The 70,114-nt window shown below is 53.2% G+C and overlaps 1 protein-coding gene across 1 annotated transcript; it reads left to right on the top strand.

Annotated features, from left to right (window-relative positions):
* The first annotated feature begins 22,350 nt into the window (after window positions 1-22,350).
* EPHB3 (EPH receptor B3) lies at window positions 22,351-41,379 on the top strand. The gene is made up of 16 exons (XM_069472826.1): window positions 22,351-22,468; window positions 31,085-31,149; window positions 32,348-33,020; window positions 35,431-35,586; window positions 36,363-36,713; window positions 36,837-36,961; window positions 37,152-37,311; window positions 37,391-37,499; window positions 37,905-37,957; window positions 38,986-39,108; window positions 39,206-39,453; window positions 39,927-40,142; window positions 40,254-40,403; window positions 40,496-40,689; window positions 40,785-40,940; window positions 41,045-41,379. The coding sequence occupies exons 1-16, from the start codon at window positions 22,351-22,353 to the stop codon at window positions 41,151-41,153; spliced, it is 3,006 nt and encodes a 1,001-aa protein (XP_069328927.1). The 3' UTR covers window positions 41,154-41,379.
* Window positions 41,380-70,114: the final 28,735 nt, after the last annotated feature.

The following is a 70,114-nucleotide window of genomic DNA, read 5'->3' as shown; positions in this document are numbered from 1 at the left end:
CTACAAAAAATAGAAAAATTGGCCAGGCATGGTGGCACACACCTGTAGTCCCAGCTACTGGGGAGGCTAAAGCAGGAGGATGGCTTGAGCCCAGGAGTTTGAGGTTGCTGTGAGCTAGGCTGACGCCACTGCACTCTAGCCCAGGCAACAGAGTGAGACTCTGTCTCAAAAAAAAAACAGGTAAAAAATATTTAATTAACCCAATAGAATGCAGGAAAAGAGGAACAAAAACACAGATGGGACAAAAAGAAAACACATAACAAGATGGTAAATTTAAACCTAACCATATAAAGTATTATTAATATATTAAATTCATGAGTCTAAATATTTCAATTAAAAGGCAGGGAATGTTAGGCTTAATTTTAAAAATTAAGTCAGCTGTATGCTATCTACAAAGATGAACTTTAGAGAAATAGACACACATTGAATTTAAAAAGAGGGAAAACATGTGCACATTAAACACAAAAATCATTTTTAAAAAGCTAGTACATGTTAATGTTAAAGTAGCAGGGATTGTAAGGGAAATATCAAAACGAGAAAAGGGCCAATTCATCAGGAAGACGAAAACATCCTAAATATGTATGTACCAATTAACAGAGAAAATTGACAAAATTGAAGGGAGAAATAGACAAATCCATAACTATAGTTGGAAAATTTAACATCCTTCTCTCAGGAATTGATAGGATAACTAGACAAAAAAAAAAAAAAATCAGTAAGGATATAGATTTGAACAATGCTACCAACATGACCTAATCAACATTTATAAAACAATATACCCAACAATATTCTCAACAATTGTTCACAGCATAGACCATATGCTGCAGCATAATACGTCTTAACACATTTCAGAAGACTGAAATTTCACAGGGTATGCTCTCCAACTACAACAAAATTAAATCAGAAATCAGTAGAAATAAGATAGTCAGAAAATCTCCAGATATTTGGAAATTAAACAAGGTGTTTCTAAATAAATTATGGATCAAAGAAGAAATCACAAGAGAAATTAGAAAACATTTAGAGCTGAATGATAATGAAAATATAAAACAATGAACTTTGTGAAATGCTCCCAAGCAGCATTTAGAGGAAAGGTTATAGGTTTACATGCTTATATCATAAAAGAGACAAGGGTTTAAAATCATCATCTAAGTTTCCACAGTGAGAAACAAGAAGAATGAAGATAAGGGCAAAGGTTAATAATATAGACAATAGTCAAATCATAGAGGAAATGGACAAAGCCAAAAGGTAGCTCTGTGAAAAGATTAATAAAAGCGATAAATCTTTCATAAGATTTACCAAGTTAAAAAAAATAAAGAGAGAGAGATATCAAACCTCTACTCTGGGGACTGTGGGGGAAGAGAGAGAGAGAGAAAATAGAAATTACTAATTTCAGGAACAAAAGAGGGAAGCTTTATCTTTAAGCCTTACTTTTATTATTGGCAGGGATATAGAGCAACTAGAATCATCCTAAATTATTACTAGTACCTGTGTAAAACGGTACAACACTTAGGAAAAATTTTTTGCAGTTTCTTATATAAAGGTAAACATACACCTAGTTTATGATCCAGGTGTGGTGGGCAGAATAATATCCCCCTAAAGATGTCCACACCCTAATCCCTGGAACCTGTGACTATGTTATATTATGTGGCAAAAGGGACTTTGCAAATGTGATTAAGTTAAGGACCGTAAAATTGGGAGATTGTCTTGGATTATTGAGGTGGGCTCAGTGTACTTGCAAGGGTCCTTAAAAGTGGAAGAAGGAGGCAGAAAAAACAGGCTGGAGTGATGCAGTGTGAGAAGGGCTCTACCTGCGGTTGTTGGCTTTGAAGGTGGAGGAAGGGGCCATGACCCAGGGAATGTCTAGAAACTGGAAACGGCAAGGGAACAGATTCTCCCCTAGAGCTTCCAGGAAGGAACATAGCCCTGATGGACGCTTTGGTTTTAGCCTAGCGAGACCCATGTTGGACTTGTGACCTTCTGCTGGTAAGAGGTGGAGCCTGGATTTGAACTCAGGCAGCCGAACTATAGAGCACATGGTTGAAACCTCTCCTCTATGCTGCAGTCATTTAAAGGTTGCATAATTTTCCAAATGTTTGGATGAGCCAAATTTTATTTAACTGTTTTTATATTGTTAGAGATTTAGATTATATTATATTGCTTGGGGCTCTGCAAATAATGTATTGCTGAACATCTTAAAGTTATTCCCTCCCTCCCTCTCCCCCCATGTTATGGATTGATTCCTTAGGATTCTTTATTTTTTAAAGTTTGCTAAATTAGGCTGAAATTAGGCTGTTTCCTCTCTGAATTATGTATTGCATACAAATGACCTCATTATTGACAAGACATTCATCATTGGTTGTTAAGTGTTTTGGTTCAGCTCTCTCAGTTTTCAAATTATTCTCTATAAAATATTAATCTGCTTTTGTTGATGTTTGGGCCCTGAAGATACTTGAGTAGACAGACACAAGTTTTTCATCTTATGTAACAGAGAAACAGAATTTTTCATTGGAAAAGGATCTCACAGTTTATCTGATCCAATTCCTCAGCTGATGGAGAAAGATAGTTCTAAAAACAGATGGGCAAAAAATAGAAATTTTATAAATTGAATCATATTTTTTACTTAGAAGGCAAGCTTGCTCTCAAAGAGAGTCTGTGATAAATGCGTCAGTAAGTGAAAATTTAGCTTGTGAACAATTAACAGCCATTAAAGCCAAGATGCAGAAAAGGACCAAACTGCAAGCTGACAAATTGGACCTCAGCTTTTGAAGTGATTTGGCTGTTACAAAATCATAGTTAACATTTACTGAGTGCTTAACTGCACATCAAACACTGTGCTCAGCACTTTACAGACTTCCTCTCATTTAATCTCAGAGCAAACCTATGAAGTCTATATTGTTAATATCCCTATTGTACAAATGAGGAAATGAGCTTGGGGAGGTTAAATAAGGATACATTACTTTTTAAGAGCAGAAAACACTCCCAACTAAATAGTTCATGAAATCTCATTAACATGAGATTTATATTTTAGATTCTTTGTGCAACAGGGTTGGAGATGGAGTGGGAAATTCCACTCAGGTTAGATAATCCCAAATCCTAAAATTCTCTTAGTTTCCCGGGTTTAAAAAAAAAAAAAAAAAGGCTAGAAAGCTAACCAGTATGGTGAAAGTCTAGCTTTTCTTGAAAGCTGAGGTTGGACACGAGGTATGATTGATTGATTGATGACCTTTCCAGAAGGGGAGGCCCCCCAAGAAGTCTATTGTAGAGTTTCTATTCTCTGTCACTGGCTCCTTCTCTGTTTCAAAGCCTTCCCATCAAGTGTCCTGGGATCCCTCCCTCCTTCCTTTTCTTTCTTTCCTCCTCCCACACCTTCTCCCAGGGCCTCTTCCCAGGCCCAGCCTTCCCTGCCAGCCTCAGTCCTTCCCTGTCATTCAACCCTGTGGAAGCTTCTTGAGCTCAGAAAGGAGAGGCTGACTTCCAACAGGTTGAACCTGTATACATGAGCAATTCCTCCCCAGAGCCCAACCCTTATCCCAAGGAGCACAGTGCCTGTTGTTCCTCGTGGGGAGCAGAGGTGTACCACGTGGGCTGTCTGTTCACCTAAGGATTGTCCTTCAGGCTCAGGTGCCACAGGAGGCTGAGGCTCACTTGGAAGGGTCAGCAGGGAGGCAGGTCCTAGGGATAAGGAGCTGCGGTGTCTTTCTGGTGCTCCTGTGGGCACTTCGTGGAGCAGAGAACAGCCAAACAGTTATTCTCCTTCACTTAGATGGAAACCGCATCGAGAGAAAGCCCACGGCTCTCTCTTAGGACCAGAAATCCAACTGTTGGCAAGATTGAGCCAGAATCCAAATCATCTGATTTGGAAGGTTTTGGGTTCAGTCCCAGCCTCTATAGGCAGCTGCATAACTTGAAAAAAGTCAGCTAAAGTCTCTGAGCCTGTCTTTTGATGAGATGAGGATAATAATACCCACATCTCAAGATTGTTTTGAAGCTTCGCTACAAAAAAAAAAAAAAAAATCTACCTGAGGTGCCGTGAAAACCTTAAAATCCCTAATGCAATATAATGTATTCTTAAACAAAAAAGAAAACAGAAAACAACTTTCTCTCTACCCCCTCAATCCAGCATTGGTCAAGCTCTTTAACCTACTCTTGAATGTACAAGGAGCCTTCTTCTCTCAGCCTGTCCTGGGTAGATGTGGATTCTCTCTCCCTCTCTCTCTCCAGTTCCTGAAGTTTCCATGGCTCCACTCTCTGTAACAAGGAAAAGAGAAACCCACCCACCTCCCTGCACAGGTGAGCCCTTTGTCTCCTAAGGATGTACCTGTTCAGCCATCGCCCCCTTGTGGTGACTCCTGCGAGGCTCTCTGATTTCCCTGGCAGCGAGGTAGCTTGGACATTCAGGGGAGGAAGTACCCAGACGGAGCTTGGTAAGGGGGAACTGAGCTGTTGGGTCCATGTGTGACCTCCACCTCTGCGCCGCGGCCACTGTGCTCATCATGCCGGCAGCAGGGTGTTCAATGTGGTTGTCCCATAGTAGGTGCTGTCTGGCAGGTGTTAACAAGTGCTAGAAAGATCTTCACTCTTTGGCCCACTCCAAATATCCATCCATGTCCTCTACCCCACACCTCCTGGTCCTCATCTTCCAATCTTTTTCTTTCTACACCCCTGCCCAGCCAGCCAAGCCATTAGCCACTGCCCAGAGTTGTGCATATTTTAACCTTAGGATACTTCTCTTTCCACACAAAGGGGATGATTAGATGCACCATCCAAAACTCTGCCTGTTTGCTGGAGGATTTTCTCCATGTTTTTTCAAGGCTACCCCTGAGTGACACTGTAGCGCAGCTGCCATCACGTTCAGTTTGTGCTGACATATGAAGCGCACCCATTTGTGCCCCAAGCTCAGGCTCTTCCATCCTCCTTCAGCTGGCTGGACAGGAACCCATAAAGCCGTGGTCATAAGCTCAGGCAGGGGCCATGCACGCAGCTGGACTGTGACTTCCAGTCTTCTGTTCTGCTCATGTTCAACCCTGGGTGTACCATCCCATCTCACAGTGTGTTGTTGCTGGCCTGCTTGACTTACCGTGGTAGGTCTGACATGACCCAGCTCGTGATGGGCAGTTCTGGCTCCATGGTCACTTGGTACCCGCCATGGAAGTTTTAATTTTATTTTTCTTTCTTTTCTTTTGTTTTTTGGGACCTAGTGCTGTCTGAAGATGGCACAACTAGAGAATCTCAGGGGTCTCACTGTGAATCTCCCACTGGAGCTTGCCCCAGGCATAGCCAAGCTCCATGGGCATCTTTTCGCACCATTGATCCTTCAGCACCATCACCTCTGCTGGGTCAGATGGCTCAGGTGACAAGGCTGCATCTCTGGGTGACACAGGGGCACTTGGAGACATTAGGGTAGGCAGCCTGAGCAGGGGCTTCCCCTTCCTTCTCAGGTGAGGCTCTTGTGAATGCAAACTGAATTATGTTAAGTCTAGGGGGGCGGGCAGGGAGGGACGAGGAGAAAGAAAAAAAGAAGGAAAATGAAGTTGCTCTTTGCTGGATCCTCTTGTGTTGTTTTGGATCTTTTTATGTAGACATCACTGCAATTAACTGTGAGTTCCTTCAGGGCAGAGTTAGAATCCCAGCTCCTCTACCTAATGGCACGAGATCCTGGGAAAGCCACTTCACTTCTCTGAGCCTTGGTGCCCTCCTCTGTAAAATGGGGCTACTGTCTCAGCCTGTATCCCCATGGTGCTGTGAGCATTGAGAGAGAGCACGCGAAGCCCTGGCACGGTGTCTGTAGGCAATCAGCACTCCTTACGCTCAGGGTAGCATTCTTCTCCCCGTGACCCTCTGACAAGAGATCCCCCACCCCGACCTCAGCACTCAGTAAATCTGTGCTAATGTGTTAGCGGGCATTGATGAGTTCATATAACCCTTGGGTAACATGTGGTTAGCATGTGTGCATTTTAATAGGGCTCTTTACAGTGACTGTAATGATGTGTGGATTGTCTGGGGGCCGTGGCGTTGTTCTCTCAAGTTGTAAACTCACCACTGTTCAGCTCCTCATTCTCCTCGGAGTGTCTGACCTACTTCCACTGCAGCGCAGGGTCTGCCCACAGCTGGCTCCGCACAGGTGCTCAAAGCCTGGGGCTGCGTGGTGCGTGTATTGGTTTGCGTGATGTATGCGTGTATATGTGTGTTGTTTGTGTGATGTGAGTGTGGTGTTGCTTGTATGATGTTTGTATGAACATGTGTTATGTGGTGTATGTATATGTGTTGTGTGTCGTGTGCATTTGTGTATCCTATAAAGCCCCCAGAACTGACCCTGCCTGGGTGCCACCTCCTCTCCCCCTCCGGGGGCTCTGAACCCCGTCCCTCTCGCCCCCAACGCAGCAGTGGGCAGCACCTGTGCCCTGCCTGAATCTTTGTATCTCACCGTCTAGCCCAGGGCATTGTCCCTAAAGGGACAATACGGTAGCACTTTGCGGGTTGGAATGGAAAAAAGCAGCGGTGGGATGGTCCTTTCAGGACGGTGCTGCAGTGCCCTCTAGCGGATTTTCTACGAACCTCTCGAGCTTTGCTCTCCGCTTGTCCTTGAGCGGTAGCTCAGAAGTTAGCCCGGGAACCCAGCCCGCGCTCGGCCTTCAATGCCCACACCGCCGCCTTGCAGAGGGCGGGACTCCGTCGGAGCTGGGGCTGTGGGCGCGAGGCTGGAGTCCGGCTGGGGCGGGGGTGGGGGGTTGCTGTTCCGAAACCAGACCTTTTCTCGTCATCCTCCTCTTTTTTCCTTCCAGGCAGAAATGCCTCAACAGATGTCCTGATTCTCCGCGTGGAAAAGGAAGGAAGAAATGGATGTTTGCATATCAGACACTTTTATAAGTAATTTGTTGAAAGGGGGAAGGGAAAATAAGGTAGATAAGAAACAAAACTTGATAAATCCAGCAAATCAGGAATGAGAAACAAGGAAACAACCAGAAAACCGATTACAACAACAATCAGAAAATATAATCAAAAGAAAAGACAGGTATTAGGTCAGTGATCTCAGTAATTATGAGATTAAACTATCCATTGTCTTAATATTAATTTTTAAAAGTTAGCTATTTCTTATTGATAAAAATGGCACTGGGCTGGACGTGGTGGCTCATGCCTGTAATTCCAGCACTTCGGGAGGCTGAAGCCAGGACTTTGAGACCAGCCTGAGCAACATCGTAAGATTCCATTTGTACAAAAAATAAAATAAAATAAATTAGCCAGGCATGATGGCACGTCCCTGGAGCTACTGGAGATGTGAGGTGGAAAGTGCTGGAGCCCAGGAATTTGAGGCTGCAGTGAGCCATGATCATTGCAAATGGAGTGAGCACGCCAGCCTGGGTGACAGAACGAGACTCTGTCTCAAAAAAAAGAAAAAAAAATGGCACCTAAAACAAGATGACACAGAAAGGCCAAAATTCTCTCATACCAGGTGAATACTCACACATCCACTTCTAAACTGTCAGTGTGTCTTATTGGCTCTGGGTCCAAAACACATGCCCCATCCACCGTCACTGCCAGCTCCACTGCCCAAGCCACCATCGTCTCCCGTTTGAATTACCCTAGTAGCTTCCCAGCCCTCCTCTGGGTTCCACTCGTACTCCCCTACAATCCAGACTCCGCACAGTTCCAGAATGTTCTTTTGGAATCATAAATGAAATCATGTTGCCACCCCCCTGTTTAATAATGATTACTTTGTCTCCTATTTCACTTGAAATAAAATCCAAACTCCTCTCTGTGGCCTCCATGACCCTATGGGTGGGACAAAAGAATGATGTCACTCCAGAGGGTGGGATCAGGGCCAAATGGTAAGAGTTGAAGAGCATGAACTTTGACCCAAAGAAGGAGAAATTTTCTAATAATTGAGACCATCCAGGCTGACTGCAATGAGGGTAAGGTTCCCACATGGAGAATACGGAGGTGCAGCTGAGGATTTCTGTGTGGGGTTGGCTGGAGGCTGGAGTAGAAGATCTCTGTGTTGTCTTCATGCACAAGATTCTGTTACTCCAGGAATAAGAAATGTGAGAAGGAAATGCCCATTTTAGTCATGGTGGAGAGACAAACAAATAGAATCTGAGCATCGGCAGTAGCCCTTTATGAAGCATCAGCCTCTGCTTCTTATGGAATACTTCTTCCAACAGGGAGCTCAATACCTGCGGGCAGCCCTTCCTTTTGGTTAACACTTTAAATATTGGGCAGATCGAGGCCGTCTGCTTCCCTGAAACTTCCTCTTCTCAGTTTCAGTTCTTCCCTCTTGCAGAGCTCTGAGCACTCTTCCAAAAGTGTGTCAGAGATTGTGCTGCATATTGGGGACAGAAAGATGAAAAATGCAAACTCTGTTGTCAAGAAATTCACAGACTAGAGAGAGCTGGAGCACCACAGGGAGCACTGGACTGGTGGGGGATTGCAAGGGGCAGAGCAGGCAGGAACTGCAGTGCAGGAGACCTCAACCCTGGCTGGGCATAACCACCACCCAAGGAGCTCTGAAAAAGACCACACCCGTGTGGTCGTGGTATCTGGAGATTTTGAGGGCAAAGCCCAGGCTTTGGTGTTTTTTGAAGATCCTCAGGTAGTTCTAAGGTGACTAAGTTTGTGGGCCCCTGGCTTAGTTGGGAAGTGCTTCATCTTTGAGACACTTGGATTAGATTCCAAGTTTTGCCACTTGTCAGCTGGGTGACCATGGCACTTACCTCTCTACTCCTGCGAATGAGAAGGAGAAGAAACAGAAAGGAGGGAGGGAGAGAGAAGGAGAGATATCTTGAGCAGTGTTCCTGGGCAGAGAACACCAGAGCAGGGGTGGGGGTGACTTTGTAAATGGCCACGTCACACCAGGCCCAGCTGCATCCCGGGCCACCAGCACAGTCGTGGGCACCCACTCAGTCCAGTTTCCGTTTCTGGAGCACCTGCCGTCAAGGTTTATTGCAGGAGGAGCTAAGATCATACTTGTATGTAACGAACAAAGTAAATCCTTACAAGACACTATGAAAGGATTTTCACAGGCAGCCTGTGAGGTAGGTGCTGTGAGTACCTCCGTTACAGAGAAGGAAGGGGTTAAGCAGTATGTCTAAGGCCACCTGAAGTTAAGGACTGGACTGGAATTAGAACACAGACATGCATGCAAAAACCTGGACTGAGTCTTGTGTATCCACCCCCCCAGCTTAAGAAATACAATATCTCAGGCAGATGAAGCTGTCTGTATTCCTCTCCTGATCCTTGTCACTTCTCTCTCCTCCTCTCTCCCCTCCTGAATTTGGTGTTCATCATTTTCGTGAGTGTTTATATACCTTTGCCATATATACAAGAATCCATAAACAATGCATAGTATCCTATTGCATATTCTGAGCCTTTTATAGACAGCATCATCGTAAAGAAATCCTCCTCCTGCATGTTGATTTTTTCTCTTAAAATTGTTTTTGGCATTTGTCCATATGAGTACATTTATCTCCAATTCATATATTGCTACTGTTTTTTAAAATCCATGACTCTGTTGACAGACCTTTAGGTCGCTTCCAGTTTTTTACTATTATAGATAACGCTGCTGCAAACATTTTTGTTTGGTGTCCTGCACATGCGTGAGGGTTTCACAAGGGGTACACACGGGGTGGAGTTACCGGCGGAGGGTGCTGTGCTCTCCCTGTCTGCTGTGAGTTACTGTCAGGCCAGCGGGGTGCCAGTTTCTGTTGCCCTGTGCCCTCGCCCACACTTGGCATGGCCAGATTTCACATGTACAAGCCTGTATTCTTTATACTGTGCTTAATAGCCTTTTGTGGTAAAAACAATGGCAGAACAGTTACACGGGGAGCCACAGCTAGACTATGTTCTTGGCTATGACATCCTCAGCAAAGTCTGGATGGAGGTCACGAAGGCAAGCTGTGCCACTATTAATTCAGAACATCCTGTTCCAAAACATGGAGTGAAAGACATGAAGGTAAAGAGGCACTTGGAAAGGCCTGTTGGCCATCTCCACCAACAGTCTGCTCTAGGGCATCATCCATTTGTCTTGACCTTTTGTTTGAGGGAATCAGTAGGGAGGGTTTTCGTGGGTTTTTCTGGGGTGGTCCCAGTTCATGCCAGTTGTCCCAGTGTGATTATTAACAGCACCTCCTTTGACTCTTCAAAGTGTTCAGGTTTGAAAGATAATTTATATGGTCACCCGCCATAAGAGGGTGGCAGTTCAGATCAATTTCCTAGCCACAGATACTCTGCTGTGGTCAATGTGGATGTGACCAAAAGCTGGAGAGCCTGTGATTTCTGCAAATCACAGGGGAAGAAGTGCGATTATTTCTGCAACAAGGTTTAAGAGGGAAGTGGGAGCCCTCAGAACCTTTCAGAGAAGAAGCTGGCCGCAGCTCAGAAGCCGTTTCCCAGGAAGGCCTGACCCCATCCCTGTGGCATCCCGGCCATGCTTCTTGGTCACTGCCCATGGGACAGCCAGCTCCCAGGCAGGTGGTGCTAGGCAACGTGGCGGCTGTTCCCCCTCCCGGTCTCCTCAAGATTAGAATCTGTTCCAGGCCACCAGACAGAGCTCCCTGCCAGCACTTTCACTAGAACAGTTTCTGGATGTGTTTTGGGAGTTGTGGCCAAGCTCTTGTGACAACACCTCCTAGAATAACAAAGGGATCCTTTGTGGGCAACCGGCTCCAGTTAACAGCTTGTGGGTGGCTGGACTCCCTCTGGCACGTTCTTTTCTAGACAGCGCCCCCATTCCCATCCATTCAGTCCAAGACAATCTGGGATCCTATATAGATAATTGGGCCATTTGATCAACCTGAAGAGGTAGGTCAGGGCGGCCTTCTAACGTCAAAACTTCCGGAGGAAATGACAGGACACAATGGGAGATCTGTTGGGGAGACAGCTCAGGGCTTCAGCATCCAGTGGTTCCTTTCCAGCATTGTGCCACCTCCCAGTGAAGGCCTTCAGCTCAGCAGCGTGCTCATGTGACAAGGGCTTATCCTTAGAAATAAGTCAATAAAGGATTTCCAACTGAGCAGCTTTGGAAACCTAGGCTTTTATTCGAAAGGCAGATCCACTGAGGATTACTCCTGCCGGTGGAGTTTCGAGATGCTTCTAGGGGTCACTACCTCCATGAGGTCTTGTTGAGCTGCCCCCTCCCCAGTGTTGGCTCAGAGATGACAGCTGCACCCTCTTGCTCTTGTGCCTCCTGCATTGTCTACTATGAGCGTGTGTGTGTGTGTGTGTGTGTGTGTGCGCGCGCGCACATATACACATGTCTGTCACAGCACAGTTATTCCCCCAGGGACAGTGACACTACCTTACTATTTTCTCTATTCTTTATTATGCCTAGGAGCTCAATAAAAGTTTGTTAAATGAAGAAAAGAGTCAATCTTTCCCCTGAGGGGACTGGTTCCAGGAGCAGACTGGATAGAGGAATTCAAATGATACTGTCAAGTCTCTTTTTGCTTTCTGCATTCCTGTTTCCTTTTCTGTTACTGCAGGTGGGCTTTCTCCACGTTTGGGGAAGACGGCCATCAGCAACGCCCAGCCGACAGCATTTCGCCCTGGAAATGAAGGCAGCTCTGTGGTCTCTGCCCTGTGGCCATGGGGTGGGGTACCATGACTAGGGTGTCTACTAGAATGACATGATCGGAGTAGGGAAGCAGTTTTGCAAAGTCTGGGGAATGAGGTGGTTCTGAAGAGACAAAAACATCAGACATCTAGAACATATGCGTGGGCGCTTGAGGAGTTCCTAGGAGGACAGAATCTGACCTGGAGACCAGGACGGCTCCTGTGAGACGGATGATTCTGGAACCTCTAATAACCATAGGCTGAGGAGCTTGGGCTGGGCCAGGTTTGACAAAGACCATCACCTCCCAAACAAGGGCAAGTAATAGAATTTGCAGACTCTGAACATCAGTCAACAGCAAATTGTTGTTTACTGAGGACCTACTAAATGCCAGATACTGTGCAAGGGTGGGAGAGTCAGCGGTCAGCAAGCCAGACACAATCCCTGCCCCGATACTAGATGCCCGTGATCCCTTAGACAGCCCCACTGAGCCAAACCTCCCATTGGGCTGGCTCCAGGGTGCCTGGGGCAGTGGCCTTCGTAACAACAGCTAAGATTCTTGGAACTATGCTACATGGGCACTGCCCCATTTCATCCTGGCAGCCGTGCTATGATGTTAGGACTTATAGTCAAGCCCTAACTTAAGTAGAGAAAGAGAAGGAGGGAGGGAGGGAAGAGGTAGAAGGAAAACGAAAGAGAGAGAGAGAGAGAGAGAGAATGCTAGAAGGACACTGGACAGTTTGCAGAATTGAAGGAGAAGATGAGCAGCCAGATTTGAGATGGACTGGGATAAGACCAAGGCTCACACTCCACTGACTCAACACCAACCACCTTCGGTCCCTGGGACTGCCCTCAAGGTCCAATTCCCAAGAGAAAGGCTCTGACCAGCCTAATTTGGGCCTATGCCCACCCCCATGACTGGGGACAGGCTTTGTGATTGGCAACCCCACCATGTGGAGCTGAGGAGGACAGTCACCCAAAGGAAGGGTGAGAAGAAGGGAAGGATATTGTGGGCAGGCAAAACCAGCAGCCCTTAGGTACCTGTTAGCTAATAGCACAGAGATGCTATTATCTGCTCTGTTTTCCAGTTGAGGAAACAGGCTTAGAGAGATGGCATGACTTGCTTGAGGTCACACTGACAGTGAGTGACAGAACTTGAGCCCAACTTGCTTGACTGCAGAGCCTGCATTCTTTTTTTTTTTTTTTTGAGACAGGGTCCCGTTGTGTCACCTGGGCTATAGTGCAGTGGCATTATCATAGCTCACTGGAACCTCAGATTCCTGGGCTCAAGCGATCCTCCTGCCTCAGCCTCCTGAGTAGCTGGGACTACAGGCATGCGCCACCATGCCTGGCTAATTTTTTCTATATATTTTTTAGTTGTCCAGCTAATTTTCTTTCTAGTTTTAGTAGAGATGGGGTCTCGCTCTTGCTCAGGCTGGTCTCAAACTCCTGAGCTCAAACGATCCACCCACCTCGGTCTCCCAGAGTGCTAGGATTACAAGCGTGAGCTACCGCACCCGGTGGAGCCTGTGTTCTTAATCAGTGTATCTGCTCCCCACTCAACCAAGGATGGGAAACTAGTGAGGATGACGCACTTGATCACAAACAGTTAAGAGTTTGGGCACCAGTTAGAAGGTAATTGCAATCAAACAGGTAAGAGAGGAAGGACTAACCTGCACCGAGGCAGTAGCTAAGAGGATGGGAGGACATGAATGACTAGATGCCAAGAGAGCGTGAAGAGAAATGCTGAGTAGCTGAAATCTGTCGTGACTGAGAGCAAACAGGATGTATAGCGAGAGGAAGGAGAAGCATCTAGAGACATCAGCGTTCTGGTTTGGGCACTGGGTGGATGGAACTGCCCTTCACTGAGATGCAGAACCCAGCAGGAGGAAGTGGGGAGTGGGTTGGGGTGGAGATGATTGTAATTTTGGACATGCTGAATCCGAGGTGCGAGGACATCCACATGGAGATGGCCAGGAGTCCGTGGGTACATGGGGTCTGGAGCACAAGAAAGAGCCGTAGGGGTAGCTGGTGTCCCTAAGGGCGTTGTGTAGTATGAGCCTGGCAAAGGCCTGAGGACCGAGCTGGGCATCTCAGCATTTAGGAGCAGGTGAGTTCAGAACACTCTCTGGCCTTAGCAATTTTGTGAGAAAGTATCAGGGAAGGTGGCCCATTCATTACTGGGCATCAGTGAGATTCCACTTGCTTCTTCCTGCCCTGCCCACTCTCCCCACCTTGCCCTGCCCGGGAAGTCATTCCTAGCATTTGAGCGCCTCTGCATAGCTTTGCCTGGCCTCCCAAACATGCTTTTATAACCTCCCACAACTTTCCTGCGTAGCACTCATTACATTGTAGTAGCTTAGTCGTGCTGGTAATTATTGTCCTTGTGAGATAGTAAGCCCCATGAAGGCAGGGGCCAGGCCTACCTTGCTCGTTGTTACATCCCTGTGGGAGATGGAGAAACTCCCCCTTCCAGCCCCTTTCCTTGCCCTGCCTCTCCCAGGGATGCTGATTTATTTGGTCAGTGTCCAAGGCGCAGACAGCGACAGAGTCCCTGTGTACTGAAACTCACCTACAGTTCTGTGGTCTGTTCTTCAGCTTCCTTCATTGGTGCCACTGGGTCAGTAAGGCAACCTGGGCTCTCTTGCAGGCTGGCATCTTCTCTCTCCTGTCTTCCCAGAATGCCAGGGCACTTGGCAGGGCTCCTCGTTTGGGCCTGCAGCCCCTGGTAAAGCTCCAGTCTGTGCTGTGAGGCTGGAGCAGGTTCCCGCAGCCCCCACCCGCCAGCTTCAAAAGCAGCCTGCTTCTGGGGAATCATGCACTCACCCAGGTCCTAATAAAGTGGCACCTTAGTTTCTCATTTATTTTTACTCTCACAGCATTGGGAACTTTATGAAAAGGGGGATGACTGGGAGGCCAAGATTTGGCCATACCTGGGTCCTCCAGTCAAATGTCATCGAATAGACCTTTGTCATTTAACTCCTGCTCAGTGAATGAAGGACAGAAGGCAGGAAGAGATGCACAACCCAGAGCTGGCTTTTACCCTGTAGTGAGGACCATTTACAGGGATGTGTCCCTGGAAGGATCTTGCCTTCGAATGGTCAAGTGCAACACAGATCCAGGGCTTTGCCTTCAGGGCACTGCGGCCCGACGGTGGGCCACGTCGCAGCAGTTCCCAGGCTTCATCCAGGCGGTGGTGTGAACCTCCATAATCAGAGCGCAGGTCAGAAGGCCTGTGGGTCTGTTAGATATTCAGCATTTTTTGGCCGGTGAGTAGCCTCCAGATCTAATAAAAAGTCTCTCACGTCTCTCAAACTGCTGGCATGCTGGTACTCACATCGACCCTACAGGCTGGGTGGCATATTTTCTTATTTTACAAACAGGGTCACTGAAGCTCAAAGAAATGTTGTAATTAGGCAGAACACTCACCACAAGTACTAATAACAATTAGCATTTATTAAGAATAGTAAATGGTGCTACCATTTATTCAAGACCTACCATGTGCTAGCTATTCCAGATTTTACATGTTTTCTCTGATTTAATCCTTACAACTGTCCCATGAGGTTGGTGTCATTCTTTTACAAATGAGGAAACTGGGAATCAGAGATTCAGCAACTTGCTGGAGGTCACAAAGCTAATGAGAGGTGGGGTCAGGTTTCCAATCCAAGCCTGTCCCTAAAGCCTTTCTTCCTTTCACTGTGCTGTTCTCCCTGCAGCTGGTAACAGGAGGTACAGCCGGGATTATAGCAGGATTCTGTGAGTAGCGGCAGGGAGCCAGCCAGGCCTGACCGAATGCATTCTGAAGGAGAGGGTGGTTAGGCCTGGCCCCGGGGTGGTGGCTTTGGAAAACAGGAGAAGAAATTGCCTCACTTGTACTGTGTGTGCAGATGAGATGCCATTTCTGACAGTGCCAGGAAAGAAGCCCAGGGTGAAATTGGCCAGATGTAGCACTTGGGCAGATGTTGGGGAGCAGGGACAAGAGAGGAGAAGGGGCGGGGCATTTGGACAACCGTTCCCTACCCAAGGCAGGAGCAAAGGATCCCCTGCTGCCCAGGGACATAGGCAGGGCCTGGCAAAGGCCTCTAGCTCTGCAGAGGAAAGGAGAGGGCGGGGGAGATGGGCCAGGAGACCCTGAAGATCCCATTGACTCTGGTGGTACAGAGTGAACCTCTCTGGGGTCCTTCTACATCAGCAGTGGGAGGAGGGAGGGAGAGGAAATACTGAGCTAAGATTTTCCTAAAAGGCTTGGGTTTATAAAGCCTCTGCTTGAACTCTTAAAACCCATCTGGGACTTCCTATGTCCCTGCGGCTGAACTCCAAACTCCTTAAAACAGCTAATAAAGCCCTCTAAGATACGGTCACTGCTGACCCCACCAGCTCCTCCTGGACTGCCCTCTCCCCAACACATATTTTTTTATGATCTAGTGGCTCACCCTCCTTCCCCTCCCTGCCTCCCAACATGAGACCACCCAGGGAGCTTCTAAACTGCCCTGCCCCTGACCAGCACCTCTGGGGGTGGGCATCTTCATTTTAAAAAGCTCCCCGGATTATTCCAGTGTGTATCTAGGGCTGAGACCCCTACTGCTTGGCCTGTCCCCTCTGTCATCCTCCCCTGGCCAACTCTTTTCATTCTCCAGGCCTGAGCCAGGTCTCAGTGCAGGGTCTACTTCCGGAGGAGGCCTTTCATGACCCTCTCCCGGAGTCGTCCTTGGCAGGCTGGGTAGGGTGCCACTTCTATGCGTACACTGGTCTTTGTCCCCGTGACTGCGACCTCCCTGAGGACAGGGGCCTTGTCTACTGGTTCATTGTTATATTCCTGCACCAGGCATAGAATAATCATTTAATAAACGAGTTGAAATATTAAATATAAAGGTAAAAATCTGTCTTCATAAAAATGTCCTCTCGTCCCTGATATTCCCTCCTTCCTAATTAAACATGAAAGTCCAAGTCTTTTCAATTTTTTAAGTTTCCCCAAATGTCTATGGGTATTGGTCCTTAATTAGCACTTCTGGATCCCTCTGGGTCCTCCCTGTCCTCCTGAGCAGGGAGCTGGCTCTGTGTTCCTGCAAACATTAGTGTTTCCCCAAATAGCTCCTAGAAAAGGAAGCACAGCTTCTCCACAAGAAAAGACAGTTTGCAAACAAGAGCTCTGCACAGGCAGGCTCAAAGGCAACCAAAACGCTTCCCTCTCTGGGAGATGTTTAAAGCACCTCCGTTTAAGATCACAGAGAGGTTTAGTCAATATTCATCCATTTCCTCCTCCACCCTTCCTCAAGGGAAGCCAGAACTGATCTCTTGTCAGAGAGGGTACTGGTCGCAGAATAGCTTCAAGAGTGTGGAAGGGATGATCCATGTTGGATCCGAAGAAGATGAAGGTGAGAAGCTTCCAACAGGGCATTAATTGGCTTGGAACAGCTATGAGCCTTACCCTGGCCCAAACAACCCGAGGCAATTTCCGAAAGCAACTGTGGAGGAAGAGGCCTGCCCCTTTCTCACCTCCTTTGAATGGGTGGCTCAGAAGTGGGAGACAGAGCCAGGAATCCACAGGGCATCTTTCTCCCGCCAACTGCCGGGGGCTGGAGGGGAGCCAGGCTGCTCACCTCCTGGGGGTTGGGAGTGTGCCCAGGTATGAGGAGCTGCAGCCCCTGGATCCCCATCATTGGGAGGAGGTATTGACTGGTGCCCCAGCAGAGCTGGGGGACAGGGATGGTGGCTGCTCAGATGCTGAGTGTGGACAACTAGTCTTTGTTGGGTTTCTGGCTCCATTGATTTTCCTTCTCTGATCTCAGTTTCCTCATCTGAAAATGAGGGATTTTTTGGACAAATATCAAAGGTCCCTTCTAGCCTTGCCTTCCGGGGCTGGTGACAAAACAGGGAAGCAGGAGAGGAAAGTCCTGAGTAGTTTCCAGAGAAAGATGGGAACTGAGCTTCCTGGCTAGGGGATTGGACACATCTACATTGTGGTATCCAGGTCCTTGACTGGGGGCCCAGGCATAAGGGGAGTGAAAATTCTACCCCTACATCTTTTTTTTTTTTTGACACAGGGTCTTGCTCTGTTGTCCAGGCTAGAGTGCAGTGGTGTCGTCATAGCTCACTGCAGCCTCACTCTCCTGGGCTCAAGCAGTCCTCCTGCCTCAGTCTCACAAATAGCTGGGGCTACAGGCATACATTTCCACAATGCCCGGCTAATTTTTCTATTTTTAGTAGAGATGGGCCCTCACTCTTGCTCAGGCTGGTCTCAAACTCCTGACCTTAAGCTGTCATCCTGCTTTAGCCTCCCAGAGTGCTAAGGTTACAGGTGTGAGCCACCGTGCCTGGCTGACCCCTACATCTTGTATGAGACATCACATGAGGAAACTAAGGCCCAAAGAGCTTTAAAAAGACTCACAGAAGGTCACATGGGTAGCAAGCAGGGGAGCTTTATCCATCACAGGGATGGCAGGTAGATTTAACTGCACACTCCAACTCTGGTAGATTGGCAGAGGCTATTGGGGGCAGCGTGAGGAGGAGAGTCTGTGGTCTATTAGCAGCACCTGCCACAGGCTTGGGACACACAGAGTGGCAGCACAGGTACAGCATGTTCACTGTACTTACCGACTCACTTAGTATATTGTCACTCCGAGGCACTTCACTGGGGCACTGGTCTTCATACTGGAGATTTAGTGGTAAATAAGACCAGCCCTGCCCTCAGGACATTTACATTCTAGAAGGGGAGACAAACAATACACATGTGACGAATGACTGAATAATGTAATCTCAGCGAGTGCAGTGGGACAGGCAGTGACAGTGTGCGTGGGGGAGATTGGGGTAACGTTTAGGCTGAGGCCTAAACACTGAGAAGGAGGCATCCTGTGAAGAGCTGGAGGAAGGGCCTCCAGGCAGAGGGACCCTCCGCAGCATGGGGAGGCCAGAGTTGGGCAGGGGAGGGGGTCAGTGGGGAGGTGGGAGTGGCGAGGAGGCCAGCAGTCTGCTCGGTGTGCCCGTCTGGGTGCCTGACAGGCCTCTCGAACTCAGCAGTGTAGAACAAACCCCTCGGCCCCATCCTCCTTCCCCCTTCACACACAACTAAAGCTGGTCCTCCCCAAGTCCTCCCTTCCCTTCTCAGTAAATGATGCCACCAGCTACCCCACTGCTCAGGCCACTGTGCTATAACCAATCAAGCCAACCCCATCATCACTTATTGACCCCAAGCTCTCTTCTTCCCAGTTTTGTCTTTTTTGAACTATCCCCAACCCAAAAACTCAGGGACAGATACTTTATTATCTTTTTAAAAGGGAATCTGGGGTTGGTTATAGCCACAGGATCACTAACCCCCAATTCAACTCACACACATTCCTCTAGTTGTCCCCAGTGTTTCCAGAGTGGATCTGGTGATGACGCATTTATTATCACAGGGACCATTTATCAGCCTCTGGCAGTGCTCCTGGCTCCCTTGCTAGAGCGTCACAATAGCCCTGCAAGGGTGGTATGGTCATCACCCCACTTTCATCCACATAGATACTTAGAAAGGTTCAGCTTCTTATCACAAATCCCACGTGGGTAATGGCTGAGCCAGAATTTAGAGTAAGGTCTCTCTGATGCCAAAGCCCAAGCCCTTGCTTCTGCATCAAGCTTCCTCCAGACTCAGATGAGCAAAGGATGATGGGCTCAGAAAGACACATTGACCCCAAGCTGAACTTTTCCCCTTAATTCCAAAATCAAAGGTCAGAGCCTACTGCCTGGGTTCCTCAGGACTTCCTCAGCCTGGAAAGATAGGAGGGTTCAGACCTTCTGCCCACCTATCTCCAAAGAAATGGAGGTGTCCCAGCCCTCCTTATCTGTCTTGGCTCTCAGTCCTCATCCTTCCACCTGCCCCCCTCCCAAGTCCTCTCTGTCACCAGGTGGTCACCTTTTGGCTGTTGTAGACAGTATCCTGGTACTCTCCAGCTTGTCGGCCTCTTGATCAGGAAGCATTCCCGTGGGAACCATGGTGCCAGTATCCGGTGTGGAAAGGCCCCCCGTTACCTGCTGGCCCTGTTGCCTCTGCTATCAGGCCCAAGAACAAAGGAACCTGGTGCCTGCCGCCCGGCTGGCTATGTTTGTCCAGGGTGAGGCCTTGCCTGGCACAGATGCTGAGCAAACAGGAGTGCGGCCTCACAGATCCGCCTTACAACAAGCAGAGTTTTAGCTGAGAGGTGTTGCTGCCAGGCCACCTGCTGAAATCTCATCCTGCCCAACCCCAAACAGCACCCCAGGGCAGAGGGGACTGAAGGCTAAGCAGTCCCGTCTCTTGGCCTTATGCTGTCCAGCTCTACAATGGGAGAGTGGGGACAAGGTGATCTGCAAGAGCCTCTCTGTAGTCTAGAGCCTTGATTGGTGTTTCTGAAAGCCTTTAGGGCTTGAGAACAGATCTGGGATGCAGACATGCAGGGAGGTGGGGGTGGAAACAGGACCCCTAAATTGTGGCACTCCCCCCACCAGCCCCATGTGCCCACATGTGCCTCTGTCTCTGGCTGGGAGTCTGCCAGAGCAATGTGTTATAGCAGTGGATTCATGACCTCATTCACCCTAATGGAGCTTCCAGGACAAGAACTAGGGTACTTCACAGTCAGAGGACTAAATGTGTCTATCTTGCTTCCGAGGCCACCTAGAATTTGACCTCTCACTTTCTGCCCCCAGAAATCTGAGAGTAGCTGGGGGAGGTTCCAAGGGACCATGGAGGGTCATTTCTCCAGTTACGGCAGTGAGAGGCTGCATAGTGATAGTGGTTCTCAGAATTTAGTGTGCATTAGAATCACCTGCTGGTTAAAAATGCAGAATCCTGGGCCCCACACCCCAGAGATTCTGAGTCCCAAGATCCAAGGTGGGGGAGAATAGTTCGGGATTCTGAGTTTTTAACAGGCACCGCAGTCTCCTTAGGTCTCTGATGAAGTGAAATGAGTGTGTCTAAAAGCTGTACAGTCGTGGGTTCAAATCCCATCTCTGCCACTTTTTAGCTGTGTGACTTGGAGCAAGTCACTATGCCTTTTTGATGTCAGTTTTGTCTGTGAAATGAGGCTATAATACCTCTCAGTAAGTGTGGGCTATTGTTTCAAAGTGTTTATTGCACTGTGTATATGTTTGGGGAATGAATAGGGGAGAAGTCCATTTGCCCAAACCAAAAACCTAGGAGTTCTTCTTGTCTTCATTTACCACATCTATCAAGCACCCGACCACAAATTCCCATGAACTCTACCTGCTAAATATGTCTTAAACCTGCCTATCTCCATGTGTTTGGCCACCACCCTAGTCCAAGCCAGCATCTCCCCCTACCTGACCACTTGCACGGCCTCCTCACTGGCCCCCACGTTTCCATCGTTGCCTCGCCCATTCATCCTCCCCCAGCAGCCATGCTAATCTGATAAGGTCATGCTCTTGCTTCAAATCCTACCTCTCAGGAAGGCCTTATCATGAGCTCCCCCCACAAAAACTCCTTTGGTCCCCACACCTACTTCTAAGCCTCCTTTCAGCCCCTCTTACATGCAAGCTATTCTGAACTTCTTTCCAATGCGCTCAATGAATCACAGTTTCTCTCGCCCCTAGGTCTTCACACAAAGTGCATGTGTTCCCCCGCCCCCCAAGGCACATCCTTCCCTCACTACTCATCTTTCCTATTGCAGCTTGGATGTCATTTCCTCAGGGCCGGACATTAGCTGTCCCCCTCACATGTGCTCCGTGAACTGTTCTTCCTCTACAATAACGCTTGTTACCATCTATTGGATGACTTAATCCTACCTGCCTCCACCGCTAAACTAGCTCCAAGACAACACAAACCTCTGTCTAGTATCGCGGTAGCACCATAGAGTCTTTGACACATTGTGGGTGCTCAAAAATATTTGTTGAATGAATGATTAAATACACAGCCTGAATGAGAGAATGAATAGACGAACGACAAAGGCCCCGGGCCGGAGATACGTCCCGGCGGGCGCCCCCAGGTAGTGCCTAAGCTGCAGCCACTAGGGGGCGTCCCAGGGCACGCGCCGGCCACCGGGGGGCGCCCCAGGCTCGTTGTAGCTGGCTGGCAGGTACTCCGACTCAGCTTCGATTACTAATCGCCAATGCGCGAGAGGGCGGGGTTCTCCTTCTGATGGACAGTATCGCTCCGCCCAATCTAATTCATCTTTTCCTTGGCCCCGCCCACTCCAGGCCCCGGAGACCCCCGAGGGTGGGCCCGACGGAGGCGCCGCCAACTGAACTCCAGCTGAGTGCTCTCGAGGCCGAACCAGCGGGCCGGGCGGTCTGTGAGTGGGCGGCCAATCGCTAGGGGCGGTGCCGCGGCGTTGACGGGCAGGCGGGCGGTCCCGCCCCTCTCGCCCAGAGCGGCAGCGCCAGCGCAGGGCACAGCAGAAGTGAGTACGTGAGCGGCGCAGCAAGATCCCAGCTCGGACCCCGGACGGCACGCGCGCCAGAAGCCCCAGATCCGAGTCAGGCCCGCGGCGAACCGCCAGATTACTGTGCACCCTGAACCACGACCACCTGCACCCTTCCGTCCCGGCCCGTCTCCTCGAGTCCTCCGGCACCGAGCTCCCTAGCACCCCGGATACTCCTGGACCGGTCCGTCCAGATTCCCACGGGACCGACCTGCCGCACCTCCCGGAATCGGCGGCTCGGGGTTCCGCCTCGGTTCCGGAGCTGCCCGTCTGGATTGCACCCCTTCCTTGCCCGGATCTCCTAGGACCATACGCAAACCTTCCCCGGAGCCCCCCGAGCGGAGACTCCCTTGGGTGTTCGCAGCCCCGCCGGCGGGGCCCGGCCCGGTGCGGCCCGGCTTGGCTCCCGGAGCCGCCCCGGCCATGGCCAGAGCCCGCCCGCTGTCGCCGCCGCCACCGCCGCCGCCGGGGCTCCTGCCACTGCTCCCTCCGCTGCTGCTGCTGCCGCTGCTCCTGCCTGCCGGCTGCCGAGCGCTGGAAGGTGAGGGGCGTCGGGGGGCGCGCCCGGGGTAAGGTGCCCCGGGTCGCCGGACTGCGGGCCAGAGAGGGCCGGCAGTGTGGGTCCGATTCGAGCTGAGCGCACGTCGGAGGCGGCCCCGCCACCCGCACCCGTTTTGGGGCCGGAGGATGGGGTGGGGTGGACGCCCCCGGAGCCGCCTCGGAGGCTGGAGCTGGCTCCGAAGCCGGCACTCCGCGGGTTGGGAGACCGCAGGCAGCTGGACTTGGGATGAGCGTCCCCGAAAGCCGTGGCCCGGCCGTGAGCTTTTGTGGGAGTACCTCGCACTCGCGGCAGAGAAGCGGGGGCCCTCGACACCTCTCGGAGGCGAGGAAGTGTGGGCGACCCATCAGGCAAGGCGGGGACCGCGGGGCAGTGGCGGGTGGGGGCGAAGCGGGACTCTCCAGGTGGGGGGAGCGGCGCTGATTAGGAACCCACTGGAGTTAACTGCGAGAGTGTGAATGCGTGCACCCCGCTTTGTCAGAGGATGGCTGCGGGGGTGGAGAGGCGGTGGGGGGGGCCTGTTATTGTTTATGGTTTACTGAGCGCCAGCGACACACAAGGTGCTGTGTGCGTGGGTGTTGCTCCCTCCTCTTAGGCTCCCCCTCCGTCTTCTAGCAGGGCACCCCGAAGTTGGGTCTTCCTTGAACCCCTGAAGTTGTCGGGTTTGCCCTAGTAGCACGGGAGCCGGCGCGTACTCATTAACCGGTGGGAAAAGGCCCGGCTTCTCAATGGGTTCTGTGAAACCTGCCAAGACTGCTGCTGAGGGGGTAGATCCAGCTTCCAAATGATTGTACTTGGATGAACAGCCCAAGTGTTGTTGGCCTTGGCAGGAGAGCTCACACATGCCACTTGACACAAGCCTACCGTGGACAGGGGCACCGACACAGGTCACAAACAATAGCGAGGCCCACACACATTTTCACACACCCCGTTTTCAACGAATTTTGGAGCCATTAAATGAGAGGGGTAAACACCTTCCTTAAGGTAGTGAGAGGGACACCACAGAAATTTGGGGGAAATTGGAATATAGGTAGTACTTATTTTGGGCATCTTTAACCAATCAAGTCACTTTCTTAGTTTAGGAACAAAAACATGCATTCTGTGTAACTTGATTTGTTCATATGTTCACAGTCGGGAAACTTAAAGGTTGGAAAGAAGAAAGAACACAGTTCAGAGAGCATCTTCTGGCGCTTTCTCATTTTCTCCATGGGAAAACTGTTCTTATGATCCCCATCCCCTTTTATCTCTGAGCCCTCTGCGCTGACAGATCAATTCCCACGGGTGGGCACATGCAAATTCAGACCTACCCACCAAGGTCGCGCCCACACCGTTGAACACTCACCCACAAGTGTGTGATAGGATCGCAGGCGTGAGAAACCAGTGCGGGGCTTTGTTGTTGATTGCCCTAAGGGTGTGAGCCAGGGAGCCTGTTGCAGTTGCCAGGTCTGTGTCTGGGTCTGTGTCTTCGCCCAGCACTCATGCACACACTTAGGGGGCTGTGTGTCACTCGTGTGTGTCAGGCCCCAAGGCCCTTGTTGTGGGTGTGGTAGGTGCCAGTGCTGAGAGTGGAGTGGGGGGTGTGGTTTGGGTCAGGTGAGCAAGGTCTACCTGGGGAGGCTAACCCCTTCCTCCCTCCCGCCCTCTTTCCCTTCCTCTCTTCCTCCTTTTCCTCCCTCACACCTCCCAGACCCTCTGAGGCAGGCCTTAGCAGGAGCTGGTGTCCAAGCCTCCAGGCCAAGGAGCCGGAACCGACCAGGAGGCAGCGTGCCACTTGCTCCCCAACCCCTCCTCTTTCCTCCACCATCAAGTGGGAGCCCGGACTACTCCCTGGCTGGGAGGCCAGGCCAGTGTGGGGTGTCCCTAGGAAGTAGCAGTGCTTACAAGGGTGGCTCTCACCATTCCCTTCACTTTTGCAATAGCTCAGACCCTCTGCTCTTCTGTTTGTGTGTGTGTGTGAGATTCATTGTAAGAAAGTGAGATGCCAGATGTTAACCCCAGTCCAGACCTTCCACCTGCCTGCTCTCCGGTTCTCCCTCATTGTGAGCTGGGATAGTTATAGCACCAACCCCATGGGTAGTTGTGAGAACAGATTTGTTACTATGTATAAAGTGCTTAGCACATAGTCATTGTTATTCAAGGCTTAGCTGTTATCATCATTATTATTATTCTTACCCTGGGGTCTGCTCCTGGGGAGCCTCAATGAAACTGGTGTGTGCCCCTGCTGTGTTGAAGGGAAGTTAGAGGACACAATGATGGTAGGTGGATTGGTGGGGGGGATCTCTCTCCCCATCTCCCTGCAGCTCCAAGGAGGGAAGAAATGGGAAGAGAGCTGGGTCAGTGGGCAGCTGTTCTGTGCCCATAACCCCTCTGGAGCTTGAAATGTGGGATGGGTGGACTTCAAGGTCCCGGGCTATGACCAGAGGGCAGAGCTACTCGGGTCCTTAGCACTGAAGATCTCTTCAGGCCCCGAGCTTTACAGGTGGGGGTTCCAGCTTCCCCAGTCCAACCTACCATTTGCTTTGCACTTGGCCTTTTGGCTCTCTGCATCTAAGGGTCATTATATTTAGGCCCAGGGTATGTTAGCTGTGGGTGCTGCCCCTCATATACCCACTTGTTAGATGCTGTCTGGCCCTGGGTTCTCTTCCTTCCCTGAAGGCTGAGGGTTCCCCAAGACTCTGCATCCAAGGATCTCAGGATCTCATCAATTTTCCATGTGGATGGAGCCAGGCTCCTTGCTTGTCTTCCCTGGTTGAAAAAACACCCCTTCCCTTGCCCTCTGATTGATTACCTCCCCCCCAATTGCCCTGGATTTACCCACAGACACAGGGAAATGGGGCCCCCTTGTCACTCAGTCTCCTTTTAAGTAATGCTCCCCAGTTCCCCAAAGCCAAGATCATTCTCCTGTTCAGGACCATGAGTGGGTGGAGAAGAGGGGCCCGGTAGGGGGAGCAGACCAAGAATGGGGCCTGGGCTGAGGAATGGTGTCTGAACCACAGGGCCCTTGTGCCTGAGGCTGGGGACGTCCCTACCAGGAACAGATCCTTTTGAGAAAAGAGAAACAGTTGCCAGATCCTAAGAGGTGGGGCAGACACATCCCCCTCCAGCCAAGCCATGCTGGCTGAGTTGTCACTGCAGTGGAAACTGTCCCTGAGGGAACAAGGCAGTGTGCGAGTCCACCTCTTCCTCAGAGGCAGCAGGAGTGACCACTGAGGATGTGGGAGCTGAGGGGGACAACAAGCCTGGATTTGGGGGGCTCGATCACTTGTTTGAGCTGCTTCTGGAAACACCCATCCCATCCCTTCTTGTCAGGAGCTGGTGCTTTAGAGCTGCCCATGAGGGACTGCGCAGGTATTTGGGGGAACCAGGTTGCTTGTCACTGCCCTCCATTAGCCAGAGCCGCCACCGCTGCAGCCTCGGCGGTTGCAAGCTGAAGCTGCCATGGGCAAGGCCTCTGTCACCCGGCCTTCCACTAATTAAACAGCATGAAGAGGCTGAATCACCAGGCCTGCATAGTTTGAAAATTGTAGCCCTGCCTGTTGTGCTGAGTCAAACTGGTTTGTCGGGATTGGGCAGCTGGGGGTGGGGGGTGGAGGGAGACCGGGTACAGCTGGGCACTTGATGAGGTGGGAGAGGCCCCCTGCCCCAAGGGCTGGTCCTGGAGCCCGGCCTTCTGTCCCCTCTGCCCCCAGCCTGCTGGCCAGACCCCCTAGGTCAGCATCCCAGGGGAGGGCTGGAAGGGCTCATGGAAGGGCTAGCTGTCCATCCATCCGTCTGGCTGGCTGGCAGGGCCAGGGCTGGGGTGGGGGCACGGATGAGCACTGAGGCATCCGGGCTCTCTGTCCTGGCTTCTCCCCCCTTCTCTTCCCTCTCAGGTTTATTTAATTATAAATCCCCATGATCTGAGGGGAAGAATGAAAAACAAAATGTGTTCTCCGTTCAGAGATGCTCCCCTCCCCTCCATCCCAGCCTAGGGGGCCAAGGGGCTGTGGAGGGGAGAAGGAGGTGGCCTTGGGTGAGTTAGGCTCCCCGACCACATGCATCCTCTCCAGGTCCTGTGGCAGGTTCCCCCTAAGACCCCTTTCTCTAACTGACCACCCTGAGTGTACCGGCTAGTACACGAGTGCACACAGACGCGTGGGGGAGGACTGGGAACCAGACCCTTCTGCTTGGTGGCTGAGGTGGGGACTCCATGAAGAGGGCGAGGGCATTTACCTCAGGGGAGGCATGGCATGGAGCTTTCTCCCCCTCTCTTTGCAGGCAGGGCTGCAGGGTGCTCCTCCCTGCCCAGACCCTGGCCTCTGCCCTCCTGCCCCTGCACACTCTGCAGGCCTGGCCTGGGTCCTGACCGTTCCTTCCACCTCCACGTCTCCAGTCTGGGGTTTGGGCTGGAGGCTTCTTGCTCTGTCTTCAGTTTTGTTTTCTTGTTGTTGTTTGTTTTTTGATTTCCTGGGTCTCAATGACACTCCTGCTCCCAGGATGGGGTGCTCTGGGTGCTTGGGCCTGGGGTGTTATGGGGCCTGGCTCTTCACCAGAGCAGATGGCAGGTGCCCCTCCTACAGGTCAGGGTGCCCATGGTGTCCTCCTCATGCCCTCCTCGTGGTCCTCAACTTGTATATGGAAGAGCTTTGCTCAAAGCTTCTGGGGACAAATCTCTTCATGTTGCCATCCCCTCCTCAAGGGCTCAGGGGCCCTTGAGACAGTGCCATTGTGCTGGCAGGGAAGTGGCTCGCTGCTTGGGCAGGGTCTATACCTGGCGAGGCCACACCCAGCCACACCCGGAATCATCTTCATGCCCCTGCCCCACCCCTAGCCTCGTGACCTGACTGACAGCTCCTGCCTGCACCAGGACAACAGGAAGCAGGGCAGGGGCTTGCTCCTTCCCAGTGCCTCCGGCCAAGGCTGACCCTTGCAAGAGTGGCCTGTGTGGCTGCCTTGCCTCAGCAAGAGGCACCATTTTGGAGGCAAGATGAGGGTACTACTCTCTCCCAACTCTTTCCACCCCACTTGAAGACATGCCATAAAGAGAACATGCTTGTAGTATGTGTGGATGTGTGTGTGTGTGTGTGTGTGTGTGTGTGTTGCATGTGCATGCAGGATGCACCTCTGAGGCTTTACAAACTCTAGGTATTGATACTTATACTATGTCTATGTGCTCTTTAGGAGGGCTGTGGCAAGTTCCAGTGCCATTGGCATCTGTGTGTATGCAGCTGATTGCAGTCTGGCTGTGTAAGAGCATGTCACCAAGTCTGCACAGGGAAACTGGTGTTTGTGTTTATACTTTACACTGAAGACTGGCTTGTGGCCGGCGATAGTGTGTGCAATTGGGTGTATATGGAGAGTGTACTGCTGGAGTGGGTGTGCATGCCCTCTGTGTATGCATATGTTTCAGAAAGTCTGTACACAGGAAGGCTGTAGGGGTGGGTCTGCCCAAGGCAAGCCAGATCCGTGTGTAAGAAAGATTCACTGTATGTGACTGTCTAAGGAAGACTAATCTGTTTGTACCATATGCATCCATGTGTCTGAGAAAGACAGACCATGGCTCTGTGTGAAGCTGTGTGCATGTTTGTGGGCGGCTGTAGCTTTGTGTGTTTTTGTCCACCATATGTGTTGACTTGTCACTCTTTAGCCCAGGCGTTGGGGAATGAGCGCAGCCACTGAGAACTGGGGGCTGTGCATGCATCTGAGTGTTTGTGTACAGGCGAGGGCCACACAGCTGCTGCCACGTGGCTGCGCTCCATGGCCCTGTGGAAAACCTGAAAGAGGTGTTGCTTCACCCCTGAGCATCAGAGCTCCAGTCCCAGAAAGACAGGCCTGATGCCCATTTCCCTGGTGTCTTTTTGGGGGGCAGGTGTGGTTTCCTGCCTGCCAGAGCCCTGTGTCTGGGGTGGCCAGCCTCCCTTCTCATCTCCCTCCTGCAGACACATGGTCGGGCAGAGGGGAGTGGGGTACACCAGGCAGCTGGCAGAAGGTTGGAGATTGCTCACTCACTCCTCTTTTGTCCTCTCACAACCTCACAACCTCTGCCCCAGCCTGTGTGCATACGCACATGCACAGGCACACGCCACACACAGAGCAAAGGTGGGCTAGGGCTGTCCCTCCCCCTGCCACAGACAGACAGGCTCTATGACCCCCGGCCCCGCCCCCTTCCCCCGCCCCCCCCATTCTTCCTGAGGCTCGGACACGGGCAGCTCAGGGCCTGAGCAGGTCCTTGCCTCTCCTCCGTGCTGGGGCAGGCTGAAGGGAGCAGGCTCCTCCCCTCCCCCAGAGAAGCTGGGGAGACCGAGAGCACGCCCGCCCCTCCCCACCGGAGTGACCGGAGCCCTTCCTCAGGCACACATGACTCGAAATCCAAGTCCTCTCCTCATTAATGGGAAAAATGTGCCGAGATTGAGCGATGGCCAAGGCTGAGCGATGGCCAAGGGCCGATCCCCTCCCTCCCTCTCTCGCTCCCCAGAAATTAAACAGAAATGAAGAGCCTCCCTGCCTCCCTCCCTCCTGCCTCCCGCCTCCCACCGTCCCCTCCTCCTCTCCCTCCTCTGAGAGCCAGCGCAGGGCTTGTTTTAAACTGTGGAGGAATCTGGCTGGAGGGGGAGGGGGCTGAATATTTGGGTTTAAACAGTTCCAGATGGGTTTGGCACAGGCTGAGCAGAAGGAAGTGAGGGAGAGGGAGGAGGGCGCAGCCGAGGAGCGCAGGGAGCCCTCGCCTGCTCGGGCAGCGGGCGGGCTGGGGGAGGGGCGCCCCGCTCGGCCGGCTCCCAGGGACAGGGACGCTCCGGGCTGCTGGCTGGAGAAGCGGCCACTTGGCAACCTCCCTCTCTGCCTCTGTCTCCTTGGGCCTCCTTGTCTCTCCATCTCACTGTCTTTTGTAGTCCGCCGCCGGCCATCCCGGCTGTCTGAGCCCAGCCCGCCGGCGCTGCGCATCCCTCCAGCTCGGCCGCCCGCCCGCCCGCCGCGGCGAGGCCCCTGCTCCGCCTGTCTCTGTCGCCGCCTGTCTCTGGGCCCTACCTCTGAGCATCTCTGCTTCCTTCCAGTACTTTGCTTCCCTCCAGTATCCCTGGCCATACGTCTGTGTCTGTCTGTCTGCCTGCCTGCCGGCCTGCCAGTGGGGCCGTCAGGCCACGAGGAGGAGGCTGGGAGAGCTCACCCTGTGGCCCAGCCATCCAAGGACTGGTGGCTGTTGCAGTAGGAGGGTACCTTGCTCAGGGCACCGAATGGCCGCTTCCCTGCCCCGTGGCCTCGCATGGAGGACTTAGGTCACAGCTGCCCTGTCCACCCACTGGGTCCTCCACTGTCCTGGGCTCAGTCCCAGACTCCAGGAAACCACTGAAGGCTGCAATCCTGTAGCCTGTGGAGTTTGTGTCTTTCCCCACCTGGCCATCTCTGCTGCCCCACTGTTGATTTAGAGACCTCTAGAAGTGCGGGGTGACCCTGCCCCATTGCAGCTCAAAGTTGAAGGAAGAACTGCTGGCCGCCCTGCCTCCCAGGCTACAGGAAAGGAGTTGGAACCTCTTTCCTGCTCCCAGGCCTGATCTTGGGCTCACACTGTCTTTCAGAGAATAGATTGTCCAGCTAGAACACAGAACCAGGTTCTTAGGGGAGTGAGTTTATGTCAAAAACATTAACAGGACCTTCCTATGACTGAGCAAGGGGAAAACGGAGAAGAAACTGCAGCTCAGAATATAGGATTGTGTTATAACAAAGCCTCTGGCACTTAATGCACAGAGGGTGGCATCTAACCCTGACTTGGAGGTTCAGGGAAGGCTTCCTGGAGGAGGTAGCAGCTTGATTGGGTCTTAAAGGATAATACTCAGGAGTTCTCCAGGCTTTCTTCTGTCTCTCCTTTGTAGAGGGGCATATTGCAATCGAGTATAAGAGATTAGTTTTGGAGTCAGAGAGACCTGAATTTGAGCCACCCTTCATCCCCTCACCTCTAGTCCCAGCAGTTTTACCTTAGGCAATACATTCAATACATTTACTTTATCTGGGCATCTCTGAAAAAGGGCTACACCAATAGTCACTTCTCCCAAGGATTGCAGGGGGAATGGAACGAGGAGCTGGTCCTGGGTCTTGGGGACTCTCCACACCACCCTCACAGAGCACTCCTGCCCATCCCCCATAGGGGGCTGAGTGGAAGGCTGGGTAGGGGCTGGCTCTGGCCTGTAACTGCCCTCCCCTTTCCCTGGGCAGTGTGTGGGGCTGAGCCTTTGTGTTGGGAATGGAGTCAGGGGAGGCCAGGGCCAGGGTCTGAAGCACACAGCCCTTTGTTCCAGGATAAAGGCCCTGCCGGCCCCTTTGTGTGGAGATTAGCAGAGCCTGTAGGTGTGTGAACCGGCCTCTGCTCCTGCCTCATTAACCCAGGCTTGGGGTCGGCAGGGACACCCACCCCTAGCCTGCCCGACCTGACATCTTTGGGGCTGTGACATCTCTGGGGATGGCCGCAGCGTCTCCTCTGGAGTAGGGGAACTGGGGACTTTGAGGCCTTGCAGGGCGTACCTGGTGGGAGTCGCCTCTCCTGGGTCCTGGCCTTTCTTGAACCACCTCTTCTTTTTCCCCATCCTGACATTAGCCCCTGACCTTTCTCTTCTGTTGTTCCCGCAGAGACCCTCATGGACACAAGATGGGTGACGTCTGAGTTGGCATGGACAGCTCATCCAGAAAGTGGGGTGAGACTTTCCCATCATTCTCCTGAGTGCTGGTTGCCGTGAGGCTGCCCCCCACCTCCCAGTGCCTGTGCCCCTCACCTCACCAGGGCCTGGGAAGGGCTGCCTCTGCCCTCTGCTCGTCACCCTCACCTCCGGTGGCATCCCCACCCTCCTCGCTTGTCACCTTCCGAAGCACCTGGTGGTCCTCCTCTGCCAGTGCTTTTCTCTTGCACTCTTCTGCCTGCCTGTGTCCCCCCCGCCTGCCCCATACACCATGCACCCCATCTTTGTCCCGTTCTTCCTCAGCCTGTCTTCAGTCTGTTTCCATCCCTCTGCCCTCTGCTGCATGGCCGCCCTCTGCATGTCCATCCCTATCATCTCCTTCCCGGGTCTCTGGGAAGAGCCCCGGCTTAGAAATGAGGAAACCTTGGTTCCAGATCTCCACCTTGCCGTGTGACCTTGAGCAAGGCAGTTTGCTTTTCTGGGCCTCCATTTCTTGACTGTTAAATTCCTGTAGTCCTGCTGACATCTCTGAAATAATTTGAATGAACCCCTGTGGCCTTCATGGTTGCATCAAGCCTTATAACCCTGGAGTGCGATGGCACTACAGGCCCTGCAGCCACCAGGCCTGACTGTGTGACCTTGGGCAGCTCTCTCCCTTCTGTGAGCCTTGGCTTCCTCATCTCTAAAATGAGGACAACAGATGCACCTCCTCGTGGACTCGTCGTGCAGATTAAATGTGATGGTAGTAGTGACAGCCAGTATTCGTTGAATGCATGCTCTCTGTCAGGCACTGTTATAAGCCCCTTACATATTGTTGACTGATTTAATTCCTCATAGCCCCATTTAATTCCAGTCAGCCCCATTTTACAGATGATGAAACTGAGGTATAAAGATAATAAATATTATAGCTGATGCTTATATAGTACTTACCAAGTTGCCAGCCCTGTTCTAAGTGCTTCATTCACTTAAAGTCATTATTCCTTACATGTCTATTATCCCCATGTTACGGATGGGGAAACTGAGGCACAGGGCAGTTAAGTGACTTACCCATAGTCACACAGCAAGCAGAGAGCTGGGACTCGAACCTATATAGCCTGTGTGCTCAGTCACTACACCACAGAAACATCTCTGTGAAGTAAATATAGTGGATCTGGACATGAGGGAAACACTTGGCAAATGCTGGCACTCACTCTCTTTTTCATTGTTCCATGTGCAGTGGGAGGAGGTGAGTGGCTATGATGAGGCCATGAACCCCATCCGCACATACCAGGTGTGTAATGTGCACGAGTCAAGCCAGAACAACTGGCTCCGCACGGGGTTCATCTGGCGGCGAGATGTGCAGCGGGTCTACGTGGAGCTCAAATTCACTGTGCGTGACTGCAATAGCATCCCCAACATCCCTGGCTCCTGCAAGGAGACCTTCAACCTTTTCTACTACGAGGCTGACAGCGATGTGGCCTCTGCCTCCTCCCCCTTCTGGATGGAGAACCCCTACGTGAAAGTGGACACCATTGCGCCCGATGAGAGCTTCTCGCGGCTCGATGCTGGTCGTGTCAACACCAAGGTGCGCAGCTTCGGGCCACTCTCCAAGGCTGGCTTCTACCTGGCCTTCCAGGACCAGGGCGCCTGCATGTCACTCATCTCTGTGCGTGCCTTCTACAAGAAGTGTGCATCCACCACCGCAGGCTTCGCGCTCTTCCCCGAGACCCTCACTGGGGCGGAGCCCACCTCGCTGGTCATTGCTCCTGGCACCTGCATCTCTAATGCTGTGGAGGTGTCGGTGCCACTCAAGCTCTACTGCAATGGCGACGGGGAGTGGATGGTGCCTGTGGGTGCCTGCACTTGTGCCACCGGCCATGAGCCAGCTGCCAAGGAGACCCAGTGCCGCCGTGAGTGGGGACTGGCCTTGGGGGGATGGGAGGAAGGGCCTTGGCCACAGCCGCCTACCGCCCCCAGCCACTGCTTGCTGTCTGTCCAGGAGGCCTGGCATCAGGTCTGGAAAGACTGGGTATCAGATGTGGAGAATGTGGGGTAAGAGAAGGGAGATGAGAGAGAAGATTAGGAGAGACACAGGATAATAAGAGAAAAAATGAAACTAAAGAGAGAGGAAGAGAGACATGGAGAATCCTTGACAAGCAGGCACCTTGGAGCACCTGGTCAAAGGCCTAGGAGGCTGGCAGAGTTGCCCCCCTTGTCCTGCCCCCAGTGTATGCCTCACACTGCAAGTACAGGGCTGTGGGCACCTCAGGTGGGGATGGCCTTTTTGCCTTGGGGACTCATCGAGAGGTAGTATATATAGCACAGTGGTTAGGTGCCCAGGCCCTGAAGTCCTGAGTCCTGACTGTCACTTACCACTTATGTGACCTCGGCAAGTTACTTAGCTCTTTGAACCGTGGTTTGCTCATTTGTAAAATGAAGACATTAAGGGGTTCCTTCATAGGGTTGTAGTGAGGCTTAAGTGAGCAATGCTGTGCCCTTACAACAGCGCCTGGCACGCATAAGCACAAACACCTTGTGAAAATTGGCCAGGAGTCTTGGGAGCCCTGGGATGCACGGGAGACAGGGACTTTTTTTGCCTTTATTTTATACATGAGGAGGTTAGGAGGCTGGCCTCTGGTGGCTTGTCGAGGCTCCTAAAACCTTACAATGCAGTAGGCCTCCCAGTTATAAAACCCATTTGTGTAGGGGTCCCTCATTTGAGCCTCACCACACCTTGTACGGTAGATTCCAGTGATCTCCCTATTTGGCCAACAGGGAAATTGAGTCTCAGAGAGGCTTTGTACTCAAGGCCCCACAGCTAGGAAACGTGGGGGCCGGCACTAAAGCTTCATCCAGGGCTCTAGTGTGCAGGACAAGGGGCTGAGGGCCTTGTTTTCATTTCTTCTGCCCGATTCTCTTCCCTGGGGCTTGCAGCCTGTAGCTCTGAGTGGTGGGAGATGCCTCTTGCCACAGCCCTAGTGTGAGGGGGCTTGGTGACATGCAACTGGCTGAGGCCTGGTGTTGTCGTGGGAAGGTGAATAGTGCCTTACCCGGCCCCTCTCCACTTCTCTATGGGAACCTGCCCCGAGATTTCCTCTTCCTAAGTGGAGAAAGGGGGTGGGGTGATGAGCCTGACAGCCTGAAGAGGGGCTGACACTCTGCAGGTCCCTGGCAGGAAATGCATGCTGGTTCCCATAGCAACCATGCTGGCCTGGCCTCTGCCCCCTCCCCCACTGGCTCAAAAGAGCTAGGATGGAATATCACCTTGGTAAGGGGAGATTAAACCCCAGAGAAGGGCAAGTCCCAGCTCTGGGCATTCTACACTCTGCGTGATCCCCCTCCAGAAGCAGTCATATGGGCAGGCTGACTATTTAGTGTGTCCAGGATAGTTGTGGTTTATGCCCATTGTCCTAACATAATTATTACTAGTGCCCCCTTTCACTCTCAGATGCTCCAATTTGAATAATCAATTATATGGCCACCCTAGACAAGGGGAATCTACAGAGCCCACGCCCAGGGGCCAAGTGTCAATGGCAGGAGAAGAGACTGGGCTGTTCAGACACTGGGCTCTGGGCTCGCTCTGGGGTGAGTCCCCTTGTGGACGCTCTGAGGCCTCTGAACTCCGGGTGACCCCAGCCTTCCTGCGTGCTTTTTTTCTCTCCTTTTCGCATCCCTCCTCAGACCCCACCCTGCCCAAGGGCAGAAAGGAGCTGCGGCCCTGCTCCTGGTAGGCAGGGAGAGAAGTTGGGTGTGAAATTTGGAGGCCCCACCTCCTGGATGTTCCAGGATGTCCCTGAGGTTCCTCAGGAATGATTTTCCTAGAGCTTCAGGGAGGGGTGGGGGCATCACAACAGAGTCCAGGGTGCTGCTAGCCTGCTGGTCTCTTCCCCATGCCCCTTTTTGCCTTTTTGCCTTGGGGACTCATCTGCTCCTTGAGAAGTAGTCTATGTGCACGGTGGTTAGGGTGGTTAGGTAGTATATATAGCACACCCTCTCCACGTCCTCCTCCTTTCTCTCACTTCCCTGCCTCAACAAGCCCAGGCTGTCCAGGTGATGGGCTGACGTCTTCGTCCGTGAGGCCCCGGGCTTGGGCTGAGGGGGGCAGGGGCGGGAGGAATCCGCTGACGTGGGGTTTCCATGGGGCAAAAGGGCCTTTTGTAGCTGCAGCTGAAGTTAGGCAATCCCAGCGTTGCCCCCACAGTCTAGGGGGCGGAGGGGCCAAGGCCCAGGCTGGGGATGAGCCAGGTTCTCACGGAGCTGTGGAGGCCTGATGTCTGTGGAGAAAGGAGTGAGCACCGTCCATCCTCTTCTCCCCCACAGCCTGTCCCCCTGGGAGCTACAAGGCGAAGCAGGGAGAGGGGCCTTGCCTCCCCTGCCCCCCCAACAGCCGCACCACCTCACCAGCTGCCAGCATCTGCACCTGCCACAATAACTTCTACCGCGCAGACTCGGACTCTGCAGACAGTGCCTGTACCAGTGAGTGAACTCGGTCCTCACACTTGTCCTCTCAGGCCTTCCCCCTGGGGGCCAGCCCGGCGGGGCTTAAGCAGTCACTACGTATCCCCATTTTCCAGATGGGTAGCTGAGGCTCAGGGAGGTTAGATGTGCTCAAGATGGCACAGCGAGGAGGTGACTGCCCCTGAGTCAGAATCCAGGTCAGCTGGCTCATCCCTTCCTCCAGCACTTAATAAGCACCTGCTAGCTCCTAGCTGGCACCAGGAGCCAGCCTCTAGCCCACCGCTCCTTCCTCTGTAGAGAACTGCTGCTCTCCTGGCCCAACTCTAACCATGGAGGGAGCCTCATATCCCTAGGGAAGACCTCATGTCCCGCTTTCTTCCTGCTCTGGCCTTTGGTGTGCCAGGCATTGTGCTGGAGAGGTAGAAGAGAAGAAGATATAGTCACTGTTCTAAAGGAGCTCACAACCTGGAGAAACAGATGTGAAAACAGAAAATGAGCATGTTACGTGCTAAGTGCTGGGCTAGAAGGCTGTCCCAGGACTGTGTTACAATAGGAATGCAAAGGATGGGGAGAGAATGAATCAAGGAAGGCTTCAAAGAGGAGGTGACATCACAAGTTGAGTCTTGAAGGATAAATGGAGCCTGCCCTGTGAAGAAGTATAGGAAAGGTATTCTGCTTACTAAAGCAGAGGAAGGAAAGGAGGTAGGAAGAGGTTGGAGTGTGCAGGACCTCTGGGGAGAAGGGTGGTCCTAGGTCCCCCAGCTCACTGCCTTCTCCCTCCATGTTCCCCTCAGCGGTGCCATCTCCACCCCGGGGTGTGATCTCCAATGTGAATGAGACCTCACTGATCCTCGAGTGGAGTGAGCCCCGGGACCTGGGTGGCCGCGATGACCTCCTGTACAATGTCATCTGCAAGAAATGCCGTGGGGGCCCTGGGGCAGGGGGGCCCTCGACCTGTTCACGCTGTGATGACAACGTGGAGTTCGTGCCTCGGCAGCTGGGCCTGACAGAACGCCGGGTCTACATCAGCCATCTGCTGGCCCACACACGCTACACCTTCGAGGTGCAGGCAGTCAACGGTGTCTCGGGCAAGAGCCCTCTGCCGCCCCGCTATGCTGCTGTGAATATCACCACCAACCAGGCTGGTGAGGAGGGGGCACAGGAGGACAGGGCCTGCCAAGGGACCACCAGGAGTCCCGTGGGAGCTGGGTCTTTGGGAGGCATGCCAGTGCCCAAGGAACCCCTGGTGAGCACCTGCTCTTCTCCAGCCCCGTCCGAAGTGCCTACGCTACACCTGCACAGCAGCTCAGGAAGCAGCCTGACCCTGTCCTGGGCGCCCCCAGAGCGGCCTAACGGAGTCATCCTGGACTACGAGATGAAGTACTTTGAGAAGGTCAGAGGCTCACGGGGCAGGAGGAGGCCTTGGGCTGAGCTGGGCTGAGAAGATTCCCCCCAGATAGTGTCAGGGGCCCTCGGGAGCAAGGCCTTGGGTACTGAGGGACATGGGCCAGGCCTGGGTGTGGACAGGGGCCGGTGGGCCTCGGGACCTGTCTGAGGAAGCCGCCTCCCTCCTGGTATTGCAGAGCGAGGGCATCGCCTCCACAGTGACCAGCCAGAAGAACTCCGTGCAGCTGGACGGGCTGCGGCCCGACGCCCGCTACGTGGTCCAGGTCCGTGCCCGCACAGTAGCTGGCTATGGGCAGTACAGCCGCCCAGCCGAGTTTGAGACCACAAGCGAGAGAGGTACGTAGCCCCCCTGCGCCTGGCCCTGCCCCGGCCCGTGCTGCCCACCCTCCACTCACCAGCCCCTTCTCGTCTCCAGGCTCCGGGGCCCAGCAGCTCCAGGAGCAGCTTCCCCTCATTGTGGGCTCTGCTACAGCTGGACTTGTCTTCCTGGCGGCCGTCGTGGTCATCGCTATTGTCTGCCTCAGGTACTCCCAGGCCCATGGCTGCTCCCATGGGCTGACCAGAGCTTGCCTTCAGCAGCCTGGAGCCCTCATGCCGCATAGATGAACCACCACTTCCCTCAGACCCAGGGCCACGGCCTTCCTGAGCCCAGGCTCTCCTTGCTGGCAAGGCCCTCTGCAGCCCGTGCCCCTGTCTTCATCCTCTCCTGGTCCCCCACACCCCGTCCCCTCAATCTACTGGCAGATCCCTCAGGCACTGAGTCCTCTGAGCCCCTTGCCCAGAGACCCAGAGGCTGCTGTGACCACCAAATGTGGGACCAGATACCAGGCCATCCCCTGTGCCCTCTCTGCCCCTTCTGTGAGCCCAAGGGTCCCTGAACAAAGGGAGCTGTGGGACTTATCTCAGGCCCACCCGCCACCCTTCTCCAGGAAGCAGCGGCACGGCTCTGATTCGGAGTACACGGAGAAGCTGCAGCAATACAGTGAGTTTGTCTCCTCACCCCTGCCTCCCCTGGCTCCCCCAGCCCTCTGCAGGGCTTGGGGACACCCCTTGCCCTGCCTGGGATTTCCTTCCTTGTAGACTGCCCTGAATGCCACCCTCTCACTTCCAGGCAAGTGCCATTTCCTGACCCCTACCTCACTCTAGGTACCCTGAGCCCGGAGCTCACTGCTGCTAGCCCCAGAGATGACTGAGATGTGACCCCTGGCCCCAAAGACAGTTAGTCCTGGGGGAGAGACAAGAGACATACACACAGGAAGCAATTAGAGAACAATTAAGTGTTGAGCTGGGTGTTCCTGTTGTAAAGGACAGTAGAGTTTAGAGAAGAGGAAGACTTCCTGGAGGAGGTGGGCTTGAGTTGAGCCAGGCAGGACTAGCAAGCGGGGTTTTGAGAAGTGGGGGGAGGGAGCCTCTGGAAGGTAGTGGGTGGGGTGTGGAGAGAGCCCAGCTGTGGGGGCAGTGAGAAGACTGGTTTGACAGCTGCTGGGAAGCTCAGCTGGGTAGTTGAGGCCAGTCCTTGGAGGGTCCTGAAAGGCAGGCAGAGGGGTTTGGACTTGACTCCACCACAGGTAATTGGAAAGGCTCTCAAGCCGGGAGTAATACAATGAAAGTATTGTGTTAGGAAGACAGCGGTATGCAGGATAGCTTGATGGGAAAAGTCCAGAGGCAGAGAGCCCGGCTGGGAGGCTATTGTAATAGTCTTAGTGTTGAAGGCCTGAACAAGGTTGGGGCTCTGGGAACAAGGGGAGGTCTGGGCATGATGAGACATGAGGGAGAAAGAAGAGGAGAAGAATCCTAGGTGTCCAGCCCTCGTGGCTACTGGCAGTTCTCGTGGGGGCTGGGGGTAGGGCATCCACAAGGGACAATGTGGATCAGGCTCAGCAGGGAGTTGTGGGCCCATCAGGGCTCAGAGTCTGAGCTTGAGGCTTGAGGAGCTGTCCTGCTGTCCCCAGCCTGAGGGGCTGGCCTGAAGATCTGTCACCCTCTCATGTCCACCTCTTCTCCCTCCAGTTGCTCCTGGAATGAAGGTGTATATTGACCCTTTTACCTACGAGGACCCTAACGAGGCTGTTCGGGAGTTTGCCAAGGAGATTGACGTGTCCTGTGTCAAGATCGAGGAGGTGATTGGAGCTGGTGAGTTCCCTGGGGCACAGTGGGGTGGGGGCTGAGGTGGGCTGGGTACAGGGGTGATCCCAGAAGTAGCTCATGCCCTGTGCCCTGTGACCTGCAGGGGAGTTTGGGGAAGTGTGCCGTGGTCGGCTTAAACAGCCCGGCCGCCGCGAGGTGTTTGTGGCCATCAAGACACTGAAGGTGGGCTACACTGAGAGGCAGCGGCGGGACTTCCTGAGTGAGGCCTCTATCATGGGTCAGTTTGATCACCCCAACATAATCCGGCTGGAGGGTGTGGTCACCAAAAGTCGGCCGGTTATGATCCTCACTGAGTTCATGGAGAACTGCGCCCTGGACTCCTTCCTACGGGTAAGAGCCACCTACCAGCCCTTGTCCTTCCCCCAGAGAGCTGGGTCAGGCCAGCCACCCCCTCCCACAGGTCAGATAGACCCTACTCAAGTCCACAAATATTTACTGAGGTGACACAGTGCAGAAACAGAGGGTCCTCAGAGCCAGAATGATCAGAGTTCACATCCCGACTCTGCTCCTTACTGCCTGTGTGACCTCAGGCAAGTTACTTAAACTCTCTGAGTCTCAGCTGCCTTGCTTGTAGAATGGGAGTGGTAAGAGCTATTGAGTCCTCATGGGGATTAATTGGGATATTGTGTACAAGATGCATGACATGCAGTAGAGCAGCTTACTTACCACCCTCAGTACACTCTGGACATGGTTGCAGGATAGACGGGGCATAGCCTCTGAGGATTGGAGAGGGCGGGCAGGCAGTCAGGCCAGGGGCCAGGAGAGAGGCTGTGGGCCCACTTGAGCCTGCTTGTTGCCTCCAGCTCAACGATGGGCAGTTCACGGTCATCCAGCTGGTGGGCATGTTGCGGGGCATTGCTGCCGGCATGAAGTACCTGTCCGAGATGAACTACGTGCACCGAGACCTGGCTGCCCGCAACATCCTTGTCAACAGCAACCTGGTGTGCAAAGTCTCAGACTTTGGCCTCTCCCGCTTCCTGGAGGATGACCCCTCCGATCCTACCTACACCAGCTCCCTGGTACAGGAAGCAGCCGGGAGGGAGACTGGGGGCGGGGCCAACCAGGTAGGGGCTTGGGGCTGGGGGGCAGCCCTGAGTCACAGGGTGAAGGGCGTGTGCCCCCCCCACCAGGGCGGAAAGATCCCCATTCGCTGGACTGCCCCGGAGGCCATAGCCTATCGGAAATTCACTTCTGCTAGTGATGTCTGGAGCTACGGAATTGTCATGTGGGAGGTCATGAGCTATGGAGAGCGACCCTACTGGGACATGAGCAACCAGGATGTGAGTGGGGCCATGCCAGAGTGGTTGGGTGGGTGGGAGCTGGCTGGGGAGCAGAGTGGTGGCTCACTCCCGCTTTCCCTGCCCTCACCCAGGTCATCAATGCCGTGGAGCAGGATTACCGGCTGCCCCCACCCATGGACTGCCCCACGGCATTGCACCAGCTCATGCTGGACTGCTGGGTGCGGGACCGGAACCTCAGGCCCAAGTTCTCCCAGATTGTCAATACCCTGGACAAGCTCATCCGCAACGCTGCCAGCCTCAAGGTCATCGCCAGTGCCCAGTCTGGGTCAGTACCTCTGCCTCTGCTCCCACTGAGCCAGCAGCCCAGCCCTATCCCTGCATCCCGTCCTCAGGACTCACCATGCCTTTCTCTTCCCACAGCATGTCACAGCCCCTCCTGGACCGCACGGTCCCAGATTATACAACCTTCACGACTGTTGGTGATTGGCTGGATGCCATCAAGATGGGGCGGTACAAGGAGAGCTTTGTCAGTGCAGGGTTCGCATCCTTTGACCTGGTGGCCCAGATGACCGCAGAGTAAGTGTGCTTCAGATTTGGAGTGGCAGGGCGGGGGCTCTAGACTGGGCCCAGGGTAGTAGACAGGAGAGAAGAGACTGATCCTGCCTTTGCTCCATCTGCAGAGACCTGCTCCGGATCGGGGTCACCTTAGCTGGCCACCAGAAGAAGATCCTCAGCAGTATCCAGGACATGCGGCTGCAAATGAACCAGACTCTGCCCGTGCAGGTCTGACAGCCAGCTCCCACTGGGGGGGTACCCCCCAAGGACTGTGCAGGGATTCTGACCAGCCGGCTGGACTTTTGGACTTTTGGATGCCTGGCCTTAGGCTGTGGCCCAGAAGATGGAAGTTTGGGGAGAGCCCAAGCTGGGACTTCTCCAGGCCTGTGCTCCCTCCCCAGGAAGTGTGCCCCAAACCTCTTCATATTGAAGATGGATTAGGAGAGGGGGTGATGACCCCTCCCCAGACCCCTTGGGGCTCAGACCTTCCTGCTTTCCAGTGGGAGATCCCCACAACCTCAGACTTGTTTATTCTTCAGTGCTGGAGGTCCTGGCAGGGTCAGGTGGGGAGTAAGCCTGGGTTCCACAGGGCCCAGCCCTGGCAGGGGTCTGGCCCCCCCCAGGTAGGCAGAGCTGTCCCTCTCTCAGGAACTGGAGGAGGGGACTCTGGGAATGGGGAAATGTGATGCCCCCCATCCTGAAGCCAGCTGACACCTCCAGTTTGCACAGGGACTTGATCTAGGGGCTGAGGGCCCTGCCCCCACCCCCGCCCTTGGTGCTGTCATAAAAGGGCAGGCAGGGGCAGGCTGAGGAGCAGCCCCCGCGCCCCCAGAGACTGACTCTCAGAGCCAGAGATGGGATGTGTGTGAGAGTGTGTGTGTGTGTGTGCGCGCGCGCGTGCAAGCACTGGCCTGCACAGAGAGCATGGGTGAGTGTGTAAAAAGCTTGGCCCTGTGCCCTGCAGTGGGGCCAGCTGGGCCGACAGCAGAATAAAGGCAATAAGATGATTCTCTGGCCCCTTCTTGTTCCTCCTCCTCAAGCAGGATTCCTGATTCCCTCAAGTTCACAATCCCAGGCCGCCAACCCTTCACAATTCCCTGGAGTCATTGGGAGACCAGGATCCAGGTCTATCCAGGCTCAATTTCCCTTTTGTGCTCAGGCCTCATTGCTCTGAGCATCTAACAGACTTCTTAGAAATGGGGTCTTAATGATGGAGAACAAACCACCCCAGAGCTCTTTCCTTTTGGGGCACAGAGCATTGCTGGGCCAGACCAGGGCAGAGCTTCCTAGGGGAATCCTAAGTGGCTGGCTGCAGCTAGGGGTTAGCTCTTCGCAGGCCTCGAAGCACTGGCTGCCTGGCCTTAGGCTGTGACCTTCCTGCGGTGGGGGCAGACACAGGAGTCTGGAGGGTGCTTCCCAGAGTCCTTTCACACATACTATCTCCAAAGGATCCCAGGGGAGAAGGGCTTGGTCAGTTTCCAGGGTCACGTGGCCAAGGACAAAGGGAGTGAGAGCCACTAGTGTTCAGAGGCGGAGGCATGAAGCACCCTGGAGCATGGCTCCTCTTTATTGAGTGCTTACTATGCCCAGGCACTGGGCTACATGCCCCATTTATACACAGATCTTATTTAATCTCACAACAACCCAGCCTGAGAAGGAAATATTTTTATCTCTTTACAGAGGAGGAAAAGGAGAGGTTAAGCAACTTGCCCAAAGTCGCTGAGCCAGTAAGTGAGGCCCGCGGCTGGGATTCCCACCCAGAGACTGCCTGCACACTTGAAAGGTTCCGAGGATAAATAACAAGAAGCAGGGAGAGGGTTAGGAAAACAGCTTCTGGAAATGTCAGAGGAGAAAGCGGTGGGGAGCGCTCAGAGGCGCCCTGGACGCAGAACCAGGCCGGGGCAGAGGCGGGGACAGGGGCAGTGCCATCATTTTCCCCGTGTCGCTAGGAGCCCCCGGGTTTGCGCGGCTTGGAACAGCTTCCCGAGGTACCTGCATATCCTAAATGAGAGCACTGCTGGGCAGGACCCCGTGGGCTCAGAGGCAAGGTCAGACACTGCAGAACACAGATGTGGGGGTTCACATGTCGCGCCCCCCGATCTCCCGGGCTGCTTCCAGGCAGGGCAGAGCTTCCTGGGGGATTCTCAGTGGGGGCTCAGCTAGGAGTTAGCGCAGCTGCAGGCCTAGAAGCAGGCAGCCGCTGTTTCAGGTGCTGGGGTCGGGGTCGCGGGGGCGGGCGAGGGCGGGGCGGCCGCTGTCGGAAGGTTGCGGGTTCGGTGCAGCGCCCGGGCGGCGGCTGCCGGCAGCGAGCAGAGGAGCCGAGGAGCGCCCCTGGCGCGGCTGGCGTTGGCGCGGACTCTCGAGGCCGCCCCTGCCCCTTGCTGCGCGCTCCCGCGGCGCGGCTCCTTAGTATTCCCCCCACGGAGCCCAGCGCCGCGCCGCAGCGGCGGGCCGGGGGAGGGGCGCCCCGCAGGCCTCTGGGAGGGGGAGGGGACGGAGCCCTTCCTCCCTCCCCAGCCTAGGCCTCCTCTTTTCCTCGGCTGGGGCGGACGGAGAGGCCCTGCCGAGGGTGAAGGTGGGGGTGGGGGTGGGGGCGGGGGCGATGTGGGACCAGAGGTCACCCTTGGGCCCAGGCGCCGGAGCTGTCAACGGGACTAGGTGTTGCGAGCGGCCAGGGGAGGGGACGCGGGCCCGAGTGGCCTCCTGCACATTCTGCTCGGCATTCCCCGGCTGAGGGCACAGATAAAGTGGAGGGGGCGCTCCAAGGTCTTGTTCAAGTGTCCATTTCCTAGTCCGGAGGCTCAGGAATGGGGAGTCGGTGGCCCGTGACTCCCGGGGAGACTCCCTCACCGGTGGTGACCCTATCCCATCACCTTGACCAGTACGGAGGGAGCCTGGGTGGAGTGCGCGGAGACGCTGGGGTGGGGGGCTCCACCTGCGGAGGTGTGACATCGCCCCCTACTGGGTCCGCAGGGAGGGCGGGATCGTAGACGTTAAGCACCCAAAGGAGGAGGGACCCTGGGAGCCCGACAATCAGGCGGACACTTGTGTGTGCGCCCCAGGCCAAGGAACTTGAGGGACATCTTGAGCCCAGAAATTGGGGGTGAATATGGTAGTCTGTGGGATGTGCCTTCTGCAGCACATCATACACTCCTCCCTCCTGGTGTATCCAGACATCCTCTCCTTGCAAGGACACCCCTTTCCTGCCACTCGGCCATGAAACCGTAGACAGTGGCACATTACACTTCCCCAAGCTACACCCACACCATGCCCCTTACTCCCTTGCTAAGGTTCGCTCATCCTCAGCCCCTGGACCCTCCCTGGTCCCACCTCCTGGCCCATGTACTCTAAGAAATTTCCAAGACTGAGAAAAGGTGGGGGAAGGGATGCAAAGAAGGAAGGAGAAAAGCTAGCCCCTTCCTGGAAGGCATCGCCAGTGCATTCCTACCTGAGTGGCCTAACCCTGCTACCCTAGGGCTTATCAGAGAGCACTGGGAAGATGCCTCAAACCCAGCAGGGTTGCAAGGAGGGGTGAGGCCCTGGTTAGGGCAGGGGAAGAAAGAGGGCACCTCTGGAGTTGTCTGGCTTTTCTGGAGGCAGATAAGGAGTGAGGGGGAATGAGGTTTTAGTCTGCCCAGTGTTGGCTAATTACACACTTCCTGGGGGCAGAAAATTAGATGTCCCAAGTTACTGCTTAAAAAGGGAAGTCAGTGAGAGCTGGGTGTTGAGACTTGGAAGGGGGGAGCTCCCTCTCTCTTCCCTCATTCCACCTCCTCATGGGGGCAGTTGCAGTCCCAAAGGAGCCATTTCTTGCCCTCACTGAGCTTGGAGAGTGGGCACAGCAAGGGAGGGTAAGCTGCTTTAGACTGTCCTCAGCCCCTGACCAAATCCCCTCTTCCAGGGTGGCACCAGGGAGAGGGACCTAGACAGCAATCCTTAGCTCTAAGCCTGTGTGGCCAGACCCAGGATTAGAATCCAGAAAATGAGGGGCGACTGGGTAGTGCAGTGGGAAGGGCTGCCAATTTAAGAGTTTAGGCAGACTTGGGTTCAAAGCCAAGCTCTTTCGTTTCTTACACCTCTCTGCCTCAATGCCCTCATCTGTAAAAAAGGTGTGGTGCTCATTTCTATCTCATGAGATTGTTAAATCTGTTAATACATGTAGAGTATGTGCCAGGATCATAGTAAGTGCTCAAAAATGTTAGCTACTATTTTTTATTAGTATGAAGTTTAAATAAAATTTAGAAACAGGAAAATGCTCAACAGTGCTTGGCACATAGCAGAGACTGAATAAACCAAGGTACTTGGGGAAATTTATCAACCCCATTCATGTCTCTGGAAGGGAGAGTTTGGGGGCTCCCTCTGGAAGGGAAGAGGGTGAAGAAGGTGGCAATAAGAGTGCAGAAGCTCTTTAAGGGGTAGAAAATGCAGCAAGTTGCCGAGGGAGTGAGCGTAGTAGTCGTGGCTTCTGCATTTCTCCCCTAAGCGTGCTGATCCTGGGTCTGGTTGGGGGAATAGGCTCCTTCCCTCCAGTGTTTGTGCATTTATTCAAGTATTTCCTGGACAACTACTAAGTGCCAGGCATTGTGCTGAGCAGCAGGGAAAACTGTGATGAGCAAGAACAGAGAAAGCCGGTGCTTCAAAGACTGAAAGTCTAACAGGGGACAAGGATGTGATTCAAATAATCATATAAAGAATTACGTAATTCCAAGTTGCAGCAAATGTTACAGAAGAAAAGTTATGTTGTGGAACTGAATCTCATCTAGTCTTGGGCAGGGCTGGGGGCTCTCTAACCAGTTATCTAATGCCCAGCAGAGGGAGCTGGGGCCCCCGTTCCCCTCTGGGTCCCTTTAACCTTTCGCTGTCTGACCCTGAGTATATCTTCATTCACTCCCTCGCTCCTTCATTTCCTCAGCATACCTTCACTGGACCTTCTATAAGCCAGTTCCAATGTAAGGAGCTAGGGGTATGGGGAGGAACCAGCTACAGCTCCCACTCCCCAGAGGTGTGCACAGCTGGTGGGGGGACACTGATATATAAACCAACTAATACAGTGTGGTAAGTGCTACAGTGTAAGTCCTATAGCTAGGTAAACACTTCCAGGTGCCGCAAGGAAGGGACCTAGACTAGGAATACTGTGAAAAAAGGCTGCCTGAGAAGGTGATTCTTAAATTTAGCCATGGAGGCTATGTGGCAGTTAGCAAGAGTCAAGAAGGGAGCAGTATATGCAAAGGTCCTGGTGCAGGTGAGAGCAGGGCAGGCTAAGGACCCCCATTCCAACTCAGAGGATGGGGAAGGAACAGGGTCGTGTGCATATGCTATGGACCAAACCTTCCCTTTCCCATAATTCATCCCCACCTGGGGCCACCCACTTCTCACAGCCCAGAGGGCCAGTCTTGGACTTCTGGCCCCAGCAGTTCTACACTTCCACGGAATTCCTTGGGGATCCTCTATGTTGCCACTTCCATAGCCCTCTGCTCTACTTCTTCCCTGCTGCAAGCCACGTTTGTCCACAAACATTTCTAAGTGAGTGATGCATTCTATTGCCATTTCTAAGGAAGAGCTCAGAGAGGTTAAATGGCTTGCCTAATGTTACAGAGACAATCACTAGCAAAGCCAAAATCCAAATCCAGCCTAACCTACCCACAACTCTGTGTTCTTCCCACTACCTGGGGATACCTTGGAAGGGGGCCCAGGGGAACTCAGAAGTACTGCACCTGGATAGCACACCGAGGCCCTTCCTGGGGCATTTCAGAGTGACAAGCCCCACCTCCCCAGTCATCTTCATGGGCTGCCTCAGCTTTCCTTTTTCAGAGAGGGGAGGGGAGGGAGGGGAGGGGAGCTGGGCACCCAGGTGCTGCAGATACTTGTCAGGAGGGCAGCCCAGGACCGGATTAGAGTTCTAGCTTGGGGTGTGGGGCACAGGGCAGACAGTGGCTCTCTCCCTCCACTTTCCCTCCCTACCCTGCTCTGTTTCTCCTTAATTATTCCCATCTCATAGAGTAGGAATGAAAACAGATTCAAGGGCTGGCTGGAGGCCTTCTGTGACATCAGCCCCAGAGGTGACTGCCCTGACTCTGACCAATGGGGGCTAGAAAGACCCCTTCCCTACTTTGTTGTGGCCTGACAGAGAGGAGAAAGGCAGAGATTAACTCTCCCCAATCCCTCTCCCTTCTCTGGGGACTGAACTTGGGGCAGGTATGAGAGGTGGTGTTTGCCTGAGGGGACCAGAAGGGTGTGCCGGCAGGAATGTGAATGTGGTGGGTACTGGAGCTGACTTTCCCCAGACACCACTGCCTCCCACACACCCTGCCACACCTTCCCCACAGCCACCCTAGCACCTCCGGGCCATTGTTCTCTAAACATCCCCTCCACTTACTTTTGGAGCCACCTCAACTATTGCAATCTTCCCTTATACCCTCCTCCCATCCTCACCTCCATCCTCCTATCTGAGCCTCAGGTCACAGTCGGGCTTCTTCTGGGACTTGGTTCCTGTCTAACCAGATTTTTCTTGGCTTTCCCACCCAGATGTTGACCTCTCACCTCTGGCAACCTCCTCCTGACAGCACACCAGGCTTCACCGTGAGCCTGGTGCATCTTCCCCAAGATTGCACGTGTGATCTTCCAGGCTCCCACCAGTTCCTCCTGTCTGCCCAGTTTCCAAATCTCTGGTCCCCAAACCCTTCTTCTCCACACTGTGGGGGCCTTTAAGTTGCACTTCTCTCCCTGCCCAACTTGGATATTACTCTCACTCCCCAACACTCCCACCACCATCTCTCTGAGCAAGCCTTTTCCTGTTTCGCTGATTTCCAGTAGCATTCCCCCACAGCAGCTGGTGCAGACCTTTCTATACTACTCAAGCCCCTAGTTGTACCTTTGTCTGTTCTCAGCAGTTTCTCACCTTCAACTTGACTGAAATAATGCATCCTCTCAACACACGCTCACTGAGACTTCTTTGCCAGGCACTGAGACTCAGCCAATGGAGATAAGTGAGCCACCCTTAAGGATCCCACAGGCCAGTGTCGGAGAAAGACATCTGTCAGGATGACATAGGAATATTCCAGGTGTCACTGCTGGTTTGGAGGAGAATGCCATCATGAGAACAGTGCTTTGGGAAGTGGAATGAGGTGGTGTAGGGTGGACTGGAGGACGTAGAGAAGGTGGCAGGAAGGAAGGAAAGAACACCAAGGTCTAGGAGAAGGGCAATAAGGTCCTGGCTGGAGATGAGGTGAGGAGGAGGAGGTGCTGAGGTGACAGGTTTGGGGGCTCTCACAAAGGTAAGTAGCAACATGCTTAGTGACTGATGGAGTGTGGGAGGGGAGAGACAGTAGATGTTTCTGGGGACTGACAATTGGGTGGACACAGAAAGTATAGGAGAGGGAACAGTACATGTGAAGGAGAACAAAGAGCTCAGTTTGAGGCTTGCAAGGAGAAAGGCCCACAAACCACTGCACACGTGGACCCAGAGGTCAGGAGTGGGGTCTGGCCTGGGGTCATCAGGCACAGCATGGAGGCTGGGGATGAGGTTCAGATAGTGGGCAGGGCTGCCCAGGAGAGTTGCAAAGAGTAGAAGCTGAGGTGAGTAGGAGGGGAATGCCTTCTCACAGCTCCTGCAGGCGTAATCCATGCCTCTTTGCACACTCTTGCCACACTGAACTGTAAATGTCCCTGCTTGCCTTCTCTGCCTTGATGGGCACTCCTTGAAGGAGGCACCATGTCTTTATAATCCTTCCTCAGGAAGATGTGCCAGGATCTGCCACAGGATAGGGGTCAGAAATGCCTGTGGGATGCATGGATGATAATAATAATAATGTGTTGAGTGCTTATTGTGTACCAGGCATTATTCTAAGTGTTTGCATTTAGTAGTTCATCTAATCTTCAGAACAATTCTGTGAAGTAGGTATTCTTACCATTTCCATTTTACAGATGGGAAAGCTCAGCTAAGAGAAGTTGAGTAACTTGTTCAAGGTCACAGAACTAGTAAGTGGCAGAGCCAAGATTTGAACCCAGGTAGTCTAGATCCAGAGCTGATTTTTTTTCCCCAATGACGTGGTCTTGCTATGTTGCCCAGGCTAGGAGTGCAGTGGTTATTCACAGTGAAATTATAGTGTACTACAGCCTTTAACTCCTGGGCTCAACCCTCCTGCCTCAGCCTCCCAAGTAGCTGGAACTATAGATATGGGCCCCCATGCCCTGCCAGAGCTGAGTTTTTTACTCCCCCACTATTCTGTGTCACAAATAAAATCTTAGAATAAGAACAGCAACAACCACAATCACATTATTGAATGCTTACTGTGCCAGGTGCTGTGCTAAGAACTTTGATAGATTATTTCATTTATTATAAATGAGTTAATAGATGAATGAATTGATGAGTATAAGGATCTGGATGTATGTATGAGTAAAGTATGTATGCATTAATATATACATGGACAAGTAGATGAATGGATGGGTGGGTGAATAGGTAGATGAGAAGATAAATGAAAAGATAGGTGGAGGAATAGACAGACAAACAAGTGAACATATGTATGAACGAAGAACAGTTGGATGAATGGATGACAAGTAGGTAAATGGACAGAGAAACGGATATGTGAATGGATGAGTGGGTAGAAGAATGGTGGGATTGATGAAAGAATAAATAAGCAGGTGTATAGATGAGAGAATGCATGGATAGAAGGATGGGTAGATGGATGAGTAGGTAGAGAAATACTTGAATAGGTGGAGGAATAAGTGAATGGATGAATGGATAGAAAGATGGATGGAGAAATTGAAAGATGAATGGATAAACAAGTGTAAATGAGAAGATAGTAGATGAATGGATGGAAGAGAAGATAAATGGATGGGTAGATGGAAAGATGGATGAATGGATAGACAATAGGTGTATGGATAAAAGGATGAATGAATGGATGGATAATTAAATGATTGGATGGCAGGATAGCTGGATGAATGAATGGTTAGATGAACTAGTGAATGAGTAAATGGATGGATAAATGGATGTATAGATGGATGGATGAGTGGATGTTTAGATAGTTAAATGGATAAAGGAATGAATTTTTATATTTGGGGCTATAAAAGAGAAAAAGAAAACCCATAAATTATAGTCCCTACCTTTTCCCCCTCAATATATCTATGCCTTCTTTTAGCCATTTCTTCCACACTGGCTCACAGCATCTGTCCTGCTCTGTCTCCTCTTCTCTACCATAGACACACACACAGAACTAGGCACCAAAGAAGCTTGGGCCTCACTCCCCCCCCCCCCATACAGAGACATCCTAGAGTGGTTTCCAGCCATCCTGATTCCTTTCTTGCCCTTCTGCCTTGGTGTCCAGGGAAAGCACCTTCCAAACAACCAGCCTAGGAAGAAGGCAAGTGGTGATACAGGGGCTCTTTCTCCCATCATCTGTTGTGGTTTCTTTAACAGTCCTAATCCTGGAACCCAAGGGCCTGAGCAGATGCCAGGATTGGAGGGTTGCGATTAGAGTGGGAAATTAATAGGCACCACAAAAAGTGCTAAGGGTACAGTGTCAGGGGAAGGATGAGTTTTTTTGTGGGGCTGGCAGGACAGCCATGTCTATCCCCAGGTAGAGAAGTGGTTTTATTTATTTTTAAATTTTTATTTATTTATTTGTTTGTTTATTTATTTATTGAGACAGGGTCTTGCTTTGTCACCCGGGCTAGAGTGCAGTGGCATCATCACAGCTCATTGTAACCTCGAACTCCTGGGTTCAAGTGATCCTCTTGCCTCAGCCCTTTGAGTAGCTGGGACTACAGGTGTGCGCCACCATGCCTGGCTAATTTTTCTATTTTTTGTAGAGATGGGGTCTTGCTCTTGCTCAGGCTGGTCTTGAACTCCTAGCCTCAAGCAATCCTCCCACCTCAGCCTCTCAAAGTGCTAGGATTACGGGCATGAGCCACCTCGCCTGGCCTATTTTTTATTTTTGTAATTTTTTATTTATTTTTGAGATAGGATCTCATTCTGTTGCCTAGGCTAGAGTGCAGTGGCATCATCACAGCTCACTGCAACCTTGAACTCCTGAGCTCAAGTGATTCTCTCACCTCAGCCTCCTGAGTAGCTGGGACTGCAGGCACGTGCCACCACACTTGGCTAATTTTTCTATTTTTTGTAGAGACAGGGTCTCACTCTGTTGCCCAGGCTGGTCTCAAACTCCTGGCCACAAGCCACCTTCCCACCCTGCCCTCCCAAAGTGCTAGGATTACGGGCATGAGCCACTGCACCTGGCCTGGAGAAGGGGTTTTAGGAAGTAACATTCAGACAGGCTCGAAGGAATGAGGCCTTGCTGAGTTAGAAGGCAGAATCTACCTCTGAAGGCATCTGGAGTAGAGGAGGTAGCTATCCCCAAACCGTAGTCTGATAGACTAAATTGTGGATCTTCATTTCAGTCCTACCACATGGGAGCTGTGTGACCTTGGGCAATTCATTTAGCCTTTTTGACTTTCCTCACCTGTAAAATGAACTAATAACATTCACTTCACATGGTCACTGAGAGAATGAAACAAGATAATGCAAAGAAAGCACAAATGCTTTCAAGAAATAGTTAAATATGTAGATTTCAATGGGAGGGGGAAGATAAACCCAGGAACCTCTGCTCTGTTTCTATTTAGGAAGAAGTGTGGGTTTGGGGGATGATGACATCATAGGTGCCTTAGTCTGTTTGTGTTGCTATAAAGGAATATCTGAAGCTGAGTAATTTATAAGGAAAAGAGGTTTATTTGGCTCACAGTTCTGCAGGCTGTACAGGAAGCATGGCCCCAGCATCTGCTCCTGGTGAGGGCCTCAGGCTGCTTCCACTCATGGTGGAAGAGGGGAAGAGAGAGAGAGAGAGAGAGAGAGAACCAGCTCTTTCAGGAAGTAACCGAATGAGAACTTACTCATTACCAAGAGAAATGGCATCAAGCCATTCATGAGGGATCCACCCCCATGACCCAAACACCTCCCATTAGACCCCACCTCCAAAACCGGGGATCAAATTTCAACATGAGATTTGAAGGGATCAAACAAACCAAACTATAGCAATGGGTCTGGGGTCCCTGTGGCCTCTGGGCACCAGCACAGCCACCAGGAATCCCCCTGGAGACGCCCACACTGCTTCCTGCCCCCAGGCTCAGGTCGGAGGTTTCCCCAGGCAACAGAGGGAGGCCACAGGTTGGGGCAGGAGCTAACGTTGGAGCCCCCACCCTAGCCTGATCCTCCCTCTCTGGGCCAGGTGCCAGCAAGCAGGGGACCCAGCCCTGTGCTAAACAAAAAAGAGCTGCTTGTTGTGGAGGATGCATCATTGAGACCCCAGAATGGCCCTGGGAGGAAAGAGGGGGAGAGGGCTCCTCCTCTGCCAGGGAACAGGACTTCTCCCACAGCCTGACCACACTGTGGAGCATGGGGATTAAAGGAAGCTGGAAACCGGAGTTGTCCCTTTTCCTCCCCCACTGCTTGCTTTCACCTCTCTTGTCCCATGGTATCTCCACCATGTTGACATGTTTTCAGGTGGAAGAGCAGAGGCTGCCTTGGGTCTCACAGATGTCTGCAACATAGAATAGCTGGACTTCTGTTGACTCTGCTGAGGGCGCTTTCTCCTCTTAAACTGGGCTTGTACTGGTCTTGAACATAGGATAGGTGAAGGGAATGATTGCATCCTGTACTAGAATGTCATGTAGTTTCATCCCCATAGCAAGCCTGCAAGGATGACTTTATTACCTCATTTTACAGATAAGGAAACAGAGGCTCAGGGAAGGTACTTACCCAAGGTCACGTGCCTGGTGAGGATTAGAGCCGGGATAGAACCCAGGATGTCTGACGCCTGGTACCTTCGAGAGGGGGCCTGGAGAACAGGGACCCCACAGGAGCTCTGGCGGCCCGGGGAGGATTGGGGTACTGTTCTGTTTGACTCAGCGCCAGGGCTCCTGGCTCTGCATGTGGCTCTGCACCAGGAGCCCCAGCTCTGCCTGCGTGAAACGAAGATGCTGAAACAGTGCCAACAGGGTCATACCCAGCCCCAGCCCCCACCTGAGGGCTCAGGAAATGACACACCTGAAGGAAGAACAGACTGTTGGACCCAGCTCCAGGATCACCTCCCAGGGAAGGGGTTTGCAGATGGCTGCTCAGCAGCCCCGAGGGAGTGGGGGGAGGAGCGCTCTCCCTGCTCACCCAGCTCCTGCGCGTCTGGCCTGGGGTCAGGTCCTGCGGTGGTCCTGCTGTGTGACCTTAGACAATTTGCTTATTATCTCTGGACCTCCTACTTCTCTTTTGTAAACAAGGGAGGAGATTTTTTTCTGCCTACCTTCTGGGCAAAGAGCCTGGAGAAAGAGACCTCTACCCATGGGGGTCTAGCTCTGGGTCAGAACTCAGGCTCCGGAAAGAGGTGGGGAATGAGGGCTCTGCATGATCTGCCTGGTGGTAAGGAGCGTCAGGAAGCGTGAAACAGCACCCTGGGGGCTGCCTGTAACTTTTTTCACAAGTCTGGCTGTGCCTAAGGGGCAGCTTCCTCTTGACGCCCTGGCTCTGGCATCTGAAGCACAGAGCTTTGGGACAGAGAAGGTGTTAAGGGGCAGGTGGGGCTGGCCAGTGGGATGGTGATCGGTTCTAATGGGGCAGCTAAACTCTCTTGTGATTGAGGCCGGGTGCTGGGCTCAGCTCTAGAACATCATCTGCTCCTGGCACAGGTAGGGTGACTGAGGCACCTGAGGGGACGGCCAGCAGAGCTCAAGCACCCACATTCTCTGGCCTGAGACTGAGAGCTCCCAGTGGCCAGCCTGCGGGGCCTCTCTTCAAGGGCTCCCACTGTGAGGAGGCAGAAGTGCCCAGGAGTGGGGGGACAGCTGGTGTCACTTCAAGTGTGTGTGTGGGTCAGCCCTTCTACACCAGCCTTGGCTGAGGCAGCAGCTCACGCAGAAGGGAGGCTGGGGGGAGGGGAGGGCTGAGCTTTGCAAAGGAGGCAGGAATTCTGGTTGGAAATCATTCAAATGAGGCTATGAAACCAGAACCCTGTCTCAGAACAAATTGGCCAGATTTGGCCTGGGGCCGGGGGTATGGGGGGAGCGGAGGAGGTTGGGCCCTGGCCGACAGGGGGAGGGGTTCGCAGGGACTCATATGTGTGGCCCCAGAGGAGCCCAGGCTTGGGCTGTGATGGTAAAAGGGGGCAGCCATCTCTGTTCCCCTTCTTGCCATCCTGGGGGCTGCCTACCATGATCTAGGAGGGAGAGGCCAGGCGCCCCAGTCATGCTCTGGCGTGTCCTGGGGGGAAGGGGTCTAGTCCACCACTGACAGCCTCCAGGGCTCTGCCTCAGCCCTGTCCCTGTTGCTATTCCTGCTTTACATTGGGAGCAGCCGAGCCCCAGGGGCTCCCCACTTACGAAGTACCCATTCCAACTTTTCTGTTTCTCTTTTAATTCCCATGTTCCGTGCTAAGCCAGGGGGTCCAAGGATGAACCCGTCTGGGGGGTTAGGGAGGGAGGAGTCAATCTCTGAGGCTTTGGGGTGTGCCTTAAAAATGGGTTCTCATTCTGTGACCTAACTTGGGAGGTCTCGGGGGGCTTTCCTCAGGGCAGAGCTGCGCTGGGCCGCCTGAGGATGCCTCTCCTCTCCAGTCTGAACTAGGGATAGGCCTGGGTCAGAAATGGGGGGGGGCACCCAGTGGGGGGCTCACTGTGGGGCCAGGCAGGAGCGTGAATGGGGAAAACTGAGGTCTTCAGAGACCCATCAAAGGAGCTGCTGTGTGACAGAGGCAACCTTGGAGGGGTCACAGGGAGGTAGGGTTTCACCCTGGCTGCCAGAGAGGAGTGGCCAGGCACAGGACTGTGGTCCCCCGTCCAGGACCAGCTTCCTGTCCAGCTGGCAGGCGCAGGCAGAACCCTAGGGAACTCTTTCTAGGGAGAAGCTCTGCCTACAGTGGTCTGAGTGTCTGGGCCCCTTCCCAGGGAAGAAATGGGGTTCATTAGCCACCCCACCCCCATACCTCCTCTTCTAGACTGAAGGGCCAAAGTCAAGCCTCAGAGCCAGGAGGAAGCATGACGCACCCCCTTCCTCCCTGACCCTTCCCTACTCCATCCCAGCCCCAGGTCTCTCGGACACTACTCCCATCATGCAGGACTCTGCCTTTGTTTCTGTGACAGGCTCCTACTTTCCATCCCCATCTCCTTGCCTGTGACTCAAATTCCCATGGAGAGGGGACCAGAGGCTGACTGAGGTCCCCCTTCCCCATCTCCCCTGAGCCCATTAGCCATTGGAGGAGACCTTATCCCCACCCACTCCACGGTGGGTGTCTCACAGGCCTTTCTGACCATTCCCGTCCCAGCCCCAGCAGAGGCTCCCAGAATCTTCTCTGCCTCCTGCTCCCTGTGGATTTCCAGGGTCTTCTCTGACTTGCCCCACTGGGTGTGGGTCTCAGTCTTGTTCATTATTCTCAACACCCGCCCCCCCGCCCCCTCAGCAAGCTCTCTGCCTTCCCTGCCCCCCGGTGTGGACGTCCAAAGTCCTTTGTGCACTTCTCAGTGAAGCCCCAGGAGAAAGCCACTTCTCCGGGAATGGGGGGGTGGCCACCCTTGGCCCCTGACGGGAGGGACCTCAGCTTCTGGCCCTTCCTTGGGGATCAGGCTGGGCCTGGACCTCTACTCTCAACCCCTCCTCTCAACAGAGGGGGCTGCTGTGGCGGGCGAGTGAGTGGGAGGGGGCTGGGAAGGGCAGGAGAGGTGGGGGAACCGGTCTTATGTTGTTCTTGGCATGGAGCCCCCAGCCCCAGGGAAATCCTGACTCTGTGGAAAACTGAGCAGGCAGTCAGGCAGAGGAGGAGCCGGGAGAGGAAGAGGAGGAGAAGGGGGAGGAGGACCAAGGGCTCAGGGGGAGGTGGGGGTAGGGGCTCCTCTCACAAATCAATCCCACCAGCGTCTCAGGCCTGACAAAAACCAGAGACCCGGAGTCCCCTGGGGGCTGGGCCGGAGCGGGGAGCAGACCCTCGGATGGTCTTCTGGGGAGGAGAGGCTGAAACGAGGGGCGGCATCCTGCTCGGAGGGCTCTGTCTCCAGCCCCCCAAAATAACAGGTGTGTGGGGTGGGGGAGGGTCTGAGAAAACAACTTCACAATTCCAGAGCCCAACCAGGGTGGCTGTCACAGATTGATGGGGGAGGGGCGCCCCACTGGCCTGCAATTCAGAACACTTTTATTGCCCTGAATTCTGGTCTGGTTCAACTCCTGAGCAACTGTGTGACTTCAGACAAGTTGTTTCACCTCTCCTGGCCTCAGTCTCCTCAGATGTAAGAGGCTGTGGGATGGGGGGCTCATGAGGTTAGAGTGGATGTTTACAAAGGTCCAATCTCACTCTGGCATCCTCTGACACCACTACAGCCCCTCTCCATGTTTGGCTGAGAAAAGAATATTGTTCTGGAGCCAGTGGGATAATAGTTAATCTAGGCTCTACTATTTAATAACTGTGGCCTTGGGCAGGTCCCATAACCTCTCAAATCCTCAGTTTCTGCATCTGTGAAATGGGCATAATAATGACTCACTGGCAGGGCTGTTAGGCCAGTGAGTTAGACGCTGCATATAAAGTGCCTGGCCTGGCAGATTCTCAGATGAAGGTCGTTGGTGATTTTGTGTCAGCCACTTGGAGGTTTGCAGATCTCAAATACTCGTGTGTTAATGTGAATCAAATGGCTTCAGCTCCCAAACCAGTGACACAGGAAACCCTTGCAACCCAATCCCTCAGTTTTTCCAAGACTCCTGAGATTTCTGTGCTTCTCTTGCTCCCACTTGTCCCTCCTGCCATGGCTGGTGTCTTCCTGCACCAAGTGTCGCCCCACTCGGCTACTGCCCCACGTGGGACACAGGAGCTCTGCGTGTGCCTTGCTGACCATCACTGAAGTCTGGGCTGTGGAAGGAGGATACAGCCAGCACAGTGCAGCCAACAGTGTGCACTTGAACATTAGCTGCCATTGCTGTCCTCACCTCCGAGTCTTGCCAGCCGCTGGCCTTGTTCCTGCAAAGGTCCATCAGAAGCCATTTTCTCAGCCCTCCCCCTCTCATCTCTCCCCACAATGTCCCACTCCTGCCCCTCACTCCATCCCCATCCAGATTCCTGTGGCTATTGGCAGAGCCACACGGCACCCCTTTGTACAGCTCTCCTGTCCCTGCTAGCCCCAGGCCCCACCTAGTTTCAACCAGATTCCCATTACAGTAAAAGGGGCTGACTTTTGTCCCCCTGAGAGAATGCTGAAGGGCAGCAGTGTGTTCGTTTCCTAGATAATAATCTTTTCTTGCAACTACAGTATACTATTATTTTCCGGGAAAATGACTTTGACCAACCCTTCCTCTACCCTAAATGTCCCCTCCCCACACCAGGCTCACCTTCTTCTCCAGATCTCAGTCTCTTTCTTCATGGGAACTCCCTAGGGTGTGTGTGGGTGATTCAGGAGTGGGGAGGCACTGGCCCAAGCCACTCCGGGTCCCTACTCTGGTTCTGAACACAGCCAGTCGCCGGGCCAAGCCTGGGGCACAGCTGTGGAGAAGGGGGGGTCTGGTCTAATCCTTCTTGAAGCCTTTAGATGGGATCCCCTTTCCCAGGAGCCTTTGCCTACCTCTACGATTTCACACAGTGGTGCAGCCCCAAAAGTCCATGTTCCAAGATGCAGGGGACAATGGCATCAGAGGCCCGTGAGGCCGGGACCTTGCTGGGTGGCCCTCATACAGACAGAACTGCTGTAGTTGGAAGGTGAAGGGTCTCAAGGGGGAAAAGGTGTGAGAACCCTGGGGGAGTGGATGGCTTAGAGGTTCCCAAATACATATAGTTTATAAATTTGTCTTGTCTACTAGACGCCAGCCCCTCAAGGATGGGGTCATACACATGGTGGTGGCGCTTTGGCCCTTGGGCATCCCGCTTGCTAGGTCTCGCCTTCATGTGGGTTGGCTGAGGGCTGTGAGGAGCCTAGCCGGGTCAGCTGGAAATGCATGGAGAGACCATTTCTCAGATAGTAGGGTCCCCACTCCCCTAGCAGGGGCAGAAGGCCCCTCTGCAACCTCTGTGACAAATGTGCCTTCAGTCTTTGCCTGAGCACTCCCAGGGACACGGCACTCATTACCTCCCCGGGCAGCCCCCTCGAGGCTGGGCAGCTGGCATGATTGAAAAGTTCAAAGCAGAGAATCCAACAAGCGTTTCTTGCTTGTCTCTCTGTGGGGGTGAAGAGGGGATCAGGGGGCACAGCTGTGGATGTCTCCATGACGAAGGAGGTAAGGCCCAAGGTCCTGGGGAAAAGGCTCAGCCCAGAGGAGCAAGGGCTAGGGTTTGAGTCTCTGCTCTGCCATTAACTCACTGTGTGGCCTGCAGAGTGGCCCTCCTTAGGCCTCAGTTTCCACAGCTGTAAACCTTAGGGGCTGGGCTTGGGGGCTTTAAGGGCCCTGCCCCTGGCGACCGATGCTCTTCCGTGTAAGTCTATGAATAGCTGGCTCAGAGGGATCAAGCCTTGGTCCACTGGGGCCGGGCTGGCTCGAGAGTGCTCGGAGAATGAGCCCTGTGTGGGACAGGACAAAGTTCCCTTTCATTTCTTGAAGCCTTGGCAGCAGCCCAGGGCCCACAGGCTCTCCCTCCTGCCAAGGTCAACCCGACCCTGACCCGGGGGGCACAACTTCCTGGGGCAGTTGAGGTCAGGAGCTGGCGACTTGGTTGAGAGGAAGCCTAGCATAGACGTGCAGACTCCCATCCTCTGGGCTGGGGTCAGGGTCTGAGCAACTACAGCTCTGGGTGCTTTGTGTTCCTGACAGTGACCCAGAGCTCTTTCCCCTACCCCACTTGTAGCCCTAGTGGTCCTTTCAAAGACCCCACTGGCCTTGGTGTCTGACAGGCCTGGTATGGAATCCAGACCTGCCACTTACAAGGTGAACAGCCTTGGGCAAGTCACTGCCCCTCCTCATCTGGAAGTCAGGGACTCTAATTTCTACCTTGTGTGGTTGCTGGGAAGATAAGGCAGATGAGTAAGCATCATCCCACAGCACGCCATGAAGAGTGGCCGTGATTATATTACCAGAGGCCAGCTAAGCAGAGAAGGTGACAAGAGCCCAGCACGAGACTGGGCTCTTCCTGCTGCCTCGGCCCTCTGTCTCTTGGTCTGTTTGTCCATTAGGGCACTGGGGGCTTCCAATTCGCAGGCCCTAAAACCTGCACAATTTGAAGTAGTCAAAACAAACCCTCCACTCACTCTATTTATGCTGAGAGGGAACAAGCGCCTGGCCAGGCCTAATGGGTTCCAGGTGTGTTCTGTGCCCTGCAGGGGCTGAACCAGCAGCAGTGGCGGTGGCTGAGACTTTGCCCGGCTGGCTGGGAAGGCTCAGCTAGGCCAGACCTCTCTAGCCTGGCCCTCCAGCCTGTGAAAACTGTAGAGTTGGATCAGGCTCTACCCAGTATAGCAGGACAGATGTTAGCCTTGTGCTCAGAGATCCTTGGGTTGGAAGCCAGGAGGTGCTGTCCCCACCCCCAGCAGCACACAGGGAGGTCTCCCAGACTCTCATGCCTTTATCTCCACAGGTTCTGGGGCTGCTCAGACGATTTTCACAGATCTGTAAAACTCCCTCTCACAGGAGGTCGACTGTGGGAGTGACCTCCCAGAGAGGCTCGGGGTACCAGGTGGAAGCCCAGAGGGCATAAGTGAGGTTTCTTTTATTAGCATGATATATTAATTATCCTGTTATATACTCAGAGTGACAGCTGTCATTTATTAATGGCCAGGCATGGGCCAGGCACTGTATTTGGTGCTTTCCATCCATGAGCTCATCAAATGCTCACAGCCACACAAGACGATGGCTGGCTAATGTTATCCCCAAAAACAGAGAGGGACAGGGAGACTCAGGGGTACCAAAAGCCTTACTTGAGGTCACATAGGCAGGATCTGGCTGAAGAAGGATTTGAGACCAAGGGCGTCTGACCTCAAGGCCGAGGTCTGCTCACCATACTGGGCAGGGCCTGTCTGGTGCTACATTTTTCACTGGCTGCTCCAGCCCTTCCCTGAAGGGTCAGGGAGAGTGTGTGTATGTCCGTTTGAGTGTGTATGGGAGGGACTGATTGGAAAGGAGAGCATGGAGTGATTTCTCCCTCGGGTGACAATGCCAGAGGCTCAATCACCCATTAGCTGGGAACATGGCACCCTCCCCCAGCCCAGCCTTTTCTTCCCTCCAAGTCCCCCCAGTCCCAAGCCTCAGCCCTGCCCTGCTTCCTGGGTGAACACCCTATCTCTCTGCCTCCTGAACTGTGACCTCTTACAGGTAGGAAATCAGAGGCCACCTGTCGATTAAGGCATTGGTTGCATCTCCAGATTCTTACAACCCAGAAGGGCCACCAGCCAACATTTTATCCCCTTCCACTGACATTCTTAAAAGGGAATTCTGGAAGGACCTCAGTATTTGGGCCATTTCAGGGAGGCCATGGAGACGGGACCTAATTACTAAAGTTGCAGAAGGGATGTTTCCCAATCTGTGTCCCTTTCCCCTCATGTCTCTAGAGCTGCTGAGTGCATGACACCCTCTCAGTCAGTCTCTGCTTCTGAGCCCAGTATTCTGGGAGTCGGGGTGGGGGTTGGAAAGGGAAATTGTCTTGGGAGTCAGGAAGATCTGGGTTCAAAACCAGCTCTACCACTTTCTACCTGGGAGACCTTGGGCACACTTAGCTTCTCCAAGCCTCAGTTTCCTCATCTCTAGATGATAATGCCCACCTTGCAGTGCTGCTGAAGGGTTAAACAAGATCATGTGTGCAGAGCTATCCCAGTGCCTGGCACAACATAGGCACTCAGTGGCCAGCTGGGCTCTCATTCCTGCTCTGACCATCTAGCTGTGTGATTTGGAGCAGGACTCATTACTTTTCTGGGTCTCAGCTTCCTCATCTGTCAAACAAGAGGGTTGGATCCCTCAACTTAGAAGGCCCCTTCCAGCTCTGACTTGCTTGGTTCTATTCTGAGCTGGGGCTCCACCCCTGGGGAGGGGGAGCTGGAACATTCTTTCGGCTCAGATTCAACCCCAGGCACATGCTTGCCCAGCCCCATCCCTCATATTTAGCCTGTAGCTGTTGCCACATGGGCCGCGCCCTTGGCACCACACTCTTCCCCCAACCCCCACCTCACTTGCCAGGGCCACAGGTGGGTGGCTCCGCTCTTGTGGGGCTGAAGGAGCCTGGGAGGACAGAGGATGGGAAAGAAGAGGGAAGGGTGGAGGGGCAGGAGGGGTATCGAGGTGGAAAGGGCGGGGCGGAGCCCAGTAGGGTTCTAACTCAGCCACTTTCTAGCGGTGTATGTCCTGGGGCGAGCGGCTTTAACCTCTTAGAAGCCTGTTTCCTGCTTTATGAACTAATAACAATAACAATTTAAAAAACCCATTAGATTGCTGCGGGGATTAAATGAAAGAATATATGTCAACTGCCGGGCCTTGCAGTCTGTTCTCTGGGGGAGGTAGGGACATACACCTCCCCTCAGCCCCCGGAGAGGGAAAGTTCCACGCAGGCCCTGTGGGGGCGCTTTGGCGACTTGGAGGCCTGTGGTCCTCACGCCGCAGCCGGAGCCGCTTCCCCGAGGACCGGCAGTCTGGGGTCCTTGGCCTGGGAGCCCCAGCCACAGAGCAGTGGGGAGGCTGCGGCCCGAGCCAGCTCCCTGCCCCCACCCGCACCGCCTTTGCCTCATACATGCGCCTTTGATCTGCAGCCTTCAGGGGGATTAAGAGCCCCAGAGCCCCGCTCCCCGGGGTCCCCCGCTCCCGCCGCCCTCCCTCAGAGCTGACCTCCTAGTTGGGGGCCCGGGCTGGGGGCTGGCTCCGCCGCCGGTGGTCCCCGCAGCTCCCAGCCGCCGCGCCTCCGGGCAGGCCACTTGGATTACTGGGGCAGCAGCCGGGTTGGCGGCCTGGGGGAGCCCTGGGGGCCGGGGCCGGGGGGACGGGGCGGGAGGGGAGGGCTGGGAGCGGCGGACGCCTCCTGGCCATTTTGGCCAAGGAATCTGTGTAAAGTGTTTAAAAAGAAAAACTCTCCGGAGGAGGACATAACCTTTTCTTAACATCTGGGGCTCAATTAGCTAATGACAGCAAAGCCTTCTCCGGTGTCGCTGACCCCTGGGCAGCAGCCTGGCTCCCCCACCCCCGGTATTTATACAGCTGCGGCCCCTCGCTGGGCCGGGGGGCAGGGGGCTTGACTGGGTTATCTCGGCGGAGATCCGCCGCCCACCCCAAAAAGGAGAAAGAAAAGGCTTAGCACACGGTCCCACCCACCGGCCCCCAGCCCTCCTCGTCGCCGCTCTCTCTTCCCTCTCTCTTCCCTCTCTCTCTTCCAGCTCTTCTCGCGCCTCCACCTTCCTCCCCATGGGCTTTTCTCTTCTCCTTCTCTACTCTTCGTCCTCTCTCCTCCTCTTCTCTTCTTTGTTACCTCTCCCTCTTGCCTTTCTCCATCCTCTGCTTTGTCCCTCATTTCAGCTCGTCTTCCTCACTCCTCCGCTCTCTCCCCCCAGCTCTCCCTGTCTCCTCCCTCTCTTGCCCACCACCCCCCAGCCTGTCTCTCTTTTCTCCCCTCTGTCTTTCCTCTCTCTCCCCAGCGGCCTCCCCTCTCTCTCCCACTCTCTGAATAGCTCCCTTGTTCCCTCCTTGTGTTCCTGTCTCTCCCTCTCATTCTAGTCCTTCCTCCCCACCTTTGTCTCTCCCTGTCTCAACCTCTGAATGCCTCTCTGTCCTTCCAGAGGTGCGTCCTGCCCTGGCTGCCAGGCATATACCCTCGGGGGAACAGCCACTTCCTGGCCAAGCGTCCTTCCCACTGCTGAGCTGGGCAGGCCTGTGGCTGGGCTCTTGAGGGCTGACCCGGATCAGCTCTCCCTGGTTAGAGCCAGCAGGGATCCCCAGGGGCTTCCCTAGACACCCTGCCGCTCCAGCTAATGGAATCTCACCTTCCCTGGAGGCTCCTTCCCTGCCACTCCACCCATCCCCACTCCCCTAACACCTTGCCTGGTATTTTGTACCCAGGCACAAGTGCAGACACACATTTTCCTCTTTGTGTTCCTTGAGTACAGTTAAAACAGGTTGGAGTCTCTTAGAAACATTCAGCAATACTAAGAAAAAAAGTGATAAGTGCACGAACTATAAATAGCACAAAAATAGTCACGTCCAAAGGCAGTGCAGAGTAGCAAAGAGCACAGGATTTGGAATGAAAGGGGCTGGTTCAACTAAGACCATTGTTTAAGCAATTCTGTAATCTTGGGCTCCAGAGTCACCTGAGCCTTAGTTCCCTCATCTATCAAATGGGCATAGTAATAGTTATTAAGCAATGAAACTTCATGATCTTTTGTTAGAGCATTTGCTTTTTTGTTTTCCTGGAGAAAATCTTGGAGACTATAATTTTTCCAGCATAGCGCTGTGTTCCAAAATTCCACCTCTTACTCTTCCAGATACATTTGGAACTCTCGCACCCATTGCAGACTCCCCTGCGAAGGCTTCAGACCCTTTTCACAAAAAACCGCAAACATGGGCAACCTTTGCAAACCGTTAGCAGTGAGAGGCGGGAGGGGGGCGGTGGGGGGGGGGACTCCTAGAGTTCCTGAACACTTTGGTTGATACTGGGCAGGACCCTGGGCTTACTGCGGCAGATGCTTAGACAATCTCCAAAAACCAAATGAAGAGGGTACTATTGCCCCGGTTTACGCTTGGGGAAACGGAGAAGCCACTGTCTAAGGACCCCAGCTATCTCGGGGCCGACATGAAACTAGAACCCAGGGTCTCGCCCCGAAGGGTAAGGGGTAGAAGAGAGTTTGCTGGGGAAACTTCGGTAACCAAGGACCCGGGTAGCGGAGGGCACAGCCGCCACACTTTCTGGGAGGCAGAGGTAGGTGGGTTCCACCTACGACCTCGAGCTGGCCTGACCCTGGCGCACTCGGAAGGAGGGACAGCGGGAAGCAAGGTGGAGGGTGCTGAGACCTCGGTGCTTCTGCTGCGCCCGCGCCCTCCGCCGCCCCCCAGCACGGGCTCCCCGAGCCGCTGGCCAGCTGCCGGCGCCGGATGGAGAGTCCTGAGAAGGCTTAATTTGCAGGAAGACATTCTCATCAGATCTCGTCTCCGGCAGTCGAGCGCTGCTGCCTGGAGTCAGACTGGGCCCCTCCCAGCAACCCTCCCCGGGGTCCCCTGGGCGAGAAACAGAGATGGTGGCCGCCGAAACTGGAGCCCCGGCGCCGGGGCGGCCGCGAGCGGCCGAGGCCTTTGAGGGCTTTGCTGCCTCTTGTCAAGGTCAAGCGAACCCTCCCACGCTCGGGGAGCGCCGTGCCGCGGGGCGGCGAGGGCCCGCGACCGCCCGCCGGCCCCTCCCGGGCAGGTGAGCCTAGGCTCCAGGCCCGAGGAAGGGTAGGGCGGGGTGGGGGTTCTGTGTATAAAGACCCCGACCCAGGCTGCGGGGTGACCCACCCGGGCGGAAATGGATACTAATTAGGGACGTTTTTATGCTAATATGCACCTGGCTGGGCTTTTCGAGATCTGAGAAGGGGAGTGGAGCAGAAGGAAGAAGTTCCGGAAAGCCAGAAACTTCCGGAAGCGCTCGATTCCAAGATAAAAGACAACCCGGCTCTACTGCTCACCCGCTGTGTGGCCTTGGGGAAGTTACTTGGGGACTTTATGGAGCTTCAGTTTCCTTCTCTGAAAAAGAGGGTACGCGGGTCAAGTTTCTTCCCAAGCTCAGTCACTCTGTCAGCAGAAAGATGGAAGTCTGGCCCTTAGGTTGCTCTCGGAGGACGGAGCGGGGACAGGATTGCAGGAGGTGTGTGCGCGGGAGGGCAGAGCCCTGGGTAGGCAAGCGTCCAGAGTCACCGGGGCAGGTGCACCTTGCCAAGGGCCTGTGGCTGTCTCCTCTGTTGCCCAGAGGTCAAGGGTGGGGGCAGGAGAGGGAAGCTAAACAAAGGTCCCCGGATTGATGGCGGCAGGGTCAGAAGGAGGTGTCTTGGTGGTGAAAGGATGGGGTGGGGGAGCAGGGTAGGGACCGGGTAATTTATGGTGGAACCCACCTGAACTTAATCATAGGGTTGGGGTGGAGGGGAGGGATGAGTTGAAGATGCCAAGGAGAGAAAGGGGAGATGACTGACAAGTCCTGAAGGAGGCTGGGTGGGAGCCAGGGCTCAGCTGGGTGAGAGTAGGAGACAGGTTGGGGGTGAGGGATGGGGAAGGAGGAGAGGAGGGTGAAAGCCGGGAGATTCTGACCCGAGGGACACTCTTCACTGGTCTACCTCGGCTCAGCGTTAGAGGAGGCCTCCCTGTTGTTCACAGAGTAAGGAACCAGCGTGGATCTGGGAAGAAGCCACCATGGAGATGAATCAGGAGTACGGTAGGGAGGATGGAGAGGCTGATGAGTGGGGATGCAGCTGAGGGTGGGTTCCAGGAATTTGAAAGCAAGGTAATAGAAACCTTTGAGGAGATGGGAAAGGGGCAGCACTTAATCAGATCGACTTGTGCCCTTCTATGCATTGACTCATTGAATCTCCACCACCCAGTGTAGTAAGTGTTATGAATTCCGTTTTTACAGATGGAGAAACTGAGGCTCAGATTGGTCAAGAAACTTGCCCAAGGTCACTCGGCTGGTGATAACGGGATGAAGGCATGGTCTGAACCCGGATCTGTCTGCTCCTGAACTGAGGCTGCTTCCATTGTGCTCCACTGGGCAAGAGTCCTGACCCTGGAGCCTCAGCAGTCCTTCCTCCCCCAGGTGTGGCCATCCTAGGGCACTGACCCATTTGGCTGGAAGGAAGGGGCTGGGCTTTTAACCCAGTGCAGCCTGCCCTGAGCCAGCCTGAGCTTAGCAGGAAGCCTCCACCCAGCTGAAAGTAGAGGCAGGGAAAGGGTGGGCTTTTATTTTTTCCCCTTAAATGAGATCAAACCATATATTTTTTCTGCAACATGTTAGTTTTCTCTTAATATTTCCAAGCTTATATATAGAGGTCTATTTTTAAAGCCGTGTAGTATTCCTTTGCATAGATATTATATCTATTATTTATTCCTTTATTGAACATTTATATTGTCTCCCAAGTTTTGCAATCACAGGGGGTGGGGGTGGGGCAGGAAAAAAAATCACAGTGAACATCCTTGCAAGAATATCTTTGTGCAGACAGAAATATTTCTAGAGATGGGACCAATGGGTCAAAGGTGTGCTTATTTTAAATTCTTATAGGCCAGGCGTGGTGGCTCACGCCTGTAATCCTAGCACTTTGGGAGCCTGAGGCAGGTGGATTGTTTGAGCTCAGGAGTTCAAGACTAGCCTGAGCAAGAGCGAGACCCCGTCTCTACTAAAAATAGAAAGAAATTATATGGACAGCTAAAAATGTATATAGAAAAAATTAGCCAGGCATGATGGTGCATGCCTGTAGTCCCAGCTACTTCAGAGGCTGAGGCAGGAGGATCGCTTGAGCCCAGGTGTTTGAGGTTGCTGTGAGCTAGGCTGATGCCACGGCACTCTAGCCTGGGCAACAGAGTAAGACTCTGTCTCAAAAAATAATAATAATAAAATAAATAAATAAATTCTTATAGATAGTACTAGACTTCCCTCCAAAGAACCTATACCAGTTTACTTTCCCACCATTAAACCATGAGTATGCTCACTCTCTCAAGTCCTTGCCCCTAGGTATCTCGTATATGTGTGTGTGTGTGTATACATACACACATAATATATGTATATGTATATATATTTGGGGGGGGCAATCTAGTGAGTGCAAAAGAGCTTTTCACTTTTGTTTTCATTTGTATTTCCCTGAGTCTCTGTGGCTTAGCCAAAGGTCCACTAGCTGAAGAAAACATTGTGAAGAACCAAAGAGAGCTCAAGAATGAATAGCAGAGATTTAGGGTGGCTCTAAGGAAGAACTTGCTGTCAGTACCTAGGTAAGGGAGGCACTGAAATTCCTTTCTGGGGGGAATCAGGTGACCTTGGCAGCTTTGGGTACTGGCTGGCTACCTAGACTTTCATGGCCAGCAGCCAGATACTCACGGGGGGACACCTGTCTCCACATGGGCTGCAGGGACAACCTAAAAGGCTGCACGGGACAGAAGATGGCAGTTTTCAGGGAGGGCACAGGAATGGGTTCAGCTTCCTGCAAGCGCCAGGGAAGATGAGGGTCACCAGGGTGGCGTGAGGCTGGCTCTGGATGCTAAATGAAAATGGGAGGTCCATAGTCGGAGCAGAGGTGAATGATGGGAAGAGAATGGGACTCCAAACTAAGCTAGCAAAGGTGGCACTCGGGTAGATGGAGGCTGGTGGCAGCACTGCCCCCAACCCCTATACACATGCACCCAGCCTAGTAATGATGGTAACATACCTGATATTTTTTGAGTGCTTACTGTATAAGACATTGTTCTGTTTCAATTTATTGAGTGACTTTATCCTTGCAACAAATTCTGTAAGTGTAATTATTATCCCCATTATATAGATGAGGATGCAGAGGCATAAGCTGAAGTTGCTTACCCAAGATCACACAGCTAGAAAGTGGCCAGCCACACTGGGTTTCAGACTGAGGCCATGGGGCTTCAGAGTCTGTACATCCAGCCACCACACACATGGCTTTTCAGGGCCTTCCTTAGCCAATGTAATAATAATGACTACCATTAAATGAGAGTGGACCAGGCACATTTAATTTTTTTGTCTCTAATGCTTACAACAAGCCTATTACATAGATGGTGCTGCCCTTAATTTATAGATGAGAAAAATGAGGTTCAGAGAGGCTGAGTACCTTGCCTGAGATCACCCAGGTGAAAAAGAACTTGAGCCAGACTTTGCACATAGATCTGTATGAATCAAAAGCCCCTGCACCTTCCACATCGCCACAGGGTCTTTGACAACGTAAGGCAAGGAGAAATCACACAACCACAGAATGGTCACCTCCCCAAATGCCTCGTCTCTGCAGAGATGAGAGCATGTGAGTACAGCCTGGTGGGAGTATCTACTACTCATGCTTGTGTTTGTGTGACAAGGGGGGTCAGGAGGCTGTATGCAGTACTAGAGAGAGCCTCCCGCAATCAGCAGGACCAAGTAGGGAGCAGAGTGGCAGTTTGGGAAGAGGGCCTGGGGAAGCCATCCCTTTCCTGTTTCTCCACTCTGCCCACCCCCTCCATGTCCACCTCCAGCTTTAAGTAAAGCATGAACTGGTGTCCTGGACAAAGCCTCTTTTAAAGAGCTCCAGGCTTCCACCCTGGGTGACCCAAGAAGGACTGTCATTTCACCTTATAGAGCTACATGTTAAATTGAGCATTACCCTTTCTAAGGCTACATGTGAAAGTGCAAATTACCCTTGGACCTAGCAACATGGTGAAAAGGATATATCAGTCATTCACACCTTCCTGTGAATTAGTTTGTCAGCCAGGAGAGTATTTCTCAAACTAGGATATCTACTTTCAGAGTTCCCAAGTTCTCTGAAGATTTTAAAAGTTAGAATGTAAATTTCAATGCTATTCACATATTTTAGCAGTTATAAAGACAGAACTCTTTGCACTTAAACATTTTCATAGACTAGAATTTCAGTTCCTTAAGTTGGTGTTGCTCAAATATGGGTCTGTGAACTTCTGGAAATTGCCAGATGGGATCACAAGAATTGCTTTTCCTTTCAAGAGGTCTGTTCATTACACAAGTTTGGGAGACACTAGGCAAGAACTAGAGGGGTGTGAGCTCCATCACAATGGGCCTTTCCTGCCCCAGTGCCGTGGTTGCTAAGGTTCTGGGGGCCCAGGGATCTGGGTTCTAGTCTTGACCACTTGACCTGAGTTTTTTAAGGTATAAAATTCACTCACTCTTTGCGTCTTTGCGGCATCCTTTCTGCCAGGCCTGTGCTGGTTGCTGTGAGGGATGGGGGATGAATGAGATTTGAGTCCAGCCTGTGAGGCCCAGACAAGCTGGTGAAGGTGCTGAGCATGGCACCTTTCTACCTGGCAGTTCAAGGCAGGAGAAGCACTTCTGCAGCAGAGGGGAGATAGATGCTAGGGGTGCCTAGCAGAGGAAGAGGTTGCTTCTGCCTGCCAGGTGCAGTTGGGCTTTGCAGCAGAACTGGCTTCGAGCTGGGCCCTGGGCCAGACCACAGCAGGCAAGGGGTCAGGCCCTCCAGGCAGAGAGGATGGGTGAAGCGGGTTGGCTGGGGTGGGCTTGCGGGGAGAGCCAAGGTGTGAAGTACATTTAGAGGACTGGACCTATTAGCCGAAGGACCTCAGAGACCATCTCGGCCAACTCTTTGGGGTACAAGGGAATATCATGAGCCCGAACTGGTTCAAGGGCCTCTTCAAGATCACACAGCCAGCTGGGGCCCTGCAGACAGCAAGGAGGTGGGGAAGAAGGTTTTCAGTCTGGAGCTGAGTTCTCAGCCTCAAGAATGTTTTGGGGAGGTATAGCCCAAGTTGACAACCACCCTTCCACTACACACCGCATGGAGCCTCCCACAGGCTCCTGCAACCCACATCTGTCCAGCCCTCAGGGTCACTGAGGCCCATAGGCCCACATACTGGGGGCATTTTGATTTTATTTCTATTCAACAAAACAGCCACATCCTGGTAGAAACCAAGGCAGAGGGAAGTCTTAACTCACCCTCCCCGGTCCCAAGCCTTGGGCTGCAGTAATAGAACTCAGAACCGTGTGAAGCCAGACTCTGTAAAAGGTCTGTCCTAACCCCAGCTTGCACAACTTGCTGGGTCAGGGCTTGGGGTGGGGCTCGATAGCCTCCAGCTCACAGCTTCCAGTCTTAGGCCCGGACAGCCTGCCTCCACTGAGCCCCAGGAATCCTCTCCTCTCCTTGGCTGTGGGGGACTCTCAGGTTGTGCTCACCCCCTTGAGTCTGGAGAAAATCCTGCCCTCATGAAGGCTTCCAAGGGTCCACAGCTACCCATCCTGCATGGGCAGAGAGGGGGTTCATTGCCCCAGGACTAATAGGATGGTGATCGCCAGTATGAGGCTGAGCCCAAATGCCCTGGAGTCTTGTGCCCACTTCTCTCAGCAAAGATGCGGAAAGAACAGGCTAGCGTGAGTGTCCATCACAGATGCCTGAAAGGATGGCTGCGAAACCCAGGTTTGTCATCTCTAGTCTGGGTTTGGTTGCTGCTGCCATGGCCACCACAGCCACCACCACTGGCATGTTTCCATTTCTACCACTATCACATTTCCATGTCCACCACTGCCAGCCTCATCTCCACCTCGGCTGCCCCCTTGTCTCCACCATCATCACCACCTCCACACCCGCCACCGTCAACT

This window comes from Eulemur rufifrons, chromosome 7, assembly GCF_041146395.1.
Source record: "Eulemur rufifrons isolate Redbay chromosome 7, OSU_ERuf_1, whole genome shotgun sequence".
In the NCBI taxonomy this organism is placed as follows: Eukaryota; Metazoa; Chordata; class Mammalia; order Primates; family Lemuridae; genus Eulemur; species Eulemur rufifrons.
The sequence above is the reverse complement of the archived record's forward strand: the minus strand, read 5'-3'. Positions and strand labels throughout refer to the sequence as shown.

Bases quoted from the DNA above. Each gene is read 5' to 3' on its own strand.
- EPHB3 (XM_069472826.1), top strand. From the start codon at position 22,351: ATGGCCAGAGCCCGCCCGCTGTCGCCGCCGCCACCGCCGCCGCCGGGG. The intron at 37,312-37,390 runs GTACGTAGCCCC...TCTCGTCTCCAG, and splicing joins TGAGACCACAAGCGAGAGAG to GCTCCGGGGCCCAGCAGCTC. The intron at 39,454-39,926 runs GTAAGAGCCACC...TGTTGCCTCCAG, and splicing joins CCCTGGACTCCTTCCTACGG to CTCAACGATGGGCAGTTCAC.